Raw genomic sequence first — 72,089 nt, 5'->3', positions numbered from 1 at the left:
TTTCTTCTCCAAAGAAGTACTCCTCTTTTTGGTCACTCCTTTTCTGTTTTTGTCTTTGAGACAGGGTCTCGCTCTGCTGCCCAGGCTGCAGGGCTGTGGTGCAGTCACAGCACACTACAGCCTCAACTTTCTGGGCTCAGGCCATCCTCTCACCTCAGCCTCCCCAGTAGCTGGGACCACAGGTATGAGCCACCACACCTGGCTAATTTTCTTGGTCACTCCTACCTGCGTCCCTGCTGCCTTCAGAGTGACTGCTCTCTTCGCCTTTCTCTTGGTTCGCCTTACTGCCTCAGTTTCCCCCAGCCCCAATCCTTTATGCCCAGGCCTTCCAACCAGCACAGTTGATGTAGACATTTTGTTTTAAACACTGGGGGTTGAATAATGGAGGAATCTTGTCTGGAGGGGAGGTTTCTCTCTAGCGGAGGGGGCTTCCCTCTGTTCTCCCAGTTCCAGGACGCCTTTCTACCAGTCCTATGCTGTTCTCAGATTAACCAAGAAGCCTCTGGTTGGATGACTGGGTTAGGAATCCCCAGTTTATTGGCAAGGTGGTGACTGGTTGACACAAATTCTTGGCTGGGCGCAGTGGCTCATGCCTGTAATCCCAGCACTTTGGGAGGCCGAGGTGGGTGGATCACTTGAGGCCAGGAGTTTGAGACCCGCCTGGCCAACATGGCAAAACCCTGTCTCTACTAAAAATACAAAAATTAGCTGCACGTGGTGGCGGGCGCCTGTAATCCCAGGTACTCTGGAGGCTGAGGCAGGAGAATCACTTGAACCCAGGAGGCGAAGGTTGCAGTGAGCTGAGATTGTGCTACTGCGTTCTGAGACTCCGTCTCAGAAAAAAACAAAACAAAACAAAAAACACACAAATTCTCGGTATACTTGGTGTGGTACTGTGGGAAACAGATACTTGGTCTCTATCTGTGTTCCTAGCACAAGCTCCTAAAGTTCTTGAAATTGTCAGTGTGATAAGAGTGTTTTTTGTATGCTAGTGAGATTACTGATGACTGGGGGCCCCTACAAAGCTTCAGGATGACTTGCTGGCCGCCAGGAAGACCAAGGAAGGATTAGAGGGTTAGAGCTTTCACTGCTTCCTCCACCATTGGGCCAATCACCAATGGCCAACGATTTCATCAGTCATGCCTGTGTAATGAACCTGCATAAAAATCCTAAAGTTTCTAGCCTGGTGAACGGGTGGCGGTGCTGGGAGGGGAGCTCCGAGACCCCCTCCCCACACCTTCCCCTGTGCATCTCTTCCATTTGGCTGTGCCTGTGATGAATCCTTGGCGATGAACTAGTAATGCTAAGTAAAAGGCTTTCTCTTTCTGTGAGACATTCTAACAAATCATTGAGCCTGAGCAGGGGCTTGTGGGAGCCCCCAGTTTCCAGTCAGTCAGTCAAAAGTACAGGTGGCCTGGGACTTTCGCCGGGTGTCTGGACTGAGGGTGGTCTCGTACGACCGAGCCCCTCACCTGTGAAGTCTGCTGCTAACCCTGGGAAGTTAGTGTGAGGACTGAGTTGCAAAGTTGGAGACACAGTTGGTATGTGGGAAAAGAAACCACACTTTGCTGTCAGAGGCAGCGTGAGTAAAAACAGTTCACTTCGCAATTGCATTCTTATATTTCTTCTGCTTTAATAATTTATTATATGTAATTTATTATTACTCAGTAATGTGAATCCATCTAGAAAAAGAGTTTCTGGGCTGGGTGCGGTGGCTCATGCCTGTAATCCCAGCATTTAGGGTGAGACAGGAGGATCACTTGAGGCCAGGAATTCAAGACCAGCCTGGGCAACATAGTGAGACCCTGTATCTAAAAAAAAAAAAAAAAAGAAGAAGAAGAGGAAGGAGGAGGAGGAAAAAGAAGAAGAAGAGGAAGGAAGAGGAAGAAGTGGAAGAAGAAGAACAAGAAAGAGGAGGAGGAAGAGGAAGAAGAAGGAGGAGGAGGAGGAAGAGGAAGAGGAGGAAGAAGAAGGAGGAAGAGGAGGAGAAGGAGAAGGAGCAGGAGGAGGAGAAGGAGGAGAAAGAAAAAAGAAGAAGAAAGAAGAAAGGAAGAAGAAAAGGAGGAGAAGGTGGAGAAGGAGAAGAAGGAGTTTCTGAATGTACATTGACCAAACCTTGGGACCTATGAGTTCTCATCAAGACACTCTACAGGAGACCTGGCCTACAACAGCCAAGCAGACTGCCGGGTTCCCAGTCATGGTGGTGTGAATACCAGGCTCGGGATACTTAAGGAACTTGCCCCACATTACGTAGGAAATGGTAGCACTGAGATGAAGACCCAGGTCCCTGGTTGCTTATCTGTGTTCTTTGCACATATTGCTGCTCAGAAGAACACGGGACCCCAGGAAAGCCTGGGCTTTTTGGGAGATAAAAATTTTCCAATGACACTTTGTATCATTATCTGTGCCATACAAATTACAGACAGGTATTTTCAACCCTAAAATTATCCTTCCCTGACTCCACATCCTTCTGGGCTTGGAGAGTGAGGACCTTCAAGAGAAGCTCCTGGGGCAACAACGATGGAAGTTGTCTGTGGGATGGGCTTGAGAACAGCCTTGCAGAAATCAGCACACCCAGTGTGGTTGGTGAGAAACGGACACGTGGTCCCAACACCCCCAGAAGAGCGCCCAAGTGACTTCAAGGGCTAGGGATGCAAAAAAACTTCAGATTTGATCAGTGAGGACAAAGAGCCTAACATTTGACAACTGGAGGCCCCAGTGGATTCTTTGGACATCATCACAGGAGCCATAGAGGTGGGGGGCCATGCTCTGGACCTGGTGGGACAGGTCAATCTTAGCAGTGGACAGGAAGGACAGGATTTTGGACCAGTGTGTGCATTTCTGTCCAAGATGCCAAATCCACCTCCCCGAATCCAGATTCCACCCAGGGTAAGGAAAGAAGGGGCGGGTGAGATGGGGAAAATCCCAAATTGACCAGAGGCCCTGGTTACACAAAATAAGTGGAATGTAAACCAGTTGTCCAACTGACTTTGATTATCTAAGGTTTTCTGTTACCAAAGGGTGATGTCAACAGAGTAATGAGTTCAATTATAGAGAAATAGACAACATTATTGTGTCAGCCAGGGTTCTCCAGAAAGACAGAACCTAGAGGATATATTTATTAAGAGATGTCCTTTGAGGAATTGACTTGTGTGATTGTAGGGGCTGTGTGGTCTGAAATCTGTGGGACAGACCAGCAGGCTGGAAATTCAGGTGGGAGCTGATGCTGGAGGGATTTTGTTTTGTTTGTTTAGTTTTGGTTTTGGTTTGGGGATTTTTTGGAGACTGGGTCTCACTCCTGTTGCCCAGGCTAGAGTGCAGTGGGAGCAATCACAGCTCACTGCAGCCTTGACTTCCTGGACTCAGGTGATCCTCCCACCTCAGTCTCCTGAGTAGCTGGGATTACAGGGATCGGCCACCACGCTCGGCTATTTTTTTTGTATTTTTAGTAAAGACGGACTTTCTCCATATTGCCCAGGCTGGTCTAAAACTTCCAAGCTCAAGCAATCTTCCCTCCTTGGCCTCCCAAAGTGCAGGGATTACAGGCATGAGCCACTGTTTCTGTCCCATTTGTTTTGGGTTTTTAATGTGGTCTTAGTCCATCCAGGCTGCTATAATAAAATACCATAAACTGGGAGGCTTATCAACAATGGAAATTTCTTTCTTTCAGTTCTGGAGGCTGACAAGTCCAAGGGCAAGGCAGATCTGGTGTCTGGGGAGGGCCCACGTTTGACTCATGGGTGGCACCTTCTTGCTGCATCCTCATATGGTAGACGGGCCAAATGTGCTCCCGTGGGTTTCTTTGATAAGACCGCTGATCCTGTTCGTGAAGGCTCCACCCTTATGATGTAATCACCTCCCTAGGCCCCACCTCCTAAAACCATCCCCTTGGGGGTTAGGATTTCAACAGATGAATTTTGCAGAGGACACAAACACTCTAACCACAGCAATGATAAAATACACATATTGTAAATTTTACAATTTTCATCATTTGTAAATCTAATGTTTGGAGGCATTAAGTCCACTCACGTTGTTGTGCAATCATCACCACCATCCATTTTCAGAACTTTTCAACTTCTCCAGCTGAAACTCTGTACCAAATAAACACGAACTCCCCACTTTTCTCCCACTGTCCTGGCCCATCGTAATCACGGATGCTGCCGTCTAGAGGCAGTTTTTGTTTTTGTTTTCTGAGACGGAGTTTCACTCTTGTTGCCCAGGCTGGAGTGCAGTGGTACGATCTTGGCTCACTGCAGCCTGCACCTGCCAGGTTCAAGCTATTCTCCTGCCTCAGCCTCCCGAGTAGCTAGGATTACAGGGATGTGCCACCACATCAGGCTAATTTTGTATTTTTAGTAGAGATAAGGTTTCTCCATGTTGGTCAGGCTGGTCTCAAACTCTGACCTTAGGTGATCCACCTGCCTCGGCTTCCCAAAGTGCTGGGATTACAGGCATAAGCCACCGCGGCCCAGCCAGTTTTTGCTCTTTTTTTTTTTTTCTGACAGTCTCGCTCTTTCACCAGGTTGGAGTGCAGTGGCATAATCTTGGCTCACTGCAACCTCCATCTCCTGGGTTCAAGCAATTCTTCTGCCTCAGCCTCCTGAGTAGCTGGGACTACAGGCACCCGCCACCACGCCCAGTTAATTTTTATATTTTTAGTAGAGACGGGGTTTCACCATCCTGGCCAGACTAGTCTTGAACTCCTGACCTCAGGTGATCCACACACCTCAGCCTCCCAAAATGCTGAGATTACAGGCGTGAGCCACCGAGCCCAGCCTCTACCTCCTGCCTTTAATTCCTTCTCCTCGTTTGAAAAACGGGGTTGCTTCTATTTGATCATCCTTATCAGTGTTTCTGCCTCAGCTTACAAACAGCTGGTGACATCCTCTATCCTAACAAGGATGGTGCCCTAACAAGGATGGTGCCCATCCTCCATCCCACCACCCTGCTCCTGTTAACGTCACCTGCTCCGGCTCACATCGCCTGCCAGCTTCTCCTTCCTCCTGGTGCTTGGTGGCTTGAAAGCAGCATCTGCCATTGCTGGGCTCTGCCTCCACCTCCCGTTCACTTCTCAGGCTCCATGGTGGCAGGGGGGTGGTCAGGTTTGGGGTGGCCTCTCATCTCTAAAGCCCACGGCTCATTCTTGGACGCCTCCTGCTTGACGTCCCTGTGATATCTGATGCCCCCTCCTCGAGCCCTCTCTCCCCTGGGTTCTTTCCTGGCTCTGCGACCATTGTCACTTTCTCCTGCCTCCATTTCTTCTTTTCCCTTTCCTTACCCCTTAAAGGTAGATGTTCTCAAGGTATCCCCTTTAGCCCCCTACAGTTCTGCTGTTGTCTGCTCTACTGGGCGGTCTCATGGTTCTACTTGACCAACACACTGATTGCTTTCAGATCTGTGTCTCTAGACCCGGTCTCTCTCCTCTCCTGGACTCCTCTTCCTACATAGCTCCCCGCTGCCTGGTGATGCCGAGATCCACCTGCACCTCCCTCGGGAGCCTCATTGTCTGTCTGTAGTGCCATGTGTTGTTATTATCTTCCTCATCCTAGGCAGAAGCCTCCCCCTCGGGCTCCTGGACTCGGTCATCAGTGTGCACCGGTCACTCATCTAAGACCATCTGGGCCTTCTCTCTTTCCCTTACACTCTCGACTAATGAGTCACCAAGTTTACTGATTCTTCTACCTGAACAGCACCAGGACCTTCCCGTCCCTCCCTCCACTGGTGCCCAAGTCCAGGCTTTCCCGTCCCTCCTGTGATATTACAACAGCCACCTGGCTGTCGCCTTCAGCCTTCCATAAAAGCATTTGTGATGACGTTTCTTCCATGCAGAGACCTTTTTTTATACTCATAAAATAGGGAGTACTCTTTATCATCAATTCTTTTTAACATAAACAGTAAAATTTTATTGGAAATATATATATTTTTTCTTCCTGCTTAGACTTTTGACGTCCCCTTCCCATTGCCTGGAGGACCAAGTCCAAGCCCCTTAGCATGACCTCTAAGACCACGGAATCCCCGTGGTACCTTCCGACTTGGGGCTCCTTTCGTTAACCCAGGGCTTGCAACTATGGGTCTCAGCCTGTTTAAGGAAAGAAAAACCCAAAGAGTTAAAAAATTGAGATATAGTTCATATGTCATAGAATTCACACTTTTTTTTTTTTTTTTTAAGACAGAGTCTTGCTCTGCTGCCCAGGCTAGAGTGCAGTGGTGCAGTCATAACTCACTACAGCCTCAACCTCAAGGGATCCTCCCGCCTCAGCCTCCCAGGTAGCTGGGACTACAGGCAAATGCCATGACACCTAGCTAATTTAGGGGGGTTTTGAAAAAATTTTTTATAGAGATTGGATTTTGCCATATTCCCCAGGCTGGTCTCAAACTCCCGGGTCAAATGATTCTCCTGCCTTGGCTTCCCAAAGTGCTGAGATTTTAAGTATGAGCCACCATGCCCGGTCCACACTTTTACTCTATTTTGTTATGCTTTTGAAGTATGTAATTTAGTGACTTTTAGTATATTCATGGAGCTGTGCAACCATCATCACTATCTAATTGCAGAACATTTCATCACCCCAGGAGGAAATGCTGTACCCACCAGCAGCCACCTTCCGTATACCCACAACCACGTCAACCCAAGGCAACCACTGACCCACTTTCTGACTCTGTGGATTTGCCTGTTTTGGACATTTCTCATACATGGAATCATACGATTTGTGGTCTCTTGTGCTTGGTTTCTCTCACTCAGTAGAGTGTTTTCAAGATTCATCTATATTGTAGCATGTGTCAGAATTTCATCTCTTTTTACAGCTGAATAATGTTCCATTTCATGGAGAGACCACATTGTACTCATCCGTTCATTTATCAGTTGATGGATCTTTGGGAGGTTTCCACTTTTTGGCTCTTTGGAATATTCTGCTATAAACATTCATGTACAAATTTTTGTGTGGACATATGTTTTCAATTATCTTGGATATATATACCCCACAGTGGGACTGCTGGGTATGATAACACAAGGTTTAACTTTTTGAGGAACTGCCAGACTGTTTTACACAGTGGCTGCTCCATTTTCTATTCCTACCAGCAATGTATGAGGGTTCCAATTTCTCCACATCCTCACCAACACTTACTATTATTTGACTTTTTAATTATACTCGTCCTAGAGGGTGTGTCTTTGCTTTTTATTTTTGTATGGCCTTTGAGCTAAGAATGTTTTTACTTTTTAAAAGGGTTGTAAAACACACACACACACCAAGAATATGTGTTAGAGTTCACATGTGGGCCACAAAGTCTAAAATATTTGCTATCTGACCCTTTAAATGAGACCATCCCAGCTCTCCTCTAATCCAGAGGAAAAGAAAATCACGTTCCACTTTACTCTTTTCTCACCTGGTTCCTCTACTGTGAATGCCTGGCTTTCCCTTTTCTGCCTGTTTGCTGCCTTCTCCCTAAGGCCCAGATGAAATCTCATTTCCTTGGGGAAAAGTTTCTTGGTTCCCTTCACATTCCCAATTGCATTTCCATTGTTTTGTGAATGTTCTCTTATATCAGATCATAGCATTCATGTTCATGTTTTTACCCCTAGAGTTCATCTGAGACAAAACATTCTGTTTTTACCCCTACAGTCTACTGGGAACAGTAGCAATTAGGTTTCTTTTTTTTTTTTTTTTTTTCATCTCTCTGTGCTAAGTCTTGTGCTGAGCACAGGACATGCTTGTTAAATTAAGGAGGACACAGAACGATAAGATAGACTGGAAGATAGTCTGTCTTTTCAGGAAGCTTAAGATATAGTTAGAGGGGCTGGACACAGTGGCTCATGCCTGTAATCCCAGCACTTTGGGAGACCGAGGCAGAAGGATCACCTGAGGTCAAGAGTTCGAGACCAGCCTGGCCAACATGGAGAAACCCCGTCTCTACTAAAAATACAAAAAAATTAGCTGGACATGGTGGTGGGTGCCTGTAATCCCAGCTACTTGGGAGGCTGAGGAGGAGAATTGCTTGAACACAGGAGGTGGAGGTTGCTGTAAGCTAGAGGCACACAACTTACATCACAAGACTGTGGGGAGCTGCAGAATCATTATTCGAGCAGCATTTATTATCATGTTTTATTATCATTATTGCTTATTATCATTATCAACCATTATTCAAGTACGTACTTGTGCCCAACACTGTGCCAGGCACCAGAGGCACAATTGTGAGCAAGAAAGAAGTCACTGTGTTGAACTAAACAAGCTGCTGCAGCCTTAACCGTCCCTTTGATTTTTTCCCATTTGAAAATGTTTACTTTTGTCATCATAAGAAACAACATATGTACGTTGTAGGGAATTTAAAATATAATAGACACAAAGTTGCATTAACACTTTGGATTATTGATATATATACTTAATTGCTTTCCACTGAGCTGATGCTAATCTATCTTCTTATCAACATATTACCTCTGCACAAACTCTGGCATTTTCTTTGGTTTTTCAAGAAAAAGTTGAAATAATTTTACAAATCCTGGTCCATATATATTATAGATAACATGAAAATTGGTAATTAGAGAAGAAGATCACAAACAATTTCACTTTTTTTTTTTTTTTTTTTGAGACGGAGTCTCGCTCTGTTGCCCAGGCTGGAGTGCAGTGCCACAATCTCCACTTACTGCAAGCTCTGCCTCCCGGGTTCTCCCCATTCTCCTACCTCAGCCTCCCGAGTGGCTGGGATTACAGGCGCCCGCCAGCATGCCTGGCTAAATTTTTGCATTTTTAGTAGAGATGGAGTCTCACCGTGTCAGCCAGGATGGTCTCGATCTCCTGACCTCGTGATCCACCCACCTCGGCCTCCCAAAGTGCTGGGATTACAGGCATGAGTCACCACAATTTCACCTTTTATGATCAGTGATAACTTATTAAGTTGATTGACTTCTACACATCTTTGAGATATAATTCACATACCATAAAACTCACCATTTAAAGCATAAAACTCGATGATCTTTAGCATATTCACAGGGTTATGCAACTGTTATAACAAAAAGTTTAGATTTTCATCATCCCCAAGAGAAACCCTGGTGTCCTTTAGCAGTGACTCTATAACTTCACCCCGACCCACCACACTAGCTTTATGCAACCACTAACCTATTTTCTGCCTCTGTAGATTTGCATATTCTGGACACGTGGTGTAAATGGAATTATATAATACGTAGTCTTTTTTTTTTTTTGAGACAGAGTCTCGCTCTATTACCCGGGCTGTAGTGCAGTGGTGCGATTTCAGCTCACTGCAAGGTCTGCCTCCTGGGTTCACATCTTCTCCTGCCTCAGCCTCCCAAGTAGCTGGGACTACAGGCACCTGCCACCACACCTGACTAATTTTTTTGTACTTTTTTAGTAGAGACAGGGTTTCACCATGTTAGCCAGGATGGTCTCGATTTCCTGACCTCATGATCTGCCTGCCTCAGCCTCCCAAAGTGCTGGAATTACAGGCATGAGCCACCACGCCAGGCAATATGTAGTCTTTCGTGACTAATTTCACTCAGCATAATGTTTCAATGTTCCTCTATGTGATAGCATGTGTCAGCACTGCGTTTTCTTGTTAAGTGATATTCCATTGTATAGATATGCTACACTTTTTCTATGTATTCATCAGCTCATAGACATTTGGGTTTTCTACTTTTTCTCAGCCATCCCTTTGAATGCCAGTGTCCATTCAACCACCCGGCTGGCCAAGGAGGCCCCATCTTCTTCCAGCCTGGAGAGCTCCCTCCCTGGTGATGACGTTTGGACGCTGTCGTTCCTAAACTGACAGCACTGCGTGTGATGGCATGGACACTGTGGTAGTCACTAGAGTTCTTTAACAAATTGTCATGGCCCTTTTTTTTTTTTTTGGCAGTGTCTTGCTCTGTCACCCTGGCTCAAGTGCAATGGCACGATCGTGGCTCAGTGCAGCCCCAAACCCCTTGGCTCAAGTAATGCTCTTACTTCAGCCTACTGAGCAGAAAGGTAAGACTACAGGCATGTGCACCCCACGCAGCTTTTTTTTTTTTTTTTTTTTTTTTTTTTGAGATGGAGTCTTGCTATGTCACCCAGGCTGGGGTGCAGTGGCTCAATCTCGGCTCACTGCAACCTCCACCTCCCGGGTTCAAGCGATTCTCCTGCCTCAGCCTCCCGAGTAGCTGGGACTACAGGTGTCCGCCACCACACCTGGCTAACTTTTTGTATTTTTAGTACAGACGGGATTTCACCATGTTAGCCAGGATGGTCTCGATCTCCTGACTGCGTGATCTGCCTGTCTTGGCCTCTCAGCTAATTTTTTTATTTTGTAGAGATGAGGTCTCACTTTGTCGCCCCGGCTGGTCTTGAACTCCCCTCCTCAAGCCATCCTCCTGCCTCGGCCTCTCAAAGCCTGCTGGGGATTAAGGCATGAGCCACTGTGCCCAGCTGGGCTCTTCTCTAAGTTTTCATAGAATTGCACTCCCCCTCCCCCTTTGTAGTTGGGGTGGCCGTTTGACTTACTTTGACCAAAGCAATCTGAGTGCAAGTGATGTCTGTCGCTTGGGTGGAAGCTTGTTGTGATTTGGCTCTGTGTTCCCACCCAAATCTCATTGTAATCCCCAGGTGTCAAGGGAGGGACCTGGTGGGAGGTGATTGGATCATGGGGGTGGTGTCCCCCATGCTATTCTCATGGTAGTGAGGGAGTTCTCATGAGATCTGACGGTTTTATAATGGCAGTTTCCCCCACTCTTTCCTCCCTCCTGCCACCTTGTGAAGAAGGTGCCTGCTTCCCCTTCAGCTTCCGCCATGATTGTAAGTTTCCCGAGGCCTCTCCAGCCATGCGGAAGTGTGAGTCAATCAAACTTCTGTCCTTTATAAATGACCCAGTCTCGGGCATTTTTTTAATAGCAGTGTGAGAACAGATGAACACAAAGCTCTTAAGAGCCAGCGTGCATTTTGTCCTGTTTTCTTCCCCATGCTGCAGTGGCCGTGGGAGTGTATGACAGATAAAGCCTCCCTCTGCCTGGATGACTCTGCCCATGAGAACCTTCTGGATCATATTGGACAGACCATGTAGAGCTTCAAGGTTGTGTGGGCCCATGCCTGATCTAGCTTGTCTCAACCAACAGTTCTATGGGAGTTCACTCAGGACAGGATCTGGAGTGGCTGCTGCAGGGGGTGGGGTTGACCCAGGACCTGAGGATGAGAGGACGGGGTAGGCAGAGGGTGGAGGGAGGGTGGGGGCCAGAAACAATTAGAGTCGGGTACCTGCCGCCCCCTGGAAAACTTTAACTGAGATGGCTACTTGCAAAGATTACAATCCCACTCAGCTTTTCTTCCAGGGGTAAAACTGCTTCAAAAGTAACCATTACTCAATCTACCTCTCCAGGGAGAAATTACATTATTGAGCATTTCATTATAGTTCTTGGGTGAATTTGGATTTATCATTCTGTGTCTTATGTTTCTTTGAAGTGAATCCAGCAGTAACATATCCCTGCTCTTTTCGGATCACACAATGATCCAATTCTGGTGCGCAAGTGACAGAAAAGACAGCTGGTGTGTTTTCGGCACAACTCCAGCGTAGCAATAATGGCCAAGGCCTCTCAGAGGGAATTATGTCCTTGTCCAAAGAGCCACCTTTGAGATGGGGGGAACGGTGTCACCCTATCTTATGCATGTCCAAGTGCTCACCCGTGAAGCCAGACTAGAGACTGAAAAGCACTCCACACCTGGGCATGGTGGCTCATGACTGTAATTCCAACACTTTTGGAGCCTGAGGCTGGTGGATTACTTGAGTCCAGGAGTTCGAGACAAGCCTGGGAAATCAGCGAAACTCTGTCTCCATTTAAATCATTATTTGTATATATAAAATAAAAAAGCACTCCACATCCCTTTATTGCTGGAGATCACACTGTTTTCTGTAACTTTCATTGTCTCACTCTTTAGAGGTAATGACGTGAATTATTTTAGTGCCAGTGTGAGTTAATTTACCCAAATGCTTTCAGCATTAAGGCGTGAACTGAATTTCAGGAAAATACTTGTGATTAGTATCGCTTATTGCTATTTTACTTGAAGCTAAAAGATAAAATCAGAGAAACAATATCCCAGTAAGGGCCCCCAGCAGGCGGTCCATCCCGACGATGACAGAGGGAGAGGAGGAACAATGGCTACACTTTACTCTAAAGTGGCTACATCACCTTTTTCTGGGCCAAGAAGCCCAGGTGCAGATGTTTTCCCTGCAGGGAGTGTGCCGAGCTGGGTTTTATGGGCTGCAAACTCCTATCAGAAGTTGATAAAGTTCTGGGCCATTGGTTTCTAGCTGATTGGAGAAGTATTTCATAAGCTTAGAGTGTGAAACACCTAGAGATGAATCATCCATATGGGCCAGTTCCCCTAAAAAAAAAAAAAAAAAAAAAAAAAAAATCTCTACTGTTGTAGACAGACACACACACCCCTTAAACTTTATCAGGGTCTCAAGTAACTGATGGAATCGGACGTGAGCGGTGGCTCACACCTGTAATCTCAGCACTTTGGGAGGCCGAGGTGGGTGGATTCCCTCAGGTCAGGTGTTCGAGACCAGCCTGGCCAACACGGTGAAACCCCTTCTCTACTAAAAACACAAAAATTAGCTGGGCGTGGTGGCACACACCTGTAGTCCCAGATAGTCAGGAGGCTGAGGTGGGAGAATCGCTTGAACCCGAGAGGTGGAGGCTGCAGTGAGCCCCGATGGTGCGACTGCACTCCAGCCTGGGTGACACAGTGAGACTCTTGTCTAAAAAAAAAAAAAAAAAAAAAAGACGGAATCAGACGATGTGTGGACAACCCCTTCACAGGAGGGAAGAACACAGCAGCCCTGGAGGCTTCCGGTCATTGGAAGAGACCGGGGCTGCATGCACATGGGGTCACTGCTGACAGCAGCCCCTGCCTGCCATGCTGAGTCCCTGTGTGTGAGCATTGTGAGCATCCCCAGCTTGGTGACTGAGCCATCTCCTTGTACCCCAACCACAACCTCCTCTGTGACTCCAGTCACCTCCTGTCCCTTCAGAAGGCCACTCACAGGACACACACCCTTCCTGTGGTGACCAGTCACCTCATTCATGAAGGAATGACTGAGGCCATGACTGAGGTGTAGCAGAGTTAAGCTACACCGCGAGTGTCTGTGGGCACTGCAATACTTTGCAGTTGCTGGACTCATGAACGTTTTCTAAATCATCTTTCACAGCCGTCCATCTTCTGCCACGTGGAATCCAGGTTTCCTGGTGAGAGAGAGGGGTTCAATGAGCCACTGGCATTTTCCACCAGAGCGTCAGCATCTGGGCCTGTTACATTTCCTTTTGAGGCCCAGTTTTCATGAAAACGAATAAAACTTACAGCTTTAAAAATATCTAGGATGGGCTGGGCACGGTGGCTCACACCTGTAATCCCAGCACTTTGGGAGGCCGAGGTGGGCAGATCACAAGGTCAGGAGTTCAAGACCAGGCAGACCAAAATGGAGAAACCCCGTTTCTACTAAAAATACAAAAATTCGTGGGAGAACAGTGGCTCACACCTGTAATCCCAGCACTTTGGGATGCCAACGTGGGCGGATCAAGAGGTCAGGAGTTTGAGACCAGCCTGACCAACACGGTCAAACCCAATCTCTACTAAAAACACAATAATTAGCTGGGTATGGTGGCGCACGCTTGTAATCCCAGCTATTCAGGAGGCTGAAGCAGGAGAATCACTTCAATCAAGGAGGTGGAGGTTGCAGTGAGCTGAGATCATCCCACTACGCTCCACCCTGGGTGACAGTGCAAGACTCCATCTCAAAAAACAAAACAAAAATTAGCCGCCTGTGGTAGCACATGCCTGTAATTCCAGCTACTTGTGAGGCTGTGAGGGGAGAATCACTTGAACCCGGGAGAAAGAGACTGTGGTGAGCCAAGATCACACCACTGCACTCCAGTCCGTGCAGTAAGAGTGAAACTCCTGTGTCCGAAACTGGTTCCTTTCGGCGGGTTCTTGGTCTCACTGACTTCAAGAATAAAGCCGCGGACCGTCATGGTTAGTGTTGAGTTCTTAAACATGGTGTGTCCGGAGTTTGTTCCTTCAGATGTTAAGAAGCGTCTGGAGTTTCTTCTTTCTGGTGGGTTCGTGGTCTCACGGACTTCAGGAGTGAAGCGACAGACCTTCACAGTGAGTGTTACATCTCTTAAAGGTGGCGTGTCTGGAGTTGTTTGTTCCTCCCAGTGGATTCATGCTCTCGCTGACTTCAGGAATGAGGCTGTCCCTCGCAACCTTACAGCTCATAAAGGTACTGCAGACCCAAAGAGTGAGCACCAGCAAGTTTTACTGCGAGAAACAAAAGAACCACCACTCCCCAGCATAGCAGGCGACTCCAGCGGGTTGCTGCTGCCTCCTGGGTGGTCAGCTTTTATTCCCTTATTTGGCCCCGCCCACTTCCTGCTGATTGGTCCACTTTACAGAGTGCTGATTGGTCCATTTTACAGAGTGCTGATTGGTCCGTTTTACAGAGTGCTGATTGGTGCATTTACAAACATTTAGCTAGACACAGAGTGCTGATTGGTGCATTTTTACAGAGTGCTGATTGGTGCATTTACAAACCTTTAGCTAGACACAGAGCACTGATTGGTGTGTTTACAATCCTCTAGCTAGACAGAAAAGTCCAAGTCCCCACCTGAATCAAAAGCCTAGCCAGCTTCACCTCTCACTCCATTTCAAAAAAATGAAAATCGAGAAAAACCTAGGATGGGCCAGGGGTGGTGGCTCATGCCTGTAATCCCAGCACTTTGGGAGGCCAAGGCAGGGGATCACTTGAGGTCAAGAGTTTGACACCAGGCTGACCAACATGGTAAAACCCCACTTCTACTAAAAATACAAACATTAGCAGGACATGGTAGCAGGTGTCTGTAATCCTAGCTACTCAGGAGGCTGGGGCAGGAGAATCACTCGAACCTGGGAGGTGAAGGTTGCAGGGAGGTGAAGGATGCAGCGAACTGAGATCGTGCCACTGCATTCCAGCCTGGACCACAACAGCAACAGCAAAATAGCTAGGATGCAGCACTTGTCATGGACTTAATCTAATTATCATGTGAGATGAGTCAATGATCATGAATTGTAGGGGTAAAGAAAATGAGTCACAACGAGACCATTGGTGATGGGTCAGAAGGGGCTCCCTGGTTTCACCCTCTGCTGCCCTGGGGGGTCCGCGATTCCCCGGGAGCTGTGGCTGGGCGGTGCTGCCCTCAAAGGCCAGCTGTCATGGGCTTTCCCCACCCCAACCCTGAAATTTCCCCCATTTGTCAGAGCTATGGCCACCTTACTGGCTCAGAAGTCAAGCTACAATACTGCAATGGAACCGGGTGACGAAGTGTCATAAATAATTAATACAAATTCTGCCAACAAGTTTGGAGTTAACAGCCAATCTTAAAATGGGTAAGAGAAAGAAAGGGGGAGGGAGGGAGAAAGGAGAGGAGAGGAGAGAGAGAGAGAGAGACAAAGAAAAAGAGAGAGATTTTCTGGCATTCATCCTAAGCATTTCAGCCGCAAACTGGTTTAGGCCAGTGAGACAGGATGTTCTGCAGAGCAAAGATCATGTGACTACACAGTGCGAACAAACAGATGGTGTATCATTAACAAACTGCAACGCTGCATTTCCTAGTCTCTCCAGGGTGTCAGTGACCCAGGCAATTTAATTAAAAACATTTAAAAAAAAAAAGTGACAAGGGCCAAAGTTTCATCCTGTTTAAATTCAACCTCATCAAAAAAGTAGAGGGGCCGTCCCTTCCATGAAACGTCCACATATGAGCCCCTCAGGGAAGTGGCACCAACGTGTAGGTCAGTGGGCATTGATCCAGAAATGCAGCCAGGGCATGGCCAGGGCAGGGGCAGCTCCAGGACAGAGAGCAGCTCTCCTCCAATCGGCCTCCTGGGGAGACGGGACAGGCAAGCTGCAGGGAGCTCAGGGGGGTTTATGGACCAGGCTGTGTACACAGTTTGTCCTGGGTACAAACAAGCAGGTGGCCAGTCTCACCTTTGCTCTAAGAAGCGGGATCCAGGCAGGCCAGGAGGCCCAGAGAGTAGCTGTCAGGAGACGCTGGGGCCCAGCCAGAGCTTCTCCCACTGCAGGAGCGGAGCAGGAGCTCAGACACTCAGCACTGTCTTCGCTTGAACCTCCCTAGAAATGGCAGCATAAAGTGATGGTCAAGGGACGTTGGGTTGGGATTCAAGAAGCTTATTTCCAAATCCCTGCCCCACAGTCCACCAGTGACAGACACTGTGCTGAAGTTAGCCGCCGCACGCTCACCTGCAGAATTGTGACAACATGGCAAGGGCAGATGAAGGCCCCAGGACAGTGCCTGGCATTGAGAGTGCCCTGTCGTGCAGGTGGGCATGGGGCTGTCTAGAATTGAGCTCTTTTTATTTTTATTTTTTGAGTTGGAGTCTTGCTCTGTAGCCCAGGCTGGAGTGCAGCGGCGCAATCTTGGTTCACTGCAACCTCTGCCTCCCAGGTTCATGCGATTCTCCTGCCTCAGCCTCCCGAGTAGCTGGGATTACAGGTGCCCAACACCACACTTAGCTAATTTTTAGATTTTTAGTAGAGACGGGGTTTCATCGTGTTGGCCAGGCTGGTCTCAAACTCTTGACCTCAGGTGATCCACCCGCCTCGGCTTCCGAAAGTGCTGGGATTACGGGTGTGAGTCACTGTGCCCGGCCAATATCTATGTTTTTAAAGATTCCCAAAACGGTGGCAAACTTGAGGCTCCTGGACATGGAATGTGAAGAGGCCAAGAAAGCTGCAGGAGAAACCCTAGAGCGGTGGGACAGCTGGGGATCAATGGCTTAGGAATCTGTAAAGAAGGATATTTAGGTTTTTAGAATTTACAAAAGGCCAGGCATGGTGGCGCACACCTGTAATCCCAGCTCTTTGGGAGGCTGAGGCAGGGGGATCCCTTGAGCCAGGAGTTTCAGACCAGCCTGGGCAACATAGGGAGACCCAGTCTCTGTAAAAAATAATTTTTAAAATTTAAAAGAAATTCATATAATCTTGGGCTTCCCAGCAGGTAAACAAAAGAATCCTAATTAATCTCAAATGCAGATCATAAGAATTTGGAGAAACTGTTTGCACTCCATCTATGGAGATCAGTAGCTTTCTAGATTACAAAAATTCTAAATAAAATGTAACTTGGATAAAACTTGATTTTTGCACAGTGATACACCTAAAAGAAGCATAACTCTGACCTCAAAGGCTTTGAAGAGAAATACAGGCAGATCACACAGCGGATCATATGCGATGAACCGTTCTCAAACATCTTTATCCCTCTCTCCTCTCAACATTTGTTCATCACTTGCTGATATTTGTTGAGCACGCAATACATGCTCTGCTCTGGATGCCGGACCAGCAAACAAGACCCTTTCAGCTCCTGCTCCACTACATTCTAGAGAGGAAAGGCAGACCGGCAAATAGCTAGATCTTGTCGTGTACAGTTACTTTAGATGAAAGGCAGAGGTATCTCTCCATTGCTCAAAGTATGATCTGAATGACAAAATAATCCAGCCACACAAAGATGTAAGATAGAGCCTTCTAGGCAGAGGCAACAGCTTGTGCAAAGGGCCTGAGGCGGAAATGAAATGAGCCTGGCATGTTTCCAGAGGGAAAGTCAATGTTGCTGGAGTAGGGGTAGCAAGAGGCAGGTGTTGGGAGGTCTGCAGGAGCCAGAAAACAAGAAAAGGCCTGTCGAAGATCTAGTGTAGAATCATTGTGGACCGCACAGACGATGCAGCATTAGGGATCTATGCAGAAAGCACTCACCTCAGGGTAAGCAGACCCAGGTGCGAAGAGAAAGCTTTGCTTGGCTGTGTATCCAGGCAAATGCTGGATGAATACATTCATACACTTGAAGTTACGATCAAATGTCCAGGGCTGTATCTTTCACTTTTTATTTTAAAAATTTTATTATTTATTTATTTACTTACTTGTTTTGAGACAGGGTCCAGCTCTATTGCTCAGGCTGGAGTACAATGACACAATCACAGCTCACCGAAGCCTTGAACTCCTGGGCTCAAGCGATCCTCCCACCTCAGCCTTCCTAAATGCTGGGATTATGGGCGAGTGCCACCACTCCTGGTCTTTTACTTTTTTTTTTTTTTTTTTTTTTGAGACAGATCTCACTTTGTCACTCAGGCAGTAGTGCAGTGGCACAATCGCAGATCAGTGCAACGGCCACCTCATGGGCTCAAGAGATTCTCCTGAATCAGCCCCCGAAAGTAGCTGGGACTACAGGCATGCATCACCATGCCCAGCAAATTTTTGTATTTTTTTTTGTAGAAATGGGGTTTTCCCATATTGCCCAGGCTGGTTTCAAACTCCTGAGCTTAGGCAATCCGCTCACCTTGGCCTCCCATAGTGCTAGGATTACAGGCATGAGCCACTGTGCCCGACCAGCCTTTTAGTTTTTATGACTGCTTACTTTAACCAAAATTTTTAATTAACCAACCGACTGCAAATCCTAATTGTATTGAATCTTTCTTTTTTTTTTTTTTTTTTTTGAGACGGATTCTGGGTCTGTTGCCTAGGCTGGAGTACAATGGCATGATCTTGGCTCACTGCAACCTCCGCCTCCCAGGTTCAGGCGATTTTCCTGCCTTAGCCTCCTGAGCAGCTTGGATTACAGGCACATGACACCACGCCTGGCTAATTTTTTTTTTTTTTTTTTTGAGACAGAGCCTCGCTGTGTTGCCCAGGCTGGAGTGCAGTGGCATGATCTCGGTTCACTGCAAGCTCCGCCTCCCGAGTTCACGCCATTCTCCTGCCTCAGCCTCCCAAGTAGCTGGGACTACAGGTGCCCACCACCATGCCTGGCTAATTTTTTGTGTTTTTAGTGGAGACGGGGTTTCACCGTGTTAGCCAGGATGGTCTTCATCTCCTGACCTCGTGATCCGCCCACCTCCGCCTCCCAAAGTGCTGGGATTACAGGCACGAGCCACCGTGCCCAACCTGTATTGGATTGTAGGACTCTACTGTTCTTAAATATTTTGGTGCAAATCACAGCATTCACTAATTCCACACGCTTCTCAAAACTGGTAGTAGTTTTTGAGCCAGTTCCATGCAAACGTCCTCATCCTGCACACATACATGCACATCCTCATACACACAAACATAACTGAAAATTCAGCCCCATAAACTTGGCATATAAATTTAGTTCAAGTACAACCAGAGGAAAAAAAAAACAGGTCTGATTTTTAGATATTCTGCTTAACCAATCACAGAATTCAGTCAGAGTGGCCTGGCTTGGTGGCTTACGCCTGTAATCCCAGCACTTTGGGAGGCCGAGGCAAGCAGATCATTTGAGCCCAGGAGTTTGAGACCAGCCTGGCCAACATGGTGAAACCCTGTCTCTACTAAAAATATAAAAATTAGCCAGCCATGGTGGTGCATGCCTGTAATTCCAGCTACTTGGGAGGGTGAGACAGGAAAATCGCTTGAACCTGGGAGGCAGGGTTGCCGTGAGCCGAGATCGTGCCACTACACTCCAGCCTGGGTGACAGAGCGACACTCCATCTCAAAAAAAAAAAAGAAAGAAAAAAAAAGAATTCAGCCAGAGTAGCATACAGGTATCAACTAACTACTATACAAACTATACAAATACCTGGCTATCTGAGAGATGCCAAAAAATAGTATTTTGCTTGATCCATGTGCTCAACAAAGTTAATCTTGTTGGCGACATGAGGCCTCAATACCAGAAACAAGAATGATGCCAGGGAGGCTGGTAGCAAGTGCTTCCCAAGGGCCTGGCCCTGCCGAGCCTCTGTGTGCTTGCCAACGCCAGGACTGCTGTTCTATCCGGGATGTCTGCTGCCAGTTTGTCTGTAAAAATCTTCTCTCTCTTTCAAGTACCACTTCTTGCATGAATCTAAATTTTGCTTGTCCTTAGGTGACCACTTGCTTTCCAAATTTTTAAAAATATATTTTCTGATATTTACAAAATATTGAATATAACATATACATTAATAATTAACTAACATATGTTAATAAAAGTGTAATAATAATAAATCCTTAAATCCAGCAGTCAAACCAATAGCTAGAACATCACTAATAACTTTATCTACCTATGGTACTCTCCTTCTCCCTAGCTACTTGTCCTCTAAGGGCAAGATGGCAACACCTGTTCCTATGCCTGTAGTCCCAGATACTCAGGATGCTGAGGTGGGAGGATCATTTGAGCGCAGGAGAGCGAGGCTGCAGTGAGCCGAGATCACACCATTGCATTCCAGTTTGGGTGATAGAGTGAGGACTCTGGTTCAAAGAAAAAAAAATGGGACTGGGTGCAGTGGCTCATGCCTGTAGCCCCAGCAGTTTGGGAGGCTGAGGCAGGCAGATCACCTTCTCTGCAAAAAATACAAAAATTAGCCAGGTGTGGTTGTGTGCACCTGTAATCCCAGCTACTTGGGAGGTTGAGGCAGGATAATTGCTTGAAACCAGGAGGTGGAGGTTGCAGTGAGCCAAGATCGTGCCACCACACTCCAGCCTGGGTGACAGAGCGAGACTCTGTCTCAAAAAAAAAAAAAAAAAAGTTAAAGCCTGGGTGTTGTGGCTCCTGCCTATAATCCCAGGACTTTGGGAGGCTGAGGCAGGTGGATTTCTTGAGTCCAGGAGTTTGAGACCAGCCTGGGTAACATAGGGTGACTTTGTCTCTAGAAAAAAATTCAAAAAACTTGTCTGAGTTTGGTGGCACGTGCCTGTAGTCCCAGCTAACTCAGGAGGCTGAGGTAGGAGGATCACCTGAGCCCAGGAAGTCGAGGCATGATGGGGCCACTGCACTTCAGCCTGGACAATAGAGCAAGACCTTACCTCAAAACAACCCGAAGAAACGAACAAAAAACCTTTGTGTTATCATGTTATTGCTTTTATCATGCTACATAATTTCTTTCCAAATGCTTTTTTATTAAGCATCATTTAAATACAAAAAAATGCACAGATTTTAAGCATATAGTTTGATGAGTTTGGAAAAATGTTTACACCTATGGAACCACTGCTCCATCAAAAATATATATTAGCGGGGTGCGGTGGCTCACGCCTGTAATCCCAGCACTTTTCCCAGGCAGGCAGACCACGAGGTCAGGAGTTCAAGACCAGCCTGGCCAACATAGTAAAGCCCTGTCTCTCCTAAAAATACAAACATTAGCGGGATGTGGTGGCACGCACCTGTAGTCCCAACTACTGGGGAGGCAGAGGCAGGAGAATTGCTTGAACCCAGGAGGCAGAGGTTGCAGTGAGCCAAGATGGCACCATTGCACTGCAGCCTGGGCGACAGAGCGAGACTCTGTCTCAAAAAAATATATATACATATATATGTGTGTCTATATATATATATATATATATATATATATAAATAAAATTTCTGGCTGGGTACAGTGACTCACACCTGTAATCCCAGCACTTTGGGGAGCCAAGGTGGGAGGATCACTTGAACCCAGGAGTTCAAGACCAGGCTGGGCAACATAGTGAAACTTCATCTCTACTAAAAATTTAAAAAAAAATTAGCCAGGCCAGGTGGTGCACACCTGTGGCCCCAGCTACCAGGAAGGCTGAAGTAGAAGGAGCACTTGAGCCTGGGAGGTGGAGACTGCAGTGAGCCATGACCATGCCTCTGCACTCCAGTCTAGGTGGCAAAGCAAACCCTGTCTCAAAAAAAATAATAAAATAAAATTTCCATCATCCCAGGAAGTCCTCCATATCCCTGTCAATCAACACCCTCTCCTCTGCCAGAGGCAACCACCATTCTGTTTTCTGTCTCCATGAATTCGTTTTGCCTGTTTTAGAATTTCATATAAATGGAATCACACAATATTTACTGTTTTGTGTCTAGTTTTTGTTGTTTTTCACCGTAATGTTTTTGAGATTCATCCATGTTATTGGGAATACCAACAGTTATTTCTTTCTATTGTGGAGTAGTATTTTATTGTACAATTTATTTACTTGTTTATTTGCTGATGAGTATGTAGGTTGTTTTCAGTTTGAGGCCTTTTTTTTTTTTTTTTTTGAGACAAGGTCTTACTCTGTCGGCTGGAGTGCAGTGGTGTGATCATGGTTCACTGCATACTACAGCCCTGACCTCTCTGGCTCAAGCAATCCTCCCACCTTAGCCTCCCAAAGTGCTAGGATTACAGGTGTGCACCACCACGCCTGGCCACAGGCTTTTAAGAACCGTATTACGGTGAATATCCTTTTTGTGAAGATCATTTTAAAAATAAATGTAGGCCAGGTTTGGTGGCTCACGCCTGTAATCCCAGCACTTTTGGGAGGCTGAGGCGGGCAGATCATAAGGTCAGGAGTTCAACACATAGTGAAACCCCATCTCTACTAAAAATACAAAAAATTAGCCAGGCGAGGTGGCAGGTGCTTGTAATCCCAGCTACTTGGGAGGCTGAGGCAGGAGAATCGCTTGAACCTGGGAAGCGGAGGTTGCGGTGAGCCAAGATGGAGCCATTGTGCTCCAGCCCAGGCAACAGTGTTTGAGACAGAGACTCTGTCTCAAAAAAAAAAAAAAAAAAAGGGGCCGCCCGGTGGCTCACGCCTGTAATCCTAGCACTTCAGGAGGCCGAGGCGGGTGGATCATGAGGTCAGGAGTTCGAGACCAGTCTGGCCAAGATGGTGAAATCCTGTCTCTACCAAAAATAATGAAAATTAGCCGGGCATGGTGGTGGGCGCCTGAAATTCCAGCTACTCGGGAGGTTGACGCAGGAGAATTGCTTGAACCTGGTAGGTGGAGGTTGCAGTGAGCCCAGATCGCACCACTGCACTTCAGCCTGGGGGACAGAGTGAGACTCGGTCTCAAAAAAAAGAAAAAAAAAAAGTATATATAGAGAGTGTTATCTCAAATGCCTGCTTATTTATTACTTAGTTTTGCTTGGTTTCGGGCCCTGCGGAAATGGCATCATGTTGGCCTATTCTTCTAGGACTTTCCCCCCTACTTTGCATTTTGTTTCCAGGTCTAATCTACGTTATTACATGGCAGCTGGTGTTCTAATGTGGCCCTTATAGGCAGCATCTTTCTAAACTGTCTTTACATTTTAAGTAATATATCTACATATTCTTTTTATCATCTACAAATAGCAACTGTCTTGTTTCTTCCTTTCTAATCTTTTTATGTTTTGAATGTATTTTTCTTGTCATCATCTTGAATGCCAGTACATTTTGGGGACAGCAGCTATATAGTAGTATTCTTGTCTTGCGTCCTAATCTTAAAGGGAAACTTCCGATGTTTTAAAATTTATATTGTTGGCCAGGCACAGTGGCTTACACCTATAATCTCAGCACTTTGGGAGGCTGAGGCAAGCAGATCACCTGAGGGTCAGGAGTTCGAGACCAGCCTGGCCAACATGGTGAAACCCTGTCTCTACTAAAAATACAAAATTGGCTGGATGTGGTGGCTCACACCCGTAATCCCAGCTACTGGGGAGGCTGAGACAGGAGAATCTCTTGAATCTGGTAGGCGGAGGTTGCAGTGAGCCAAGATCACGCTGCTGCACTTCAGCCTGGGCAAAAAGAGTGAAACTCTGTCTCAAAAAATAATTAATTAATTAATTAATTAATATTTATGTTGTTTGTGTATATTCTCTTTATCAGGTTGAAGTTTTCTTTTAGTCTACTAAACTTTTTTGTGGGTTTTTAAATTAAAATGAGTAGGAAATTTTATCAACACTTTTTCTGCATCCATTGAGATTATTAAATCTGTTGATTTATTGAATTTATTGACTTCTCAATCTATTGCTCCCATGAATGACTGCCCGGAGTTACTTAAATTCGAGATTAAGGGCAGCACAGTCCTCCAGACTACCATGTCAGCCCAAGACTTCTGACATCATCAGTTCAGGGGTCCCAGAGCCATTCTCAGACCAACCAGCTGCAAATTCTGGGGTCTGAACTCCCTCAGGTTCACTAGAACGATGCATAGAACTCAGGAAAGTGTTGTACTTACTATTACAATTTTATTATAGCTAAAGGATAGAAACAGAACCAGCCCACAGAAGAGATGCAAAGGGAAGAATCTGGAATTGGGAGGTTTTCAAACAGAAAGCTTCTGTGTCCTCAGAAATGCAATCCCCTTTTTGTATCAATGTGGGACAACATGCAGGGCATTGCCAGTGCAGGACACCCATCTAAACTTCGGTGTCCAGCATTTTGATTGAGGTTTCATTATATAGGCATGAGTGATTGAGTTACTGCTCACGTGGTTGATCTCAGTCTTCAACAATGTACACACCCCCTGTCCCTCTCCCTGCCAAGATCTGGCTGATTTCAGTGGCCCAAAGCCCTAGCGCTCTAATCACATGATTGGCCTTTCTGGCATGGTCAACCTCCATCCTGAATCATTTCATTAGCATAAACTATATGGTGCCGTCCAAAGAGTCCACTATGAGTCACCTCATTAGCATAAACTAGCAGGTGTGGCCCAAGAAGCCCACCATAAGTAACAAAGACACTCCTACTACTCAGGAAATTTCAAGGGTTTAGAGGTTAACTCCCAGGTGGTGAGATAAAGACCAGACCTAACTTTGAGTATAGTTAATTCTTCATGACATATACAGATTTTATGATATCGATCCATACTTGCATTCCAGGAATCATATGACATTATCTTTTTAAAACATGGCTAGATCTATTTTGTTAATAGTTAAAAGGACTTTGCACCTATGTTTGTGAATGAGCTTGGCTTATGATCTTTCTCTTATTGAACTTGCCTGGTTTTTAAATTAAAATTATACTGAGCTCCTAGAATGAGTTGGAGGGTGTTCTCTTTCTTTCTGTGTGCTGGAAGAATTTTTGTTAGATTGGAATATTTGTCTCATGGAAGTTTTGAGGAATTCACCTGTAAAACCCGCAGAGCCTGCGTGTTTTGTTGTGGCAAGATTTTTAATATTATTTCAATTTCTTTAATAATTGTAGGACTATTCAAGCTTTCTATTTCTTCTCAAGTCAGCATGATTATATTTTTCTAGAAATTTGTTTATTTCATTTAATTTTCAAATATATCAGCATAAAACTGCTTATTCCTTTATTTGTAAAATCTCTGCTATATTTGTAGTTAAAAACCTTCTGCTGAGCTTGTAGTTAAATATTTGTGCCTTTTTTTAATTGATCAATATAGCACAAGAGATAGGTCTATTTTATTAGTATTTTCAAAGGGCCAGCATATGGCTTTGTTGATTCTATCTACTGTATGGTATTATTCTCCCTATTAATTACCTGCTCTTTTTTTTTTATTACCTTCTCTCTTTTCTTTCTTTGGATTTATGTTTTTCCCCCATAACTGTGTTAGTTGAAGTTAACTTATTACTTTTCAGACTGTATTCTTTGCAAATATATGTATCTAAAACTATGCATTTCCCTCTGAGTGCAGCTTTCACTATAATATGCTAGTTCTAAATAATATTTTTTAAATTATTGTTCTGAGTATTTTCAAATTTGTATTATTTGAGCCATGATTTAGAATTCTGTTTTTAAATTTCAATACATAAGAACTTCATAATTTATCTTTTTGCTATTGACTTCTACTTAATCACATTTTGTTTAAAGAATGTGATGGATGTGATACTAATTTTTTGAAATTTGTTGAGATGTGCTTTATGACCTCAGATCTGATTAATTTTTGTAACCATTCCATGTGTCCTTAAGAAGAATAGCCCAGGCGCAGTGGCTCATGACTATAATCCCAGGACTTTGGGAGGCTGAAACAGATAGATCACAAGGCCAGGAGATTGATACCATCCTGGCTAACATGACAAAACGCCATCTCTACTAAAACTACAAAAATTAGCCGGGCATGGTGGCGGGCGCCTGTAATCCTAGCTACTTGGAAGGCTGAGGCAAGAGAATCACTGGAACCTGGGAGGCAGAGGTTGCAGTGAGCCGAGATTGTGCCACGGCATTCCAGCCTGGGTGACAGAGCAAGACTCCATCTTAAAAAAAAAAAAGAAGAATGGATATTCTCTAATGATTGCTTTTAGGGTTTTACGTATGTTCATTACATCAAAGTTGTTAATCAAATTGTTTAAATATATTTATTTATTATTTTCTTTTCTTTTTTCTTTTTCTTTTTTTTTTTTTTTGAGATGGAGTCTTGCTCTTGTCGTCCAGGCTGGAGTGCAATGGCACGATCTAAGCTCACTGCAGCCTCTGCCTCTTGGGTTCAAGTGATTCTCCTGCTTCAGCCTCCTGAGTAGCCAGGATTACAGGTACCTGCCACCACACTTGGGCTAAATTTTTTGTATGTTTAGTAGAGATGGAGTTTCACTATATTGGCCAGGCTGGTCTTGAACTCCTGACCTCTGGTGATCTGCCCATGTCAGCCTCCCAAAGTGCTGGGATTACAGGCGTGAGCCACTGTGCCCAGCCTATTTATTGATTCTTTCTTGCTACTTGACCTACCAATTATTGAGAAAAAAGCATTGGTGGATTTGTCAATTTCTATTACTTTTTTTTTTTTTTTTTTTTAAAGACAGAGTCTCACTCTGGCACCCAGGCTGGAGTGCAGTGGCATGATCTCGGCTCACTGCAGCCTCCACCTCCCAGTTAGGTGGAAGGTTCCCGGCTGGAACCTTGCAGCAATTCTCCTGCCTCAGCCTCCCAGGTAGCTGGGATTACAGGCATGCACCACTGCGCCTGGCTAATTTTTGTATTTTTAGTAGAGACGGGGTTTCACCATATTGGCCAGGCTGGTCTCAAACTCCTGACCTCAGGTGATTCACCCGCCTCGGTCTCCTAAAGTGCTAGTATTACAGGTGTGAGCCACCGTGCCCAGCCTCTATTACTTTTTTATGTATATGGTGTGAGACAATTTTATTAGGTGCACATACATTTAGAATTATTGTCTTCTAGGTGACATGAAAATTTCATTTTTATATAGAAACCTTTTCTGTCTTAGAGTCCTAGTGTGTGTGTCATACTGATGTAGTTATGCCAGTTCTCTTTTAATTTTTTTTGGTGTCTTTTCCCCACCTTTTGCTTTCAGCTTTTCCATGTCCTTTTGCTTTAGACGTCTCCCTAACAGGGTTTATCCAAGGATGATAATGTCTGCTTTTTAACTCAATGAGTTTGACCCACTTATATTTTGGGGGACGGTGAATATTGTGATATGTAAGTTTCCAACATCTCACTGGAAAGTTTGAGTATCAAGATCATGTATCTTTTCCAGTAATCAAAGCACGTGATGTAACAATTCAGATATTTTGGTTGTCTTGACTCTTCTTCAATAGAATTAACAGTTTTGGATCTTGAGAAAATGTTATTTTCTGGTTAAGTATAGGGGTAAAATGAAATCTTTGGTAAATTAGTGAATTCTCATGAAAGTTTTTCTTGGGTAACTCCAAGAGGCAGCATGGTGGAGAGAAAGCATGGGCTCCAGTGCCCCATTCTCTCGCTGCATAATTTGGAGTAAATTCCTTATCTCAGTGACTGTATCTTCATCTGGAAATTGAGAATAATCACGCCGGCCTGAGATTTTTTACCATGTGAATGGAAGCACGTGGTACATAGCAAGGACTCAATGAATGCGCCCATGTCCGCTCTCCCTCCTCTTTCTAGGGCTGTGGCCTTGGTGATGTCAAGAACATTTTGCAAATATTACAAGTAAGATAAGGCATTGTGATTATTAGTCGTTAAAATCACTTTGTTTCCTGACTTAGGTGATTCATTGCAACCCAAAGAAAGTTTTGTGTTGTGTTCTGGCTGGCAAAAACTTTGCAAAACAACAAATACTTCTTTTCATCAGCCTGTTCTGTGTTGGTGGGATGTCAGTCTATAACCACATCAATTTCAGGTAACAAGAAGCATGTGAGCTTTCTGAAGCTTTTTGTTTACTTATATGTTTCAGGGTCGTTCAAGGGTGACTTTCCTTATTTGTTTTAGGGTCATTCAAGTGTGACTCGCGTAGTAGCATTGCGTTCTTGAGAATTCGCAGAGATCGAAACACAGATATGAAATAGGGCCACAAAGAATAAGGCGTTCCCAATGTGTGAGAGTTAAAAAAGCACAAGAAAGCGAAAACATTCAATGTCTGCATCCTATATAGATGAGAAACTTAGCAGTATCCTCTTTTCTGGACTCTTCGGACCAATCATACGCTGATAAAACAGGGTCTTGCTACTTTCCCCTCATTTTTTTCATCTTCAAACATTCTGAGAGCCTACAGGAATAGAAGCAAACAGGTTTGATGTGACTGGTCATTTGGCCAAAGGTATTTTACTCTGTGCTCAGCATTTTGTTTTGTTCATGCTCTCTAGCCGTTTAGAATCTAAAAAGGAAAGATTAGATAGAGGAAGTGTGAAAATGCATACACAATGTGGGAAACCAGGCCACGAACTTGAGTTTTTAAATGCATAGTACGAGGCCGGGCTCAGTGGCTCACGCCTGTAATCCCAACACTTTGGGAGGCCAAGGTGGGCGGATCACCTGAGGTCAGGAGTTTGAGACCAGCCTGTCCAAAATGGTGAAACTCCGTCTCTACTAAAAATACAAAAAATTAGCCAGGTGTGGTACCGGGCGCCTGTAATCCCAGCTACTCATGAGGCTGAGGCAGGAGAATCGCTTGAACCTGGGAGGCAGAGGTTGCAGTGAGCTGAGATCGCACCATTGCACTCCAGCTTGGGGGACAAGAGCGAGACTTCATCTCAAAAATAAATAAATAAATAAATAAATAAATAAATAAATAAATAAATGCATGGTATGGTTTGGCTGAGTTGGAAACCATGGGATAATCTGGAATGGTTTATTAGAAAGGCTAATGGTGGGGAGGTAGGTACCCAGAACCTTGGGCTAGTGATGACTGACCCTTTCTGGCTATGTGATCTTGGGCAAACTGCTTCACTTCTCTGTGCCTCAATGTCCTCCATCATGAAGAGAGAATATAGGGTGCTTTCTTGGCAGGGTAGTTGTAAGGATGAAAGGAGTTGGTATATATTAAGTACCTGCTTCAGTCTAGGACTTCTCAGCCAGCACGCAGGGCATATGGGCTTCAAATGGATGAAAAAGGTGCTGATCCCAGGGACCTGGCTGTGAGGAGTGTCTCCCCCAAAACATTGCATTTTCTTTGTTTTTTTTTTTTTTTTGAGACAGAGTTTCGCTCTTGTCACCCAGGCTGGAGTGCAGTGGTGCAATCTTGGCTCACTACAACCTCTGTCTCCCAGGTTCAAGCGATTCTCTGCCTCAGCCTCCCAAGTAGCAGGGATTACAGGCGTTTGTATTTTTAGTAGAGACAGGGTTTCGCCATGTTGTCCAGGCTGGTCTCAAACTCCTGACCTCAGGTGATCCACCTGCCTCAGCCTCCCAAAGTGCTGAGATTACAGGCGTGAGCCATCGCGCCCAGCCAAACACTGCATTTTCTATGAAGGCCATGATATGACAGAGCTTGGAGGGCACTGCCAGGCCTGATTCTCTGGGCCTGAGGGTGCGGCTGTCTCGGTAGTTGAATGTATTGATGTGGCTCAAGACAAAGTCCTTGTTAAGAGTTTGAATTTGGGCTTTTGACTTCAGAGGTTTTTGAACTTTTACTGGATCTGCTGGCAGCACAAGTATTCAACACTGTGAACATAGCTAAGACCAAAAGCAACCGAAGTGATTTCTGCCTCTCCTAATATCAACGGTTAAAATACAATTTGAATTAAACATGTGAAAAATTATTCTGTGTCAACATTTGTACTAGGGGCTAAATTCCTACACACTTTGTCTGTCTCTCAGATAGAGTAAAAAGCTGCCACACCTTGAAACGTGCGATTTTGTGGAGTGGCTGACTTTGTGCTGCTCTGCCTGTCATATGACCAGTGGCTGTAGGGGTTTGGACTGAATGTGCTTGGTGGAATGTGTAAGCAGAATATTGGTCAGCACGGAAGGTGAGGTGGGCACACCAGGGCTCCTGACACTGATCTTTGTACTTTTGTGTATGTTTGACAATTTCCATAATTAAAAGTTTTTTTAAATGTGCTTGGATAATTAAAAGACTCATATATAAAATAAAGTATGATATCCAATTATGATTAACTCTGTTATTTATATTCTTATGAAAATTTCTGACCAGACACAGTGGCTCACAAATGAAATCCCAGCACTGTAGGAGGCCAAGATGGGAGGACCACTTGAGGCCAAGAGTTCGAGACCAGCCTGGGCAATATAGTGAGAACCTGCCTTGGTCCATTCTCACGCTGCTAATAAAGAGATACCTGAGACTGGGTAATTTATAAAGGAAAGGGGTTTTATTGACTCACAGTTCAGCATGGCTAGGAAGTCCTCAGGAAACTTACAATCATGGTGGAAGGGGAAGTAAACATGTCCTTCTTCACATGGCGGCAGCAAGGAGAAGTGCGAGCAAAAAGGGAAAAGCCCCTTATAAAACCATCAGCTCTCGTGAGAACTCACTCGCTATCATGAGAACAGCAGCGTCGGGGTAACCACCCCCATGGTTACATTACCTCCAACTGGTCCCTCCCACAACACTGGGGGATTATGGGAACTAGAATTCAAGATGAGATTTGGGTGGGGACACAGCCAAACCATATCAGACCTCATTTCTATAGAACAAAAATAGGAAATTCGCCAGGCGTGGTAGTCCATGCCTGTAGTCCCAGTTGCTCCAGAGGCTGAGGCAGGAGGATTGCTTGAGCACAGGAGGTCAAGGCTGCAGTGAGCTATGATCACTCACTGCACGTTAGCCTGAGCAACAGAGCGAGACCCTGTCTCAAAAAAAAAAAAAAAAAAAAAAAAATGTAGTAACTCATCAGTTAAGTTTCATGGGTAACTAATTAATAATTAAAAATAGCAGCACTGGACATTTACACACTTGTACTTACATAAGATAGGTACATGGCAAATATTATCTCATGGAATTCTCACCACAACCCAATGATATAGGTGCTTTATCACCCCTACTTTATGGACGAGGAGACTGAGGAACAAAGAATAACCCTCCAAGGCCACAGAGCCAATAAGTGGCAGACCCAGGATTCAAACCCAGGCCAACCTGCCCCCATAGTCGATGCTCTTAGACTAGATAGGGTTGTACCACAGTTTAGCTTTGCCCCTAGTATTTGGCCAAAATTTGCTCTATGGCTTTGGCGCTGGGGAGGGAGCCAGGTGCCGGCCTCAGCACTGTTTCTGGCTTCTTTGAACTTGTGTGTGCAATTTGCAGAAGCCACCGTCATAGTCAGCTTAATGTCAGGATCATAAATCAGAATAGAATTAGGATATTGTGTTAATATAGGTGTATTCTCTTTCAAAATATAGGTAAGTATTTTAAACACTCCTTGGAGAAAATATCTTCTGTGTGCTCTTATCTTAAAATTCTGCCAGTCAGAGCTAGGCACGGTGGCTGATGCCAGCCTGGGCAACATTGTGAGACCCCATCTCTACTAAAACAATTTTTTATAGCCAGACATGGTGGTGTGTGCCCATAGTCCCAGCCACTTGAGAGACTGAGCTGGGAGGATTGCCTGGGCCCAGGAGGTTCAGGCTAAGGTGAGCCATGATCGTGCCACTGCACTCCAACCTGGGTGACAAAGTGAGACCTTGTCTCTGAAAAAATAAAACATAAAACATACAAATTCTGTCAGTCAGCTGAAGAATAAATAGGTAATTATAATTGTGAGAAAAAAACGCTGCTGTAACTGGTGATGGTGAGGTATGTTAATTTTACGTGCAAAAACAATTATTAAAACATTTAAAAGATAAATAAATAGAGAATATAAATAGCAAGAATGTATTAGCTAAATAACTTTAAGGACACTGTGCCAACAAATGTTCATAAAAATGTAAATAATTGATAAGGCAGGATAAGAGAAATTAGATTATATCATAATTCCAATTGTGGAATCGTTTAAGTGATTTATATTTATAACATTAAACGAAACCTTTAAGAACTATATTGAATTGATAGTTAAATCCATTTAGGTTATCCGTCTTTCAAGTAAATGCCCTGTTTGAGAAGTCTTCATGTCTTGTAGGATGAATTAAAAGCAGAACATCAACATTTCACAAAGAGGACCAGCCTCAATGGCTCACACCTATAATCGCAGCACTTAGGGAGGCTGAGGCGGGGAGATCACTTGAGCTCAGGAATTCGAGACAAGCCTGGGTGACATGGCAAAACTCCATGTCTACAAAAAATAAAAAAAAATTAGCCTGGAGTAGTGGCGTGCACCTCTAGGTGGTCCCAGCTATTCAGGAGGTTTGAAGGGAGAAGATCACCTGAGCCAGGGGAGGTCAAGGCTGCAGTGAGCTGTGATCATACCACTTGCACTCCAGCCTGGCCAATAGATCAAGATCCTGTTTCAAAACAAATTTTGTTCAAAAAGAGAAAAAAATCCCCAAATTCATGTACAAAACATCAATGGCAAATTATCTTCTATCTAGACATAGTAAAGAATAAAAAAGTGTGAAGAAATGAAGGCTATGTTACAGAAAAGTGAAAAATACTAAAACCATTTTGCTCCTTTGTCATCAATTGAAAGTTAACATTCTTTTTTTTTTCTTTCTTTTTGAGACGGATCTCGCTCTGTCACCCAGGCTGGAGTGCAGCGGCACCATCTCAGCTCACTGCAACCTCCGCCTGCTGGGTTCAAGTGATTCTCCTGCCTCAGTCTCCCGAGTAGCTGGGATTATAGGCGTGTACCATCACACCTGGCTAATTTTTGTATTATTTGTATTTTATTTATTTATTTATTTTTTTAATTTTTTTTTAATTTTTTTTTTTTTTTTTTGAGACAGAGTCTTGCTCTGTCGCCCAGGCTGGAGTGCAGTGGCGAGATCTCAGCTCACTGCAACCTCCGCCTCCCAGGTTCAAGTGATTCTCCTGCCTTAACCTTCCAAGTAACTGGGATTACAGGTGCCCCGTACCACGCCTGGTTAATTTTTTGTATTTTTAGTAGAGATGGGGTTTCACTATGTTGGCCAGGCTGGTCCTGCATGGTTGATCTCATGATCCACCCACCTCGGCCTTCCAAAGTGCTGGAATTACAGGCGTGAATTATGTGTTGGAATTACGGGTCATTACTCCTGACCTCAAGTGATCCGCTCATCTTGGCCTCCCAAAGTGCTGGGATTATAGGAAGGAGCCACCGAGCCCAACCCGTAAACATTCATTTAATGTGTAACTGTGCCTATAAGATTGATATGGACTGGTGTGATGGTTCACGCCAGTAATCCCAGCATTTTGGGATGCTGAGGCGGGTGGATCACCTGAGGTCAGGAATTCAAGACCAGCCTGGCCAACATGGTGAAACCCCCTCTCTACTAAAAATACAAAAATTAGCTGGGTGTGGTGGCTCATGCCTGCAATCCCAGCTAATCAGGAGGCTGAGGCAGAAGAATTGCTTGAACCTGGGAGGCGGAGGTTGCGGTGAGCTGAGATGGCACCACCACACTCCAGCCTCGGTGACAGAGTAAGACTCTACCTCAAAAAAAAAAAACAAAACAAAAACTTATCTTAAAAATTATAAAATTTGACTGGGCGCGGTGGCTCATGCCTGTAATTCCAGCACTTTGGAAGGCTGAGGCAGGCAGACCACAAGGTCAGGAGTTCGAGACCAGCCTGGCCAACATGGTGAAACCTCTTCTTTACTAAAAAATACAAAAATTAGCTGGGCGTGGTGGTGCGCACCTACAATCCCAGTTACTAGGGAGGCTGAGGCAGGAGGATCACTTGAATCCAGGAGGCAGAAGCTGCAGTGGGCCAAGATCGCACAACTGAACTCCAGCCTGGGCAACAGAGTGAGAGCCTATCTCAAAATAATCATAATAATAATAAATCAATAAAAATAAAAATAAAAAAGTAATCAATATGAGATAGATCTAAGGTCAGAAGGTAAAGAGCATGGGATGAGGATGACCACAAGCCAAGTGACAGTTGGCATAAAAAACAAAAAATCCAAAAATCCAATACTTCGAACTACCTTGGGAAGGTAAATCTTCCTCTGTGTTTTGTATCAATCAAACATTCATGAAATGTTATAACAGTAGCGGCTGCCAATGACATGTAGATACTGCACACAGTGGAGAACTAATTGTAAAAATGAAGGATTTTTCTAGTGAATAGTTAAATGAACCAGAATAGTTTCATCAATAAAAGAGTTGACTAAAAGATGTCATGATTACTTTTTCAGGAATGTGAAGGGTTTTTAATAGAAGGGTTTTTATAAGCAAAACATATATTCTACATGTCTATGGAGGTCTGAAAAAGATTTTTATTTATTTATTTAGAGAAAGGGTCTGGACGGGGCATGGTAGCTCACCCCTATAATCCCAGTACTTTGGGAGACCGAGACAGGAGGATCAACTGAGCCCAGGAGCTCAAGACCAGCCTGGGAAATGTGGCAAGACCCTGTCTCTAAAAAAGAAAAAATAAGATAATAAAATTAAGAGACAGGGTCTCACTCTGTCACCCAGGCTGGAGTGCAGTACTGTGATCATGGCTTGCTGAATCTTAACCTCTGGGCTCAAGTGATCCTCCTTTCTCAGCCCCACTGAGTAGTTGGGGCTACAGGTATGCGCCACCACCCTTGACTAATTTTTAAAATTTTTGTAGAGGTTGTTGGGGGCTCTCCCTATGTTGCCCAGGCTGGTCTTGAACTCCTGGCCTCAAGTGATTCTCCTGCCTCGGCCTCCCAAAGTGCTGCACTTACAGGCATGAGCCATAGCACCCACCCTAAAAAAAAAGCTTTTAAATGAAATCACACTTCTGGCTGGGCACGGTGGCTCACACCTGTAATCCCAGCATTTTGGGAGGCCCAGGTGGGCAGATCATCTGAAGTCAGGAGTTCGAGACCAACCTGGACAATGTGGTGAAACCCCATCTCTATTAAAACTACAAAAGTTAGTCAGTCATGGTGGCGTGCGCCAGTAATCCCAGCTACTAGGGAGGCTGAGGCAGGAGAATTGCTTGAATCCGGGAGGCAGAGGTTGCAGTGAAAGAAAAGAAAGAAAGAAAAAGAAATCACACTGCATAGGGAAGATTTGGGGCCCACATGCATTGATCAATCTAAAGACACGCAGTGAGCTTAGGTTATTTTCCAGGCACTGTGTTAGGCAATAGGAACCAATGAGCAAGTAGGAGCTACCCCTTGTCAGAGCCCCTGTGCCAGCCATGGGCACCCCACAGGCCTTGGGCACAGCCATAACAAAATATCAGAGACCTGAAAAATTGTATTGACTACTTAATAGAAAAACAACAACAACAACAACAACAAACATAGCAGCTCTCCTGGCAAGATGGTGAAGGGGCAAGGCTGGAGTGACTTGGGGGCACCTGTCTCACCAGGACCTCACCATGTTGGCTATTGAGGTCCACCAAGTTGCCTCCACTTTTACACGAAGTTATCAGCAGACAAAGCCATGATGAACTGGGCATGCTCGTGGAAAATCCACAGCTGTGAAAGCTATTTCCAGAGTTCACACTGTCAAGTTCAAAAATGAACTGGAAAGAACCACAGAATCCACCTTGGGTAGGCTGAGGCCAACATTTATAAATCTGATGACTCAAGTTATGCTTGGCCAGAATGTGCTACACCTCGTGGAAGCAGTACACCTGATGTCTTTCCTACACGCATTCCAGGGACCTAAGGGAACTTCAAACGAATCAGAGGTGTTGCGTTTGTTGACTGTCCTGGCTGTGATGTTTTGAGCTACTGTGCTGAACAGGGCAGCATTGACAGATGCTGCTCTTTGTTGACAGCTGGTAATTAACTTTGCACTCAGCCTCAGACTTCTTCTGAACATCTAGTTGCCATAGACGAAAAGCTTAAACATATTTTTATTCGACAAAAATCAGATTTTCAAAAAGATTTGCGGCTGGGCGTGGTGGCTGACATCTGTAATCCCAGTATTTTGGGAGGCTGAGGTAGGAGGATCACTTGAAGTCAGGAGTTCAAGACCAGCCTGGCCAACATGGTAAAATGCCATTTCTACTAAAAATACAAAAATTAGCCAGGTGTGGTGGTGTGCGCCTGTAATCCCAGCTACTTGGGAGGCTGAGGCAGGAGAATCACTTGAACCCGGGAGGTGGAGATTGCAGTGAGCCGAGATCACACTGCTGCACTCCAGCCTGGGTGACACAGAGTCTCATAGGACTCTGTCCCAAAAAAAATAAAATTAAATTAAAAGATTTGCCTTTTATTTTTTAATTTTATTTATTTATTTATTTGAGATGGGGTCTTGCTCTATTGCCCAGGCTGGAGCACAGTGGGGTGATCACTCACTGCTGCCTTGACCTCCCTGGGCTAAAACAATCCTCCCACCTTAGCCTCTGGGGTTGCGAGGGCTACAGGTGCAGGCCACCATGCCCGGCTACTTTTTGTCTTTTTTTCGGTAGAGATGGAGTTTTACCATGTTGCCCAGGCTGGTCTCAAACTCCTGGGCTCAAGCCATCCTCCCGCCTCAGCCTCCCAAAGTACTGGGATTACAGGTGTGAGCCACTATGCGTGGCTCTTATTTTATTTTTTATTGATATATAACAGCTGTACATAGTTCTGTGGTATATGTGATAATTTGATACATTCATATAATAAAATCAGAGTAACTGAGATCTCCATCACATTAAATGTTTATCTTTTTTTAATGCTAGGATACAAAATAAAATAGATTCAGTAAAAGTCAGCCAGGCTAAAGAACAGTATGAATAGGTCCTTGCATTTTTGCACAAAGTACAGTAGCAGAAGGACTTCCTATTGAAACTATTTCAATTTCTGCTCAGCCAAAATACAATATTGAAGTTGTCTGTGCATATGTAGTAAAAAAAATAAAAAAAATAAAAAAATTCAGTCCCTCCAAGATAATACTTTGGAACCCCAATTTATTATCATTGGGTTCTTCGATGTCAGCAAACCTGCTATGAGGTTGATGATCCTAAGATGGGTGTAGCCAGCCAGGGACGGTGGCCCACATCTGTAATCCCAGCACTTTGGGAGGCCAAGACTAGCAGATTGCTTGAGTCCAGGAGTTCGAGACCAATCTGGGCAAGATGGCAGAACCCTGTTTCTACAAAAAGTACAAAAATTAGCTGGGCGTGGTGGCGTGCCCCTGTAGTCCCAGCTACCTGGGAGGCTGAGGTGGGAGGATTACCTGAGGCCAGGAGGCTGAGGCTACAGTGAGCCATGATGACCCCACTGCACTCCAGCCTGGATGACAGAGCAAGATCTTATCTCAAAAATAAATAAATATATATATATTTTTAAAAAGAGGGTGTAGCTGGTAATAGTATTTGAAAATGGGTATTAAAATGGAGAGGAGATTAAAGTCAGACCTGGTATTGTTCCAAAGGTAGTGAAGGAAAACTCATGTGTGAACCAATCTTTTCCAAAATTGTTTCACTTTTTGCAGAACACAGTGACCTTCAGCACGCACCTCCGGGGAGTCTTATCGTAGTTGGAACAAAAATTGACCCAACGTTGTGCTAACCTGACATAATGGTGGGGCAGGTGCTTGGTGCAGCTGGAGTTTTACCTGAGATCTTCACTGATATGGTTTGGGTCTCTGTCCCCATGAAATCTCAGGTTCCATTGCAATCACAGATGTTGGAGGTGGGGCCTGATGGGAGGTGATTGGATCGTGGGGGCGGATTTCCGGCTGCTGTCCCTGTTTGGTGCTGTTCTTGTGATCGAGTTCTCACGAGATCTGGTTGTTTAAAAGTGTGTGGCACCTCCCCACTCTCCTTCTTGCCCTTGCTCCAGCCATGTGACATGGCTGTTCCCTCTTTGCCTTCCACCATGATGGTAAGTTTCTTGAGGCTGCAGAACCATGAGCCAATTAAACCCCTTTTCTCTATAAATTACCCAGTCTCAGGTATTTCTCTTTTCTTTTCTTTCTTTTTTTTTTTAGACAGAGTTTCGCTCTATCCCCCAGGAGTGCAGTAGCATGATCTTGGCTCACTGCAACATTTGCTGCCTGGATTCAAGCGATTCTCATGCCTCAGTCTCCCAAGTAGCTGGGACTACAGGTGTGCGCCACCATGCCTGGCTAATTTGTGTATTTTTAGTAGAGACAGGGTTTCACATGTTGGCCAGGCTGGTCTCGAACCCCTGACTTCAGGTGATCCGCCAGCCTCAGCCTCCCAAAGTGCTGGGATTACAGGCATGAGCCACTGCGCCAGGCCAGGTATTTCCTTATAGCTGTGCGAGAACGGACTAATACATTCACAGAACTGGAAATTACCTATTTCCTACTTGGATGGCTTCTAGGTGTACACATAGGAGAGACAAGGCCGGGTGCAGTGGCTCACGTCTGTAATCCCAGCACTTTCAGAGGCCGAGGCGGGTGGATCACAAGATCAGGAGTTAGAGATGAGCCTGGCCAAGATAGTGAAACTCCCGTCTCAATGCAAAAATTAGCCGGGTGTGGTGGAGGGCACCTGTAATCCCAGCTACTTGGGAGGCTGAGGCAGGAGAATCGCTTGAACCCGGAAGGCGGAGGCAGTGAGCCGAGACTGTGCCCCTGCACTCCAGTCTGGGCGGCAAGAGCAAGACTCTGTCTCAAAAAAAGAAAAATTAAGAAAAAGAGAGACAAAAAGGCAGAGAACAATGTGCTCACGCGGAACATAGGGTCTCTATCCACAGGAGAAAGTGTTAGTGCAGTCAAGGCTGATGTGGGTGAAATAGTTCTCACTAATTCTGTGTACACAGAAGTAGAAGAAAATATTGCTTTAGTCAAAGCGTTGAGAAACACGGGCGTTTCACTGGTTCAAGTCAGCCAGAAGAGGACTGGCCATCAAGCTGATGGTCAGTTAAATATGTATTGGGATGACGTCAGAATTTTTCTTAGCAACCTACGGGTATATTTTCAAAGCAATAATGGGGAATACATGTCACAGCTCATTACCTTAGTAGAAACTGTTAGATTATTCTCATTTTTGTGTGTGTGATAAAAATTTAACCTGTGCTGGGTGTGGTGGCTTAAGCCTGTAATCCCAGCACTTTGGGAGGCCGAGGCAAGTGGATCACCTGAGGTCAGGAGGTCGAGATCAGCCTGACCAACATGGTGAAACCCCGTCTTTATTAAAAATACAAAATTTAGCCAGGCATGGTGGCGCCTGTAATCCCAGCTACCAGGGAGGCTGAGGCAGGAGAATCACTTGAACCTGGGAGGCAGAGGTTGCAATGAGCTGAGATCTCGCCACTGCATTCCAGCCTGGGCAACAGAGTAAGACTCTGTCTCAAAAAAAAAAAAAAAAAATTAACCTCTCCTAGTAAATAGTAAGGTCCATAATAAATGTCAAAGTTGACATATTGGTAGATTTAATCTACACTTTAGCAGAAACTGATCATTGCTAAATAGTTTCAGATTTGTCAATCAGTGCAGGTTTGTAGTGAAACTGCCTGTTACAACCAGCCTTTGCTGTAGCATAAACACCAGTGAGCCTGTTTGAAATAAAGTTTTTCTTCTTATTAAAAAAAAAAAATCTGGAGGCTGAGTAAGGTGGCTCACCCCTGTAATCGCAACACTTTGGGAGGCTGAGGCAGGCGGATCACCTGAGGTCAGAAGTTTGAGACCATCCTGGCCAACATAGTGAAACTCCATCTCTACTAAAAATACAAAAATTAGCTGGGCATGGTTGTGTGCACCTGTGGTCCCAGCTACTTGGGAGGCTGAGGCAGGAGAATCACTTGAGCCTGGGAAGTGGAGGTTGCAGTGAGCTGAGACCGTGCCACTGCGCTCCAGCCTGGGTGACAGAGTGAGACCCTGTTTCGAAAAAATAAATAAATAAATATCTGAAAAATAAAGTTAATGTTGACTGTCTACGATACGCAACATGATGTCGCTGTTGTTAGTTTATATTTTATAACTCAGAAATCTCACCGCACTAGAAAGCTGTTTGCAGTGATGTGTTTCCCTCCTTGCTCACATTCCCAAGTTTGCACAGTGATTGATGGGAAAGGCGAAGGTGATCATAAATCACAGTTTGAAGCCCCCTCTAGGACCAAGACGCTTTTCCCTCCCCTGGATCCGTGAGTTGCCAGTAGATGTCCTGATTTCGAAAGGGACCAGAGAAGAGCTTGTGAATTAACGAGAAAAAATGCATTGCACCTGGACAAACAGCCCCACACAGATGGCCTAGAGAAGGGTCGGCCATGTTACGTTCCTATAGAGAGGCGAAACCATTGTTCAGAAAGCTCAGATGAACTGTTTACCATCTCCCCTGAGAACCAGACAAGAGGAAACTGGTTAAAATTGCAACAGGAAGTTTACATTATAGTTTTTTTAAAGTCTGCTCCCAGTGAGTGGTCCTGGATAGTATTATTGTGGTTCTGGGAGGATATAAATGCTTTGGTACCTATCCCCTGATGATACAGAGCCTCTATCACATACATCTTGTGTGGGCTGGAAGAGTGCTTTGAAGTTCAAAACTTCAAACAGATGGAAGAGAGAGATCCAAACCTCTATGAAACCCATTTAGGAACCTGCATCTCAGATGGAAACTTAAACGACAACAGATATCTGAATATTTGCCTAAGCAAACTTGGCCACAGCATTCTGCCCCTGCTAGATGCTGCTTCTCCAAAAGGCGACTCTGGTGCGTGTTGGGTGTTACATCATTCTCTCCTTTAGGGACTTAAATGATGAAATAGCAAGAGAGGGAATTAAATATATGGGATTGGGGGTTGTGAGACATTTAGCAACGATGACGTTACTCAAGATGACATAAGGAGGCTTATTCACCCAGCCCTTCCTTGTTTGAACAGTGACTCGGCCATGAGACTTGTTTTTAAAGCAACTAGAAATAGAATCTATCGCTGTTTGCTATGATATCAAAAATGCGTGTCTTGGGCTGGGAACTAGGAATACAATGAGGGTGCATGCTTTAAACCAAGCTGGGGTTTTGGAACATTTGCAGAAATAAATGTATATTCCAAAAGCAATGTCATCCTTTTTAGAACCTTTTCTTTGGGAAACATTAAAATATAGGAGCCACCCAGAATGAGCCTTGAGTTCCCCGCGTTCAGAGACCCTCCTGGGTGATCATAAAGGCTGTTGCCTCCACCCTCAGGGCACGCCCAAGGAGGAACCCTAAACAGCCTAGGGTCCCAATCCCGTCCTTTCCTTCCCATCTAATGTCAACGTAAGGTAAGCATGAGAATTTCTTTTGGTATAACTGAATTACTCAGAAATCAGGAAAAACCAATGAATCGAATAGGTATCAACTAACTCCTGCTGCATGTGCAAGGCACCATGGGCGATCAAGAGGGACCCAGGACAGGATTCGTGCCTGCCTCCAAGGACTTTGATACAGCTGGAAGAGAAGAAAAGGACTTGTGAGCCGGGCTCAGTGGCTCTGCCTGTAATCCCAGCACTTTGGTAGGGTGAGGCGGGCAGATCACTAGAGGTCAGGAGTTCGGGACCAGCCTGGCCAATATGGTGAAACCCCATCTCTACTAAAAATACAAAAATGAAGGCTGGGCGTGGTGGCTCACACCTGTAATCCCAGCACTTTGGGAGGCCAAGGCGGGTGGAGCATCAGAGGTTGAAAATTCAAGACCAGCCTGGCCAACATGGTGAAATCCGTCTCTACTAAAAATACAAAAATTAGCTGGGTATGGAGGCGCACACCTATAATCCCAGCTACTCGGGAGACTGAGGCAGGAGAATCACTTGAACCCGAGAGACAGAGGTTGCAGTGAGTTGAGATCTCACCACTGCACTCCAGAGCGAGACTCTGTCTCAAAAACTAAATAAATAAATAAACAAATAAATGGACTTGTGAGAAAAAATCAGAAAGGAGAGAGCGATGAATGGGAATATATTCTTAAGTAGCAGGAGAGCAGCATGTAACAGGAAAATGAGACTGGCTGTAAATGTCTGCAAATCTAAGGACCGTGGATGGGGGTTCACATTGCCCCCACAGGAGGCCACTGCAGGAAGCCTCGTTTCTAGAGGTTTCTGGGAGCCTGCAGGAATGGTGAGGGACCTGGGCAAAATAGGGTTGGCTGGGAAGAAAGAGGAAGGGTAAGTTTGGGTCACTGAACCCACTGATAATGGTGGGGTATGAAGGATGTGCCCTCTGCCAAATAATTCTAAATATAGGTTTGGCATGGCCAACCTGGAGGTGTGGATTTAGGAGTCACCATTCTGGCAGTGAAAAGTTACCATCAGGAGAATGGATGAGGACACTCAAATGAGAGCTTAAGAAGGACCCAGACATTCCTGCTCCCTCCTTCCCTGCCTCCCTCTTCTCCCTCTCCCTCAGCCTAAACTCAGTCATCCAACAGAGATTTTATTGAGTATCTACTACATGCCAGGCATGGTGCTAGGCAAAAATGAAGAAGGAGACGGGGTGCGGTTCATGCTTGTAATCCCAGCACTCTTGGGAGGCCAGGACCAGAGGATCACTTGAGCAAAAGAGTTCAAGACCAGCCTGGGCAACATAGGAAGACTTGGTCTCTACAAATAATAAAGAAATTAGCCAAGCATAGTCGTGCACACCTGACATCTCAACTACTCTGGAGGCTGAGGTGGGAGGATCGCTTGGGTCTGGGAGGTCAAGGCTGCAGCGAGCCATGACCCGCCACAGCACTCCAACCTGGGTGATAGAGCAAGATCCTGTCTCAAAAAAAAAAAAAAAAAAAAAAAAGAAGAAGGAGGAGGAGGAGGAATAACATGAAGATGAGAGAGATGAAGAAGGAGGAGGAGGAGGAGTAACATGAAGATGAGAGAGAGGAAGAAGGAGGAGGAGGAGGAATAACATGAAGATGAGAGAGAGGAAGAAGGAGGAGGAGGAGGAGTAACATGAAGATGAGAGAGAGGAAGAAGGAGGAGGAGGAGTAACATGAAGATGAGAGAGAGGAAGAAGGAGGAGGAGGAGTAACATGAAGATGAGAGAGAGGAAGAAGAAAGGAAGGAGAAGGAGAGCAGGAGGGGGAGGAGGGAGTTCTTTCACTCTTTCTTTCCTTTGTTTTTGTTTTTGTTTTTGAGACAAGGTCTGGCTCCTTCCCCCAGGCTGGAGTGCTGTGGCAGATTACAGCTCACTGCAAACTCTGCCTCCTGGGCTAAAGCAATCCTCCCACCTCAGCCTCCCAAGTAGCTGAGACTACAGGTGCACACCACCACGCCCAACTGGGATTATAGGCATGAGCGACTGCATCTGGCCATTCTCTTTTTCTTTCTCTTTTCATATCTTTTCTGTATCATTTGAGAGGGATTTGAAGGCTCTGTGGCCCTCGAGACTTCGGTGCATATTTCCTAAGAATTAAGATATTCTCAGCCGATGATTTCTTGCTCTCTAAAGAAAGAAAATATTTTTTATTAAAAAATATATATGTGTGTGTGTGTGTGTGTATATATATATTATATATATATATATATATATATTCTCAGCTGGGTGTTGTGGCTCATGCTTGTAATTCCCAATACTAAGGCAGGAGAATTGCTTGAGGCCAGGAGTTCAAGACCAGGCTGGGCAACATGGCGAGACCCCATCTCTACAAAAACACAGAAAAATGAGCTGGGCGTGGCAGCACCTGCCTGTGGTCCCAGGACTCGGGAGGCTGAAGTGGGAGGATCACTCCAGCCTGAGCTACAGAGTGAGACACTGTCTCAAAAAAAAAAAAAAAAAAAAAGATATTCTCTTATACAAGCAGTATAATGGTCAAAATCAGGAAATTCAACATAAAGAGAATGCCCTTATCCAGCCCACAATCCACACTTGAATTTCATCACCCATCCCTGCAGCTTTCTGGCGGGCCTGGGCCCTGATCCAGGATGGCCCAGTGCTGAGTCATGCACCCCTCCTCACCCGAAGCTCCTCTGCCCGCACCTTGTACAGGCGCCTTCCTCTCTCTCAGGTCCGAGTCTAACCACAGCTCCCCACCTGCTGGTCCCCACGGGGGCGGAGATGCGGTCTCCCAGTGCCTGGCTCTGTGACTTCAAAGCAAGCGTCCACATCCTGGTGTCTCCTGTCCTCTCCATGAAAAGTGATCCCAGGGTCAGGGTGTGCCTTGTTGCCACTGCAGGGACTGGGCGTCCAGACTGGGATCACAGGGGCACACTGGGATCAGCACCGGCCTCTCCGCTCACAAGCTGCATGACCTCGAGCAGCTTCGCCCGTCTGTGCAGCTGTAAAATGAGGATGGTGGCTGTACCTGATCTGGAGTTTTCTGAGAGGTAAACGGGTCTGTTATGAGAATCCAATGAGTCCTTATATGTAAAGCGCTCAGGACAGTGCCGGGCACGTAGAAAGTGCTCAGTAGGCTGGGCACGGTGGCTCACGCCTGCAATGCCAGCACTTTGGGAGGCCGAGGAGGGCGGATCACTTGAGGTCAGGAGTTTGAGAACAGCCTGGCCAACATGGCAAAACCTGGTCTCTACAAAAAATATAAATATTAGCCAGGCATGGTGGCATGCACCTGTAGTCCCAGCTACTTGGGAGGGTGAGGCAGGAGAATCGCTTGAACTCAGGAGGCAGAGGTTGCAGTGAGCCGAGATTACCACTGCACTCCAGCCTGGGCGACAAGAGTGAGACTCCATCTCAAAAAAAAAGAAAGTGCTCAGGGCCCTCTCCCCCACTTTACTCCTCCCCTTCTCCTCCTTCCCTTCTCCTCCTTCTTCCTCTTCCTCCTCCTTCATCTTCATCATCACCATCTAGCATAGTGCCTGGCACACAGTAGATACTCAACGAAATCCCAGCAGTCTCTCCAGCAGAAACAGGTGTGGGGAAGACGGGCAGAGCATTTAGAGCTAGGGCCATCATCTTCCCAAGCTCTGCCATTCTGCACACCACGAACAATTGGAAGAGTCAAGTAATAGGGAGTTTGTGGACACCAAGGAGGAAGAAAGCGTTTTCAACCGCAGGAGGTGGAAACAGCTTAACTTGATCTTATGTGTGTAACGGTGTTGGAGTGCGGGCGGTGCCACAGCTGGTATGGCCGCACTCTGTCTGCCTGCAAGTGTCCATGTCACGGAGGGAAAGGAGAGACCTTCTGGATTGATCCATGGGTTATCAGGGAAAGTTCGTCACCATCACAATCATTATTACAGCTCCCGTGGATTAAACACTTCTCTGCACAAGGCTCAGTGGTGCACACTTTGCGTGATGATTTCTGGGTTCTTATTGTGGGATGTTCCCCCTTTGCAGGTGTAGAATCTCAGGCTCAGAGAGACTGAGGCCACACAGGTCATCAGTGGTCCAGCTGAGATTAAGCAAAGGGTCTGGCCGGGCACGGTGGCTCACGCCTATAATCTCAGTACTTTGGGAGGCTGAGGCGGGTAGATCACCTGAGGTCAGGAGTTTGAGACCAGCCTGACCAACATGGTGAAACTCTGTCTCTACTAAAAATACAAAATTAGCTGGGGGTGGGTGGTGCATGCCTGAAATCCCAGCTACTTGGGAGGCTGAGGCAGGAGAATCAATTGAACCCAGGAGGTGGAGGTTGCAGTGAGCCGAGATCGTGCCATCGCATTCCAGCCTGGACAACAAGAGCGAAACTCGGTCTCAGAAAAAAAAAAAAAAAAAAGCAAAGGGTCCGAGAAGGTGGAGGGCAGAGCCTGTAGGAGAGGAAATGATCTTGGCCTTCCCCAGACTGGAAGTAAAAAAAGATGATGGAGAAGCAGCAATATGTTGAGCTGAATGGAGCAGGCTCAGGGCCCGTGCTGTCTGAGGGCTCCGTTGCTGGGTCCTGCGTGTAGTTTTCTGAGGAGGACAGTGGACGGCGGCCTCGGAAGCCACGCGGAAGACCACCCATAATAGGAGCTGGGGGATTTTGCTAGGTGGAAAATGGAAGGTGAATGAAAGGATTGGCCAACACCAGCAGCTTGAGTCTATGATGGTGGGAGGACCGGACCCTGTGTCTCCCAGGAGCCTTCTGTGACTTGGGAATGGAGAGGGTATCTGGAGGCGCCCCTGGAACGAGCTTGGTGAACATGCAGCTGGGACAGGTCGGAAAGGGCTCTCCGGTGGCGAGAGGGTCGGGTGCTCAGGACGGCCCTCCACACGGTGAGTCAGCAGCCCTTGTTGATTCAGGAAGGAGTTCAGGCCCTCAGTAAACTAAAAGTGGTGGCGAGTCAGGGAAGGAGGGCCAAGGTCAGAACCTTTGGATGTGTGTGTGCGGAGAGTGGGGAGGAGAAAGGGCCCTGGAGCAAAGGGGCCAGAGGAGCGGGAAGGTGAGCCCGACCCTGCTGCGCCCGGAGGCTCTGGGAGGTAGGGGTTTGCAGAGTCAGAGAGCAGGAGTTCCTGGGGGACCGGACAGGCCCTCTGGGGGACTCCAGTTTTTTCAGTTACCTGAGGTCAAGGAATGAAGGACAGGGAGGAGGACTTCCCATAGGCACTACCTAACATTTAAAATGCAAGAAACACAAAATGTGTCTCAATCAAATCAGTTATTTCTTTCTGAGCCGTGAAGATCTGAGGCTGCCCTGCCTCAGCCCAGTATTAGAGAGGACGGAGTGTCCAGAGTGATGGGCCAGGCTGTGCCCTGGGGTCAGGAGTGCTGACTTCATGGGATGTCCCTTGATCCCGTGGAACTGGCCTGCCTGGAAGTTATGCTCAGGGTAAACTTTTTTTTTTTTTCCTGAGTCGGGGTCTCGCTATGTTGCCCCAAATGGAGTGCTGTGGCACCACCCCTGCTCACTGCAACCTCCACCTCCCAGACTCGAGTGATCCTCTCATCTCAGCCTCCTGAGTAGCTTGGACCACAGGCACGCACCACCTGACCCGGCTCATTTTTTGCATCTTTAGTAGAGACGGGAGTTTTGCCATGTTACCCAGGCTGGTCTTGAACTCCTGAGTTCAAATAATCCTCCTACCTCAGTCTCCTAAAGTGTCGAGACTACAGGCGTGAGCCACCATGCCCGGACCAGGGTGATCTTGATTGTCACCGGAACCCAAAGGTGGAATAATAACATGGACTTCCCAGGGTCTTGACAGTCTTCGCTAATTTGAATGGAACGCAGTCACTGGATGAGGGTACAGAGAATCCCTGAGCAGAACCCTGGTGTTTTGTTTCTTTGCTGTGGCCCTGCCCTGCCCCGGCCTCTGAGAAATGCGGAGCCTTTCCTTTCCCCATCCCTTCCTCTCCCTCGGGGTGATTTCAAAAGGTCTCAGCTTCTTATAAATACTCCTTGGGATCAGGGAGGTAAGAAGCTTTTTTATTTTAGGCCTCTGGTGGAAGATTAATGGGACTGTCCCCTGGCAAGGTGGCAGAGGGCAGGTCTGGCTGAGAGCTTGTGTGCAGGGGTTTGGGGAGCGGACGCTGGGAATGGAATGAAGGCCCCACTGCACACAGCAGCCTTGCTGGGAAGGGTGGGGGCTGCAGATACCTGTAAGGCTGCTCGACTTTGAGGGGGACATCTGGGTCTTCTGGGGTCAGGTCCTTGGAGAACTCTGGAAATGCTCTGGGATTCCCCAGGGCCCACGACGACACGGTGCTCAGCCGAGAAGCCAGGGAAATGGAGGCGGCCGCCGTGCCCTAGAAACGAGGCCCCTTCCTCTGTTCCAGTCTCTTGGATGAAGAGTTGGAGGGACAAAGCTACCTTATAGTGGCTGACATTGCCACCCACCTTTTTCTGCAGGACACCAAAGCCAGATGACCTTTGATTTAGAAACATCATGCGACAATTCTTGCACCTGAGTGCCGTGGGACCCATTCACTCCTTCCTGGCCCCAAGCAGCTGACGCAGGAGGCCTAAGTTTTAATTGATATAGACTTGAAATATTCAGAGAGCTAAGCTATCAAATGCACCTTGTTCTCTGCATTTTTCTTATAACAAGAACATGCCCCAGTGTCAAATAACCATGCCGGGGATGGCAGGAAAGGGACTCACAGGTTGTGATTTTACATGTGACGTCAGAAAGGCTCTGTAAACAGGAGGTGGGACGTGCGCCTGGCCAGCACCCCCGACTCCCATGCGCAGTGATTCAGGCTGGATGGCACGTAGTGAGCCAGGCGAGGTCACCACTCCACAACCCTTGTGACTGTCACCTTTGCATAAGCAGAGTGACTTTTCCCCCAATCTCATGCCAGTCTGGCAGCACGTATGAAAAGAACGGTGAGAGAAGCTGTTTTATGCATTTCTAAAGGAAGCGGAGAAGTAAGAGCTTGGTATTTTTCAAATGGAACTCAAAGGTCTTTGCAGCCTGGGCTCGACTCTGGGCTGAGAGCTGTCGGAGGCGCTGCTGCAGGGGTGGCTGTCGTTCCTCAACCCAATTCTATCATTATTATTTACATTCTATGTCTTCTCTTTCAAGATTATTTTTTTGACATTTGCCTTCTGGCAGAGCTGGAACCGATGAGTGGGAGGTGGATTTTGGCGGAACACAGGAGGAATTCTCTTAGTCAGAGCCATCCAAAAATGGAAAGACCTGACTCAGAAGACAGTGTGTCCTCTGCCTGCATAAGGTCCTGGTGAGGTCCTGTCAAGGGTGCTCTGCCCCGTCCTTTGACAGATGTGTGTGAAGATGAAAGATAAATAGCCACTCTTGAGCATGTCCTCTGTGCCGGACAGTTTTAGGTACTTTTACGTGAACTAACACGTTTAACCTCCAAACAATCCTATGAGACAGGAACTATTATCGCCTATTATTACCCTCATTTTACAGATGAGGAAACTGAGGCACAAAGAAGTTTAGTAACCCGCCCAGGTCACAGGGCTGGTATTCTAAAGAGGCAGGACTCAGCCCCAGGCAGCCTGGTGGCCCTGCTCCTACCTTGACCACCGGTGAAGTTGATCCTCTCATCATCAGGAATCAGGGGCCACATGACCGGGCACAGGGACCAGCTGTTCTGTGCTAGAAGGAGTTTAGAAGGCAGCTGACTCAGCCCGAAACGTGGGGTTAGAAGTCCAGAGGGCTTTTAGACTCTAGTCAAGGGAACATCAGTCAACTGACTGATGTGCGACGACTATCAGAGAGGTTCAGGACTGCGCTTCGGTTGAGCTCAGCGACTCTTTGTTCTTTGTTTTTGTTTTGTTTTTTTGAGACAGGGTCTCACTCTGTTGCCCCGGCTACAGTGTAGTGGTGCAGTCTCAGTTCACTACAAGCTCCGCTTCCCAGATTCAAGCCATTCTCCTGTCTCGGTCTCCTGCGTAGCTGGGATTATAGGTGTGCACTACAACACTTGGCTAATTTTTGTATTTTTAGTAGAGACGGGGTTTCGCCGTATTGACCAGGCTGGTCTCGAACTTCTGACCTCAGGTGATCCGCCCACTTTGGCCTCCCAAAGTGCTGGGATTACAGGCATGAGTCGCCTCGCCTGGCCTCAGTGACTCTTTGAACCAGCATCTCAATCAGGAAACCCGGGTACCACTTGGCTCCAGGACCTGCTCTGTCTATAAAATGAGAAGCAACTAGAATATCCCTAAAACTCCTCTTAGCTATAAAATGTTCTGATTCATGACCAAGGGAAGAAAGAAAATGTATATGGAACCAAATAAAAATACTTTCTGACGTGAGCCAAGGAAGGGGAGAAAAGGATTTGGCTTCCTTATTCAGCCCCACCCTATAGAAAGTTCTGGCTCTGGCATGAAGACACACTGGTCTGGTTTCCTCTTGCTTTTATTTCACAAGAGCCCCCAAATATGACACTTATGAATGCCCTGATAGTAGATCCTAATCAGGTGATTGGCCTGGGGGCTGAAACTTTGCACAACCATTTCCCCTGGTGCTTGGCAATCTGAAGCATTCCTGAGACTTTTAGCTAAGAGTAAAGAGCTTCTCACGTGTTTCTCATGGTGATGTTTTCCTTGCAACAGTTCTATAAAATGAGTTAAAATAATTTTTATGACCTTGCACTTGGGAAAACCAATAGACACAAAGGTTTAGTTATTTTTCCACAATGTGAGAAGATGGGAAAAGTGGGAGAAGTTTTGATCCCGGAATTGGCTAGCTCCTTCTTAACCAAGCAGACCCTGGGATCTTTTCCAATCACATCTTTGATGAGAAGAAAGTGGCTTCTTGCTCTCCAACAAACATTTGCCTCCAGATTCCTGCACCTACTGTACAATTAGAGAAAGTTCCTGAGGGTTGAAGTCGAAGCTTCTGTCTTCTGTCTTCCTGTCAAGGTATCTTGGACCTCTGACCAAACCCTCAGATTAAAAGAGGAAATATCTTCATGGCTATTTTTTTTTTTTTTGACATGGAGTCTCGCTCTGTCACCCAGGCTGGAGTGCAGTGGCGCGATCTCAGCTCACTGCAACCTTCGCATCCCGGGTTCAAGTGATTCTCCTGCCTCAGCCGTTCGAGTAGCTGGGAGTGCAGGCGCTCGCCACAATGCCCGGCTAATTTTGTGTATTTTTAGTAGAGATGGGGTTTCACCGTGTTAGCCAAGATGGTCTCCATCTCCTGACCTCGTGATCCGCCCACCTCGGCCTCCCAAAGTGCTGGGATTACAGACGTGAACCACTTCGCCTGGCACTGTTTTTGTTTGTTTGTTTGTTTGTTTGAGACAGAGTCTCCCTCTTGTTGCCCAGGCTGGAGTGCAGTGAAGCGATCTCGGTTCACGGCAACCTCTGCCTCTGGGGTTCAAGTGATTCTCCTGCCTCGGCCTCCCGAGTAGCTGGGATTTCAGGCCCACACCGCCATGCCCAGCTAATTTTTTTGTATTTTAGTAGAGTTGGAGGGGAGCATTTTACCGTGTTGCCCAGGTTGGTCACGAATTCCTGAGCTCAGGCAATCCGCCCACCGCAGCCTTCCAAAGTGCTGGGATTATAGGCGTGAGCCACCACGCCCAGCCAACGTTCTGAAGCAAGAGAATTTCTGAAATCCCAACTCTTCTCTACCCTAAAAGACAGTTCTGCCCAGTGGGGCCCAGTGAGTTGTCTCAGAGCATCAGGCCCTGGTATGCAACAAGACAGAGCAGCCTCTGTCACACCCTTACCATGAAGGATCGTTCATCCGATTGGAGGGCACCCGGGGGAAATGTTGACATCCTCAATTTCATCAGAATCCTTTTCCAAAACACAAATAAGACGTCTGAAATATGGAAAATATGCATCACGATGTTGAAATCTCACAACTAAATATCATTGCCGGTCCTGTGTGTTTACTAAGTTTATATTCACAATTTTAAAACTATCGATCAATTCTTTTTTTTTTTTTTGAGATGGAGTCTCGCTCTGTCATGTGCAATCTCAGCTCACTGCAACCTCCAACTCCTGGGTTCAAGCCGATTTTTCCACCTCAGCCTCCCGAGTAGCTGGGATTACAGGCGCCCACCACCACGCCTGGCTAATTTTTTGTATTTTTAGTAGAGTTGGGGTTTCACCATATTGGCCAGGCTAGTGTGGAACTCCTGACCTTCTGATCCACCTGCCTTGGCTTCCCAAAGTGCTGGGATTGCAGGCATGAGCCACCATGGCCAGCCAATCAATTCCTTTTTTTAAAAAATATAGATTTATTTAGAACCAGGGGAAGAGAGTGAATTGCAGTCCCTAACTACCACAAATAATGCAGTTGCGTTTCCCACATTTGGAGAAATGGCCGGGATCAGCCCATCCGGAGTGCAGGGTGTGAGCCTCGCCCTGGGAAACCACCTTCGTGATCGTGGTACCTCCCCTGTGGGTAAGTATTATTGACTAATGAGGTCATAATACTGTTTCTTAGAAAAGTAAAGTAAGGCTAGGCCCAGTAACTCATGCCTGAAATGCCAGCACTTTGGAAAGCTGAGGCGGGAGGATCCCTTGAGCTCAGGAGTTTGATATCAGCCTGGGCAACAGAAGGAGACCCTGTCTCTACCAACTGAAAAGAAAAAAAAAGGAAAGTAAGTTTAGGACATTTTGATGATGGGTGGAAATTGGCATAAACTTGGGATGAGAGGAAGGTCTTGGACATATAAGTGGGTTGTATTCCCCAGGCTTGGTGAGTTGGTTTGGAGTAGCCAAAGACCACATTTTCAGTTCAGAAAAGGATTTGCCTGGAGGCCATAGGATTGTAGTGTCATCCGAAGAGCTCCATGCTGGGGACTTCTACAATGACCGGGACACAGAGCAGGGTTTCTTTTCTGATTGTCTTTAGACTTAACATAATGATCCAGAAGCAGAGACTTCTGCTGCCAATCTGTAACTTTCTTTTCTAAACATGTTTCCGTGGTCTCTGGGAGAATGTTAACATAAGAGCCAGTGTGTGTGAGGCTGGGCATGGTGGCTCATGCCTGTAATCCCGGCACTTTGGGAGGCCGAGGCAGGCAGACCACTTGAACCTAGGAGTTCAAGACCAGCCTGACCCACATGGTGAAACCCCATCTCTACTAAAAATACAAAAATTAGTTGGGCTTGGTGTTTCGTGCCTGTAATCCCAGCTGCTCAAGAGGCTGAGACAGGAGAATCACTTGAACCCGGGAGGTGAAGGTTGCAGTGAGCCGAGATCGTGCCACTGCACTCCAACCTGGGCAATAAGAGCCAGACTCCGTCTCAAAATAAAATAAAATAAACAGTGTGCATGAACCTCGTGCAGCTGTCAGCACGAGGTGGGCTCTGCGTCAACAAGATGTTAGCTAACGCAGGACGCAACAATGAATTACATCTCGTGTTTTCCATTTATCCCCCAATGATAGCAGTTTTTGTTTTTTTGTTTTTTGCTGTTTTTGAGACGGAATTTCACTCTTGTCACCCAGGCTGGAGTACAGTGGTGTGATCTTGGCTCACTGCAACCTCCACCTCCCAGGTTCAAACGATTCTCCTGCCTCAGCCTCCCAAGGAGCTGGGATTACAGGCCCTCACCTCCACATCCAGCTAATTTCTGTATTTTTAGTAGAGACGGGGTTTCGCCATGTTGGCCAGGCTGGTCTTGAACTCCTGACCTCAGGTGATCCACCCGCCCCACCCTCCCAAAGTGCTGGGATTACAGGCATGAGCCACAGTGCCTGATTGATAATAGCAGTTTTAAAAGAGAACAAAAATCATGGCCCATTGTCACAGTGAGGGTTTTGGTAGGATTTATTAGTTATAAATATTTCTGATTTATATATTAACTTCTTTAATCTACCCTCCCAATGGCAGAGGGAATATTTATTAACCTCCCCTCTCATTGTCCACCAAGCCTAGGATCTGAGATGCTATGAAATTTCTCCTAAGATAAATCTGGATCATAGGATGCACCTCAAAACATAGGGACCTTTGCATTGTTTTCCACTGCCATCAATTCTAAAATTTTCTCTCTTTTTTTGAGATAGGGTCTTACTCTGTCACCCAGGCTGCAGTGTAGCGGCATGATCACTACTCACTGCGGCCTCAATCTCCCGGGCTCAAGCAATGCTCCCACCTCAGCCTCCTGCATAACTGGGACTACGAGCACACACCATCCTGCCTGGCTTATTTTTATTTTTTGTAGAGATGGAGTCCCACTATGTTGCCCAGGCTGGTCTTGAACTCCTGGCCTCAAGCAATCCTCCCACCTTGGCCTCTTGAGGTGTTGGGATTCTAGGTGTGAGTCACCACCCCTGGCCCTAGAAATTTTCATAGTCAAAAGAACATCGTTTCCCCAGGCTGGTGTTAGGAAACTGGGGGATCCTGTGTTCTCTCCAGCACCAGGTTTTCCTGAGCAGAAAGTGAGCCTTATCGTGTACTCAGAATCGTCAGATATTTGTAGAGCCAGAAAACATCTTAAAAATCATGTTGCCTCATTGCTTTTTGCAGGTGAGGATGTCAAGACTTGGAGTAGGTGACAGTTGGCCTTGGGCTTCGGTGGCCAGCCCATGACTACAAAAGCCCAAGAAGCCAGTGAGTCCCCTGGCTCCCTCCACCAAGTGGCCTCTGGGTGATGGGGAAGCTTGTCCTCTGCTTTGTCACACACAAAACTCTAAAAGTCAGGATCCCAATGCATCGGCCTGGAGAGCCCGTGCAGGTGAGAGACACACACTGGAGGATGTGTTGGGGCCAAAGGCAGAGCCAGTGACGTCACTGCCAGGCCCCATGCAACCAGACAATATGGGACTCCTGGTTCCAAAAGCTGGAGAAAAGCTTTTTCCTGTCCTCCCTTCGCCTGTCATGCTGGTTTTTCTTTGCGATTGAATGGTGTGCTCCCTGGGACGGGGTGGGGGGCGGGAGCGGCGGGTCCTCAAAGACATCTCTGGGAATCTCACAGACTCAGGTGCCCTGGGGCAGGGCGCCTGAGTCCTAACCCTGAAACCCTAAATGTTCTTGATCCCCCCAGCCCCTGCCCCACTGCCACCAGATCCCTCATCCCACTGGACTTCATTTACAAACCACAAAGTCAGAAAGAAAAGTATTAAGAAGTCCGAGAGGGGCCGGGTGCGTGGCTCGCATCTGTAATTACAGCACTTTGGGAGGCCAAGGTGGGCAAATCACCTGAGGTCAGGAGTTCGAGATCAGCCTAGACAACATGGTGAAACCCTATCTCTACTAAAATACAGAAATTAGCCGGTCATGGTGGCATGCGCCTGTGATCCCAGCTAATCGGGAGGCTGAGGCAGGATAATCGTTTGAACCCAGGAGGCAGAGGTTGCAGTGAGCAGAGATCGCACCACTGGCCTCCAGCCTGGGTGACAGAGCAACACTCCGTCTCAGAAAAAAAGAAGTCCAAGAGGGCAATTGCAGAGAATTAAACCCCCTGGGCGGGCCCCTCTGAGGGCAAGGGTCTGTGCATCCACATTGGCCATAGGCCGCGGAAGCCTGGCCAGAGGTGAGCAGCCACTTAGATGTCTGCAATGGCACCAGAGGTGAAAGATACTCGAAGGCCGGGGAGAATGCAAGCTTTGGGGCTGGGCACAGTAGCCCATGCCTATAATTCTAACACTTTGGGAGGCCAAGGTGGGCGGTTCCCTTGAGTCCAGAAGTTGGCAACCAGCCTGAGCAACATGGTGAATCCCTGTCTCTATCTGGGGAAGAAAAAAAGGAAAAAGAGAAGAAAAGAAAGAAGAAAGAAAAAAGAATGCAAGTTTCGTGTTTGGCCAAAGCCTCCGCTGAGGGGAGCCTCTCCAGTCCTGACTGCAGTGTGCCCTGGGTGGCGGAGGAATTTGGGGGTGGACTCTATCTCAGTTGTATCTGGAAGAATTCTCAGGTTAGAGGGTTAAAAATATCTTTTTTTATCCTTTCTCTCTCTTATTTTTTATTTTTTATTTGAGACAAGTTCTTCACCTGGGTCTGTCACCCAGGCTGGAGTGTAGGTGCCATCACGGCTCAACGCAGCCTTGACCTCCTGGGCTCAAGTGGTTCCCCCACCTCAGCCTCCTCGGTAGCCAGGACTGCAGGTGCACACCACCACACCCAGCTAATTTTTATATTTTTTGTACAGATGGGATTTAACTTTACTGCTCAGACTGGTCTCAAACCCCCCAGGCTCAAGAATCTGCCCACCTCCGCCTCCCAAAGTGCTGGGATTACAAGTGTGAGCCACCGCGCCCAGCCAATGTCATTTCTTAACGTTGATTTCCCCCTTAGGATGGACACTCTGCTGGGAGATGTGGGAAAGGGTCTGCAAGTGGCCCCTCCCCTGTCATCTGAATCTTTCGTTTGGTGAATAGGAGGATTTATGTGGAATATGGTTTTTCTGACAACATCGACGTTCCTTCCCGTGCCTTCTGAGTCTCTTTCTCTTAATTTGACTCTGGTCTCTGCTCTTTGCTGGACTCAGTGAGTATCTCATGCTCAGTTTTGGTGGAGGTCACGGATTTAACTCTTAGAGACACCGTGGGGCAAGACTCAAGCCCATGAAGCCATGAGATGGCAAACCCCACATGTGAAGGCACCACCTAGTAGTGAACATTCTCCAGGGAGGCAACCTTGGTGTTAATTCATTTATTAAGAATCATGAGGCCAGGTGTAGTGGCTCACGCCTGTAATCCCAGAGCTCTGGGAGGCTGAAGCGGGTGGATCACAAGGTCCGGAATTCAAGACCAACCTGGCCAACATGGTGAAACCCCCTTCTCTACTAAAAATACAAAAATTAGCCAGGCATGGTGGCGAGAGTCTGTAGTCCCAGGTGCTCGGAAGGAAGGCTGAGGCGTGAATCTGGGAGGTGGAGGCAGTGAGCCGAGATCACGCTACTGCACTCCAGCTGGGCCAACAGAGCGAGACTCCATCTCAAAAAAAAAAAAAAAAGAATCATGGCATCCAGCACCCTTCTAGGTACTTCACAAAACCATGCAGTTATTTTGTCCTGACCACCCCTGAGGCAGGTGCTGTTATCATTCCTGGCCTTCAGATGCAGAGAGTGAAGCCTGGAGGGAGAGACTCTGCATCCCAGCCTCCGACTCTCACTCCCAGAAAATGGGGAGCTGGAGCCAGCCCAGGGCTGTGCAGCTCCTGAACCCAGCACCTCAGGTGCCCTGCTCCACTGCCTCGCCATCACCTGCAAGGGCTTTAGGCACCCAGCACCCAGCACCCAGCACCCAGGCAGGCGGCGCAGGGAGCAGGCCTCTTTACCAGTTTAGTTGCCACATCCCCAAAAAGCATGGAGTCTGGAGCAGAGATCGTTCCAGCGACAGTGAGTTTGGGAAATGCTGAGATCGACTCTTGGCGGGGTGTGGAGGTACCAGGCTGCTCTGCCTGGGGAGGAAGAGGTGGAACTCTCTGGAACATCCCAGTTACTCAGGAAGGCTGAGGCAGGAGAATCACTTGAACCCAAGAGGTGGAGGTTGTGGTGAGCTGAGATCGTGCCACTGCACTTCAGCCTGGGCAACAAGAGTGAAACTCGGTCTCAAAAAAAAAAAAAAGGGAGGAGTGTTATTAAAAGATCCTGTTCTAAGGACAAAGACCCCCACTTGGGCAAAGGAAATTATCAGAACCACAGCTGGAAAACTCGCAGAGTCTGGACAGGCCACCTCCACCCTCGTTTCCTCCCCTAAGTACCCCTCTACAGACATCTGCTGCCTAAGAACACGTGAACACAACGTGGACCTACAGCCCTGTTATTCCAGCTTGAAAAAAAAAAGCACACCAGGTTTACTCGGTTGGGCTCTGCACCCCAAATGCCATAGCAGCCTCCCGGGGAGGCGGGGAGTGCGGTGTTGGCAACTCGCCCTGGCTGGACTTTCCGCCGGCTTGCCCTCTTTAGCGCTGGTCAGGCTCTGTGGTGGATGTGTTGAAAGTTAGAGGAACACTGAGTCATCCTCCTCCCTTTCAGCTGCGGCATATTTCTGGGAATGCGAAGCACATTTGAGCGACGTGACATTCCTTACCTCGCCGCAGCAAGGCAGCTGCCCACTTCCTTTCGAGTCATGTTGCATCATCTTTCAGAACAGGACTAAACAAATAGGCTTGATGCATGGTTTTAGGAAAGAAAGGCAAGCGTGCACGTTTGAGCCCCGCCCTCTGCGTGTGCTAGGGCACGATTCTCCTGCCCCCGAGGGACAGAGGGCACACACTGTTGTGGTTCCTTTCCTGGCTTTCCATAGATAAGAACCATGTATATGTGTTCGATGCGCATCTCACAATCACAAAAGAGGCATGTGACATTCAATATAGGTGTGTTTCCTAACACATGTGTCAGAGGCATCTATGGCTACATCAGTTCCAGTGATGGGCATTGCGGTTTTTAAAATTCTTTGTCCTCGGCATCTTGGAATAAGTCACAGGAAAGGTAAATGATCTATGTAAACCCTTTGGCCCGCGGATCAACTTTTATACATCTAAATTCGAGAAAAACGTTATTTATTAGCAGGAGAGTGAACAAGCATTTCAAGCTTGCAGAGGGAAGCTGGGGGTGCAGAGAGGATGCAAAAGTGAACAGAACGGGCATCTGCTCTCAAGAGGCTGCAGGGCCATGGTGGAGACAGAGCCCTGTGGAGCAGGATGCGTGGGCAGTGGACAGTGCACCAAGTATTTGCTCAGGGGAGCCGGACCCAGAGGGGACCCGGAAATGCAAACTCCAGGAGGGATGTCTGAGCCCAGCGGGGGCTGCTGGGATAATGAGAAACAGTCTCCGTGCAGGTGGAGGGCACTCACAGAGAGGGGTGGGAAGATCTGAGCACAGCTCTGTCCCAGGCTGGAAACTGACTCTGTATCCAGAGCCACGGGGCCTGTGGAAGCCGTAGGGGGCTGGGACACCTCCAGGTGTTCAATGGTAGGGACTGTGAGCCCTCTAAGTCTTGAGCAGAGAGTGACCTGCTCCAGATATGCCTTGGGAAAGTCATCCTGGTGACACACTGAAATTTGTCCTGGGAAAGATTGAAGGTGGGGACACGTTAGGAGGTCACGTCAGTGCTGCAAACAGGGCTGGAATGACAGCCAGGGCTGCAGTGAGCGAGACGGGGGTCACACAGCAGTGGTGCAATTGCAGTTGTGCGTGTGGAGCACTGACCCTGTGATCACACGGTGCTGCACACTCACGAGAGCCGTCTCATTTCGCCATCAGAGCTGCAGCCCCACGTGACAGGTCTGCTATCGCTCCATCTTACAGATGAAGAAACTGAGGCTCAGGGAAGAGAGATAGCTGCTCACTGTCACACACTGTGTAAGTAACAGGGTCAGCACAAAAAGGGAGGTCTGTCTGACTCCATTCTGTCCTGTTAGAGTGAAATAACAGAATTGCTTGAAACCCAGTTAACTGTGGAGGGAGAGGGAGGTGTTCTGGTGGCTTCTATCTGGGGGCCTCAGAGAACAGATGATGTGACTAAGATGGGGGCAGGCAGGTGGGGGAAGAGGAAGTTGTAGCTAGGCTGAGTGGGACCAGGTGAAAATTTGACACCAACAAAACACCACTGGTGGTACTGATGGTCTAAGATTGGAGCTATAGACACAAGGTTCCTATAAAAGACTGGGGTTAGAAGTGTCCCCTTGCTACAAAAGGAAGACGTTTGGATGTATTGCTGGAGTAAGAAAGCAAGGTGCAAACAATGTCATAGGACAGTGCCCTGAGAGTGTCACATGCCAGGCACTGGCTAAATGCCACGCATCCTGTGACAGCCTTTGATGCGATACTACCGTTATCTTCAGTTTATAGATGAGAAAACAGACACTCAGAAACATTAAGCTACTTGTCCAAGGCCACGGAGTTAGTAAGAGGTGAATCTGGGACTCAAGTTGAAGTCAAACTTCCAAGTGCATCTGCAGAGACAAAATATGGGAAGAATTCACCTAACTGAGGGTTACAAAACTGTTTGCCGGGACTGTAGGCTCCTCACATTCCCTTTAGTTTCTTTTATTTCTTGAGATGGAATCTCACTCTGTTGCCCAGGCTGAAGTGCAGTGGTGCAATCTCGGCTCACTGCTACCTCCACCTCCTGGGTTCAAGCGATTCTCCTGCCTCAGCCTCCTGAGGAGCTGGGACTACAGGCACACGCCACCACGCCAGGCTAATTTTTACATTTTTAGTAGAGACGGGGGTTTCACCATGTTGGTCAGGCTAGTCTTGAACTCCTGACCTCAGGCGATCCGCCAGCCTCGGTCTCCCAAAGTGCTGGGATTACAGGCGTGAGCCACCGCACTGGCCACATTCCCTTTGTTTGCATATCTGTATTCTCTAAACTGTCTCTATTTAATATGCAACATTTTTGTAATAGAGAAAAAAAGTTTTAGTAAAGCAAAAAGGTGGAAGTGTAAACCGGTAGACATGGTAGACATTTTGGAAGACAATTTGCCAACATCCATCAAAAGTTTAAAATTTGGCCTATTCCTTGACACAGAAATTCTTTGACACAGAAATTTGGCCGGGGTGCTGAATAGAACACTGAAGGACAAGGAAGAATTTATCCATGGAGGGGGTAGGGTGAGCGCAAATTCTAGAAAAAGGGAACCTCATTGTCTGCAAAAGCCTGATGGCAGGACAGTCCGTGACCGATCCCAGCCCAGTTTCTCTGCAGACTCCTGCGCTTGTCAATTATACAGGTAACTGGGGCACCCTCACCCCTACCCCACACCACCGCTCAGACTTCCGGAATCAGAGTCCACAGAGGTGGGGTCAAGGCATCTGAATTTTCATTTTATCCATCCAGTGCCTTGGGTTATTCCCATGACCAGTAAGTTTGGGAAATACTGGCTGCTGCAGGAAGCATCGGGAACTGCTCTGGGAAAGCTGGCCGGAGCTGAAAGGAAACGGTCTCGGATCGCATATGGAATTTAAACTTAATACCCAAGCCTGTTGCTTCTTTTCTTTCTAGGGGAGATGTCACAAATTCTGCGCCAGAATCTCACAAGTCACAAATAACTTATGTAACCAAACACCACCTGTTCCCCAATAACCTATGGAAATAAAAAAAAATTAAACAATAAAAAATCAAAAAACGAAATTTTGGGCCCGGCGCGGTGGCTCACGCCTGTAATCTCAGCACTTTGGGAGGCTGAGGCAGGCAGATCACGACGTCAGGAGATCAAGACCATCCTGGCTAACACGGTGAAACCCCGTCTGGACTAAAAATACAAAAACCTGGGTGAGGCCGCAGGCACCTGTAGTCCCAGCTACTGGGGAGGCTGAGGCAGGAGAATGGCGTGAACCCGGGAGGCGGAAGTTGCAGTGAGCCGAGATTGCACCATTGCACTCCAGCCTGGGCGACAGAGCGAGACTGCGTCTCAAAAAATAAATAAATAAATAAATAAATAAATAAATAAATAAATAAATAAAATAAAATAAAATAAAATTTTGATGAAGGGATAACCCTTTGCCCAGAAAGACTCCCCCTCCCCTGACATTTGAACACATTTTCAGAGACCCAAGAACAGCTCTCCGGAACCCAGTGGAAGGACCTCGGGACAGTGATTTCAACCGAGAGGGCCTGATGGGATCAGAAAGCCAACTCATCCCGCGGCGGTGCAGAGACCAGGCAGGTGCGGGACCGGCTAACCGGGGCTTAGAAGCCAGTGAGGTTGGGAACTGAAGCAGGGGGCCTTTGAGGAAATGGAGGAGGTGGGTGAGGTCAGGAAGGAGGAGAGTGCAGCATGGGGGCCATGTGGGGGCGCAGGATTGAAAGGTGAGGGAGGCTTCCCTCTTGGAGAGCCCCTGGGCAGGGCCGGGGATGTTGGGGGTACAGGGACGATGTACCTGGACTGTTTCCAGTTTACAACGAGTAGAACTGTGAGGAATTCAAGCAGAGCTTCCTGGAAAGGCATGGAAATTCAGGTAGAAAGGGGAAGGGGGCTGAGGCTGAAGATCTGATGCTGCTTGAGCGTGGATGACAGCTGATATCCTGGGGTCCCCGGCCTGCTCCAGGGAGGGGCTGTAAAACAACACGGAAAACAAGACCTGGAGAAACCCACCTCGCAGGGGCAGGCAGAGAGGCGCCCATGGAAGGGGAGAATCGGGGGAGACAGAGGGACAGAGACAGAGGGACAGAGACACAGACAGAGACAGGGGGACAGAGACCCAGAGACCAAGGAGCAGAAAGGCCCTTGAGTTGGGCAGCTCAGAGGTCACTGGGGATCCTTAAAAGTCTTTTTCTTTTGCTAACTGTGCCATGAATGTCCTTGTCCTCAGTAAAGACATGACCAAGTATTTAGAGATAGGAGACATGACCTCCGCAATTTACTTGCATAAATGGTTTAGAAAAAAATCCTTATCTATTTGGAGACAGTGATAAAGCCAGTGTGGCAAAACGCACCCCCATGGAGAAACTAGGCACAGGGTTTGTAGGAGTTCTTGGTCATATTCTTGCAATGTCTTTAAGTTCGAAATTACAGAAACACAAAAATTCCCTTGATTTAGAAAGAGTACTTGGAGGGTTTTGATGACGGTGGGTCAGCCAGCCTGGACAAAGCTTAGAGAGCAGTTTGACAGCGAAGGGAAGGAAAAGAAGGCAGTGATCCTTGGAAGAAAGGGATTTTTTTTCCCTCTTTTTTTCTTTTTCTTTCTTTTTTTTTTTTTTTTCTTTTTTTCTTTTTTGAGACGGAGTCTTGCTCTGTCATCCAGGCTGGAGTGCAGTGGCCTGATCTTGGCTCACTGCAACCTCTGCCTCTCAGGTTCAAGCAATTCACCTGTTTCAGCCTCCTGAGTAGCTGGGATCACAGGCGTGCACCACCACGCCTGGCTAATTTTTGCATTTTTAGTAGAGACTGGGTTTCACCATGTTGGCCAGGCTGGTCTGGACCTCATGTCATCACATGACCTCGTCATCCATCCGCCTCGGCTTCCCAAAGTGCTGGAATTACAGGCGTGAGTCACCGCGCCCAGCCTTTTCCTCTTTCTTTTTTTTTTGAGACAGGGTCTTGCTCTGCCGCCTAGGCTGGAGTGCAGTGTCACGATCACAGCACCCTGCAACCTCAACCTCCAGGGCTCAAGCAAGGACAGTCAGTGACTGATTCTAGCCCAGTTTCTCCATTAGAATCTTCTGCTTGTCAGTTATACAGACTTCTGGGGCGCCGTCACCTCTCCCCCGACACCACCACTCAGACCTTCCCAATCAGAGTCTGCAGGAATCTGAATTTTTATCTAGTGCCTTGGGTCATTCCTGTGACCAGTAAGTTGCAGCCTCCCGAGTAGTTGAGACCACAGAGCCGGCTAGGATGGGATGGATGGATGGATGGATGGATTGAGACAGGGTCTTTCTCTGTCACCCAGGCTGGAGTGCAGTGGCGCAATCACGGCTCACTGCAGCGGCCTTCCCCTCCCAGGCTCCAGCGATCCTCCCGCGGCAGCCTCTGGAGTAGATGAGACCACAGACCGGGCTAGGATGGGACTTTTTTTTTTGTTTTTAAATATGGGGAACAGGGAGGAGGAGAAGGTGCTCGTGCTCGGACACACTCCAGGGCTGAAACAATTGTCCCAGAGATGAGGGCAAGGAGAAGCGGCCGGAGAGCAGAGGGAGACGAGGGAGCAGAACGAGGAGCCCCTAGGTGGGAGGACGGGGGTCTGCCCAGCTCGGCCCGGTAGTGCAGCGGGGGGGCGCCCTCCCGACCGAGGGCAGAGGAGGTGACGGCGGGGACGTCCGCTCCGTGACGAGGAGGGCCGCCCCGGGGCCACGGGATGCGGCCGCCCTTTGCAGGCGCAGCGGCGGCGCTGGGTCAGCCAGGTCAGCTCGTGGGGAGCGGCCCCCGGGCGCGGCGGTCAAGCTCGCGAGTGGGCTTTGGCAGTTTCGGGCGCGCACGTGTGCGGCGGCTCCTGCCTCTGCGGAGCTGGCGCCCTGAAGAGCCTTACAGGAGGGTTTGGAGCCCGGGTTTATGCTTCCCCAGCCCCAGAACCCGAATCTGCTCCAAGTGCGACCGAGGGGGGTGCAGCCCGGTGTCCACCGCAGGACCCCGGAGCAGCGTCTCCTGGAGCCTGCGCAGAGGCTGGGCTTGGCGAGGGAGGGGGTGCTGCCAGGGGCCCCCCGCGCAGGCAAAAGGAGGATGCTAGTGACCCATTCTTTCTCGCAGTGCGCTTTAATTTCAACAAATCCTCCTTCCCCTTGTGTCCCCTTCTCCAGCTGCAAAATTAAAAGTATCCAGGACCTGGAGTGGTGGCTCAAGCCTGTAATCCCAGCACTTTGGGATGCCGAGGCAGGAGGATCGCTTGAGACCAGGAGTTGGAAACCAGCCTGAGCAACATAGGGAGACCCTATCTCTACAATTAAAAAAAAAAAAAGCTAGTCGCGGTGGTACATGCCAGTAGTCCCAGCTACTTGGGAAGCTGAGGCAGGAGGATCACTTGAGCCCAGTGGGTTGAGGCTACAGTGAGCCATGATCATGCCACTGAACTCCAGCCTAGGTGACAGTGAGCCCCTGTCTCAAAATAAAATGGGAGACCTGGGGAAAGCGGATGTGGCTCAGGCCAGGGACTAGGGTGAGGCTGTGTGTGCAAAATTTAATGAGGGGTGTCAAAAAAAAAAAAAAAAAAAACAGTACTCAACATAAATAATATTTTAGTGCAGTGTTTTTTAAAATACAAATTAATACAGACAAGTCATCATGAGCAAGAGATTTTTTAAAGTCTAGATAAAGACAGGATCAGGTTATTTATTTATTTACTTACTTATTTACTTATTTATTTTAGAGACAGAGTCTCACTCTGTCGCCCAGGCGGGAGCACAGGAGTTGATAAGTAGCGGGCCCCCAACAAGCTCCACTCCTGACTTCATGCAGGCCTTCCTGGGTCCCACAGGCAGCCTGGGGAGTACCATGGCTCGTGGATGGTTTTCCATGATGGAGGGGCTTTTGCTTAGGATGACTCGGACACCAGTTGCCTTGTCTTTGGAGGGAGTGGGGAGACCCACTCGGCTTGCCTCTGGGACTGGACCGGAGGCTGAGAGCCCAATCTTTGGGGTGAAGCCACATTTGGGGCTGCCAAGACCTGGAGATGTAAAACATGGGTGGTAGCCCACAAGGATTTCCATGCTTCACATGAAATGTGGCCCAGCCCCCACTGGGGGAGCCCACCCAAATTCCACGAAGGAGGAAGGTCCACGTCACTCCCGCAGCCTCCCTGTCCCCTGGGCCCCTGTCTAGCCGTGTTTCCTACAGTCATTTTCAAGAAAGACACCTGGATTTATGGAAAACGGAACTTTGGAATCCTGACCTCATCCACTGTCATCTGCTCCTAGATGGTCATTTCGCTCTGTGGTCAGAGACACCACATTAGACTTTTGAGGAAAATGATGACTTGGTTTTTGCATCACTCTGAAGGTCAGACACCCACATCCTCTTAAACTTGTGCATCTCTTCAGAGTTCCATAGGGTGACGTGGAACCCTGCTTGGCAGAGACAGCACGTGCCACAGAGCAGTTTCATAACATGCCCTGAGGGACCTGCTTCTGCTCCTTCCACCCTGACATCTGATGGCATATGCTCTCAGCAAAGGGAAAGCCCTTTATTGTTATTTTTTGAGACAGGGTCTCACTCTGTTGTATAGGCTAGACTGCAGTGACACACTCTTGGCTCACTGCAGCCTCAACCTGCTGGGCTCAAGCAGTCTTCTCACCTCACCTTCCAAGTAGCTGGGACTACAGGCATGAACCATTATGCCTGGCTAGAAGCCACTTTAGAAATGTTTAAATACACACACATGCACACACGCACACACACACACACACATGCAAAGTGGGGCATAAAGAAATGGGCTTCAAGGCTGGACACAGTGGCTCATGCCTGTGATCCCAGCAATTTGGGAGGCCAAGGTGAGCAGACCACTTGAGGCCAGGAGTTCCAGACCAGCCTGGACAACATAGTGAGACCCCGCCTCTCGTTATATGTATCTAGAGACATAGATATACATATACAGATAAATAGATGTATAGACAGATATATCTATAGATATAGATAGGTATATCTATATAATCCTGTCTTTATAAATATAATAAAATTTAAAAAGAAATGGGTTTCCAAGATGCCCAAAGCTGGCCACCTCCCATGTATTAATCGTGATGACTTACAGAAATTTCCCAGCATTGCCCAGCAAGGGTGTGGACTTACAGTCCCGGTAGACAATTCTGGCAAAAACTCTGGACTTGGACGTGAATGGGCCTTGGCCTGGGGAGCCTTTAAGGAGAATCTTTGGGGTTCTCTGCAGCGCTGAAGGAAGCCTATCCTGGTTCTTTCACATTTGCCTGGAACAGCTGGATGCTCCATGATCTCTGATGAGTCAGGGCCTTTTGAATTTATTTTACATTTATTTTGAAAAAACTCGGATTTGGCCGTGCATGGTGGCTCACACCTGTAATCCCAGCACTTTGGGAGACTGAGGAGGGTGATCACCTGAGGTCAGGAGTTCAAGACCAGCCTGGCCAAAATGGCTAAAGCCTGTCTCTACTAAAATTACAAAAATTTGCTGGATGTGGTGGCACGCACCTGTAATCCCAGCTACTAGGGAGGCTGAGGTGGAAGAATTGCTTGAACTGGGAGGCGGAGGTTGCAGTGAGCCAAGATCGTGCCACTGCAGATCTCATGCAGAGCAAGACTTTGTCTCAAAAAAAAAAAAGAAAGAAGGAAGGAAGGAAGGGAGGAAGGAAGGAAGGGAAAAAGAAAGAAAGAAAGAAAGAAAGAAAGAAAGAAAGAAAGAAAGAAAGAAAGAAAGAAAGAAAGAAAGAAAGAAAGAAGGAAGGAAGGAAGGAAGGAAGGAAGGAAGGAAGGAAGGAAGAGAGAGAGGGATGGAAAGCAAGAAAGCAAGAAGGAAGGAAGGAAGGAAGGAAGGAAGGAAGGAAGGAAGGGAGGGAGGGAGGGAGGGAGGGAGGGAGGGAAGGAAGGAAGGAAGGAAGGAAGGAAGGAAGGAAGGAAGGAAGGAAGGAAGGAAGGAAGGAAGGAAGGAAGAAAGAGAAAGAAACTCAGATTTGGCTGAAGCCATCCCTCATTCAGCTCTAGACTGTAAAACTCCATTTGCCCAGCAGTTGAGTTTAAAAGAAAGGAACATAAAATCATGCTCTTTTGTTTAATGTTGCTTTACTCTTTCCAGCAAATGTGTCTGGGGTGGAAGTGGATGGATCACAGACCCACAGTGTGAGGCTGAGATTCTGCAGCATTGGGTGACTCGTTGGGGCCCCACAACCACACAAGCAACTTGGGGTGTTCTGCGCCTGTTTTGTTTTCAGGTAGATGGGTGGACGCGGCCTCAGGAGGACCTGCAAAGGGCAGAAGAAACATTACAAGAGCATTGAGGCTGGGTGCGGTGGCTCACGCCTGTAATCTCAGCACTTTGGGAGGCTGAGGCGAGAGGATCATTTGAGCCCAGGAGCTCGAGATCAGCCTGGGAAACACAGTGAGACCCCGTCTCTACGAAAAATAAAAAAATTAGCTGGGCATGTTCGTGCATGTCTGTAGTCCCAGCCGCTCAGGACGCTGAGGCAGGAGGATTGCTTGAGCCCAGGAGTTTGAGGCTGCAGTGAACCATGAATGCACTACTGCACTCTGGCCTGGGCAGCAGAGCCAGACCCTGTCTCAAAAAAAAGAGCTGTAGCAGAAAATACTGACCACCTAAATTGGCCTACCCTAGGGGCCAGGAGAGCTCCTGCCAAGATCACCCTCAGCCTAGACACCACTGATGCAGCCTCTGCCCTGCAGTCCACTCACTGCTGGCTGGCGGCGGACCTCAGGTATTTCATCTTCTTGCCTGAATTTCCACCCCATGGGAAGAGAGTGGTGGCTTCAGTCTCCTGGACGCTTGCTGAAACCCTTCCCACTGTACTGGGCACTGGGTCATTACCTAAGACAGTGACCTCTCCTAAATAGGGTAGGTGAGACACCCAGCCAAAATCAGATTTGAGTTTCAGGTTATTTATTTATGTATTTGTTTGTTTATTTATTAAGAGACAGGGTCTCACTCCATTGCCCAGGCTGCAATGCAGTGGTGCATTCTCAGCTCACTGCAGCCTCGAACTCCTGGGCTCAAGTGATCCTCCTGCCTCAGCCTCCTAAGTGGCTGGAACTACAGGTGCACGTTACCATGCCCAGTTAATTTTTTAATTTTTTGGAGAGACAGGGTCTCACTGTATTTCCCAGGCTGGTCTTGAACTCCTGGACTCAAGCTATCCTCCTGCCTCCACCTCCCAGAGTGCTAGGATCACAGGCATAAGCCCCGCACCCAGCCTTGAAGGAGACATTTTTCAATAAGTGTCACTCATTGTGTTCCTAGACATGAATGAGGGTCAGTCTTAGCATCCGCTAAAATTGATGAACACCTGGATGGCAGAAGATTGGCCAGGTCTGGACTTCACAAAGCTGCACTCCTTTGCCTCATGTGTTTTGGACAGTTCAAGAGGAGGAGGTGGCCCAGGCATTAGTACCAAAACAATCTGGGGAGAGCTGGAGCTGAGTTCCTGTGACAGAGATGGCTGAGCACAGGCATGGAGGTGGGAGGAGAAAAAAGCTCCTAGAAGGCCAGGGAGCCCCATCCCCTCCATTCACACTATTCTAGGACCAAGCTTTTTAGGAAACCTAGAAACAGATCATTTTTTTTTTTTCTTCAGACAGAGTCTGGCTCTGTCACCCAGACTGGAGTGCAGTGGCACAATCTCGGCTCACTACAGCCTCTGCCTCCTGGTTCAAGTGATCCTCGTGCCTCAGCCTCCCAAGCAGCTGGGACTACAGCTGCACACCACTGGGCCTGGCTTATTTTTGTATTTTTAGTAGAGATGGGGTTTCACCATGTTGGCCATCCTGGTCTCAAACTCCTGGCCTCAAGTGATCTGCCCGCCTCACCCTCCCAAAGTGCTGGGACTATAGGCATGAACCACGATGCCCTACTAGAAATAAGAAAGTGTTTCTTTCTTTTCTTTTTCTTTTTTTTTTTTTTTTTTTTTTTTTTTTTTTTGAGACAGAGTTTCGCTCTTGTTGCCTAGGCTGAAGTGCAATGGCACAATCTCGGCTTACCACAACCTCTTCCTCCCAGGTTCAAGCGATTGTCTTATTCTCCTGCCTCAGCCTCCTGAGTAGCTGGGATTACAGGCATGTGCCACCATGCCTGGCTAATTTTGTATTTTTAGTAGAGATGGGGTTTCTCCATGTTGGTCAGGCTGATCTCGAACTCCTGACCTCAGGTGATCCACCCGCCTTAGCCTCCCAAAGTGCTGGGGTTACAGGCATGAGCCACTGTGCCCGGTCAAAAGTCTTTCTCTTAAATGATTTACCCACTTATGGATAATGACAATCACATCAACTATAATTTATTTCAACCTCACTAGTTGGACATATGTAATAATTTGTACATTCGTGTTGTAAAAAAAAGTTTCACCAAGCAAGAACAATGAGAGGGAAAACATTTAATTTATATAAGAGAAAAACGAGTTTTTCGTGATTTTAGAAGCCCTCATTTGTATATCAGTAATTTAATGCTGATTTAAATGATCCTTCTTTGTTCCCTAAATAAATCTGCCAGAGTCTCTAGGGGGCAAGAGTCTATTTTCTTCTACTATGGGTTTCTATCCAGTTTTAAGGGTATTATAACTTAAGGAGTTTAGGGAAAAAAAAGAATATCTGTTTCTAGGTTTCCTAAACTCAGGGGTCCCCAGATCTTGGGCCATGGACTGGTCCGTGGCCTGTTAGGGACCAGGCCACACAGCAGGAGATGAGCTGGTGCCGGGGGTGGGGGTGGGGGGGTCCAGGGCGGGGATTGAGTGAAGCTTCATCTGTATTTACAGCTTCTCCCCATCTCTTGCATTACCGCCTGAGCTCCGCCTCCTGTCAGATCAGCGGCGGCGTCAGATTCTCATAGGAGCATGAACCCTATTATGAACTGTGCGTGCAAGGGATCTAGGTTGCACGCTCCTTATGAGAATCTAATGTCTGATGATCTGAGGCAGAACAGTTTTATCCCGAAACCAACCCCCAACCCCCGGCTGGGGAAAAATTGTCTTCCACAAAACTGGTCTTGGGTGCCAAAAAGGTTGGAGACCTCTGCTATAACTCACTTTCTTCTAAAAATCAAAGGGGATCAGAATATGCCACGCTGGCTGGGCATGGTGGCTCATGCCTGTAATCCCAGGACTTTGGGAGGCCGAGGTGGGTGGCCCACCTGAGGTCAGGAGCTCAAGACCAGCCTGGCCAATGCGGTGAAATCCCGTCTCTACAAAAATATAGAAATTAGCCAGCATGATGGCAGGTGCCTGTAATCCCAGCTACTTGGGAGGCTGAGTCAGGAGAATCACTTGAATCCTGGACGCAGAGATTGCAGTGAGCCAAGATTGCACCATTGCACTCCAGCCTGGGTGACAGAGCAAGACTCCACCTCAAAAAACAAGACAAAACAGGCCCGGTTGCGGTGGCTCACACCTGTAATCCCAGCACTTTGGGAAGCCGAGGTGGGTGGCCCACCTGAGGTCAGGAGTTCAAGACCAGCCTGGAAACGTGGTGAAACCCCATCTCTACAAAAATACAGAAATTAGCCATAATCTCAGCTACTTGGGAGGCTGAGGCAGGTGAATCACTTGAACCCTGGAGGCAGAGGTTGCAGTGAGCCAAGATTGTACCATTGCACTCCAGCCTGGGTGACAGAGCAAGACTCTGTCTCAAAAAACAAAACAAAACAGGCCCAGGTGCGGTGGCTCACACCTGTAATCCCAGCACTTTGGGAGGCTGAGGCAGGTGGATCACAAGGTCAAGAGACCGAGACCACCCTGGCTAACACAGTGAAACTCCATCTCTACTACAAATACAAAAAATTAGCTGGGCGTGGTGGTGGGCACCTGTAGTCCCAGTTACTCGGGAGGCTGAGGCAGGAGAATGGCTTGAACCCTGGAGGCAGAGCTTGCAGTGAGCGGAGATCACGCCACTGCACTCCAGCGTGGGTGACAGAGCAAGACCTCGTCTCAAAAAAAAAAAAGAATATGTCCACCCTAAAATGTGCCGTTTTGACATAAGGAGTATTTTTAGCTGAAGGCCATTGAGAAAAAGCAGACACAGGAAGAGCTCTCTGCCCATCCCTATCTTCGTAAAAGCAGAGTGTACATGTTCCCTGGGAAGCTGTCCCCTCTCTATTGTACCAGGAAGGGAGAACCACCTTTGTCATGGAGATGGAGCTGAGATGAGTCGACATAAACAAACCTTACTAAATACCCCTTACCTTCCATGGCTTCCCCCATATTCCCACAGTTTGCAGCCCCTCCAGGCCCATACTTCTTTTCCTGTCTTGTCACTTCTCCACATCCTATTACTCTTTGTTAAAATGCTACAGAAGCTCCCCACATTTAACCACCTCTTTGCGTCTTCATTTCTTTTCTATGAAGGCCTCTGGGCATGAAAAAATGAAAATATTAACATCAAATGAAATTCAGCAGGCCAGGTGTGGTGGCTCACACCTGTAATCCCAGGACTTTGGGAGGCTGAGGCAGGCGGATCACTTGAGGTTGGGAGTTTGAGACCAGCCTGGCCAACATGGTGAAACCCCATCTCTACTAAAAATATAAAAAATTAGCCAGGTGTGGTGGCACACACCTGTTATCCCAGCTACTCAGGAGGCTGAGGCCGGAGAATCACTTGAACCCGGCAAGTGGAGGTTGCAGTGAGTTGAGATTATGTCACTGCACTCCAGCCTGGGTGATAGAGTGAGACCCTGTCTCAAAAAATAAACATAAATAAAATTTGGATGCTTTTTCTCCTGTTAATCTGTCTTTTGTCAATCTAATTCACATGACCCAGGAACATAATATAAGAATGTAGAGGAAGGTTTTTTCCTTTCTTACAGTTTTCTCTAATTAGATGAAAGATTGATGTTTCTATAATTTAATCTGATCTGGAAGATTTTATGACACAATAAGTGATTTTGGGAAAGAAACATCCGATTATCACCATAGCATGGATCCAACTTAGAAGATTCTTCCCAGACCTGGTTGTAGTCACCCAACACCTCAAGAATATTCATTTCCTGGCCGGGCACAGTGGCTCGTGCCTGTAATCCCAGCACTTTGGGAGGCTGAGGTGGGCAGATCACGAGGTCAGGTGTTCGAGACCAGCCGGGCCAACATGGTGAAACCTCATCTCTACTAAAGATATAAAAAATTAGCCGGGCTTGGTGGGGCATGCCTGTAATCCCAGCTACTCGGGAAGCTGAGGCAGGAGAATCTCTTGAACCCAGGAGGCAGAGGTTGCAGTGATCGCTCCATTGCACTCAAGCCTGTGTGACAGGACGAGACTCCATCTCAAAAAATATATATATATATATATAAGTTTCCTGCCTCTAGAGACAAACAGATAAGAGATATTTTCTAACTGCAGAGACTTGCAAGTTTAAAACAAACAAACAAAAGCAACATGAATGCTGTTCTTCCTCGGGGAATTTTCTTCCCATCTGCCAGGTGATTCACCGCCTGGCTTCTGTAACTGTCTGTGCTAAGTGGTCATCACTTGCTGATAGTAACCAAGCCCTTATTCCTGATCCTGGGGAGGAGAAAATGTGAAAGTGTGAGAAGGAAGTGGCTTAATGCTTTCTCAAAAAGAGGTTGGGGAGGAACCGAAACAGTAAGCCAGGGTGTCGTCAGCATGCCTTTGTCCTCCTCCTCCTCGTCATCACTGTGATACCTGCTTGTGTTCACCATGGCCCAGCACCAAAGCAGGTACTTCATATGCTTCATCTCACAGCCACAGGGGATCAGTATCCCTCTTGGGACACCACCTCTATCTAGGACACCAAGACGACAGTTCCAGGGACCAGCCATGTCCAGTGTGCTAATGTATGTCTTCCTGTCTACGGAGAAGATTCCAGGTGGTTACCAGGCCCAAAGAGAAGATGAACCACCTCAGGGCTATTTTTGGCTTCTCAGAAAAGATGAAGAGTTCCCAGAAATAATTAATTCACTCATTCAACAAATATTCAGAGCACCTGTAATTTGCAGGTACTGTGATAGGTGCAGGGATGAACTAGTCAGAGACGGTCCTTCCCTCACTAGAAA

At 47.1% G+C, this 72,089-nt stretch overlaps 1 non-coding gene and 1 pseudogene across 1 annotated transcript; one reads left to right on the top strand and one right to left on the bottom strand.

Annotated features, from left to right (window-relative positions):
- The first annotated feature begins 29,817 nt into the window (after positions 1-29,817).
- Positions 29,818-53,886, top strand: LOC107128422 (eukaryotic translation initiation factor 2 subunit 3 pseudogene; annotated as a pseudogene).
- Positions 51,322-51,486, bottom strand: LOC123570642 (U1 spliceosomal RNA). The gene has a single exon (XR_006694922.2). It is a non-coding gene; the product is annotated as a U1 spliceosomal RNA (small nuclear RNA).
- Positions 53,887-72,089: the final 18,203 nt, after the last annotated feature.

The sequence above is a fragment of the Macaca fascicularis genome, chromosome 1 (genome assembly GCF_037993035.2).
Source record: "Macaca fascicularis isolate 582-1 chromosome 1, T2T-MFA8v1.1".
NCBI lineage: Eukaryota > Metazoa > Chordata > Mammalia > Primates > Cercopithecidae > Macaca > Macaca fascicularis.
This window is presented reverse-complemented; position numbering and strand designations above follow the sequence as displayed.